Here is a 71,102-nt window from a genome sequence, read left to right as displayed (position 1 = left end):
TAGGTGCCAGGTCCGTGACACGCAGAGCAGGGGACCAAATGTGAGGTTGCTAAGCAGTGGTTCCCATGCCTGACTCAGAACAAGAGGCCTTAGGGGAAGTCCCAGAGATGTGCTCCTCCGAAGCTGGTGAGGTCAGTCTGGGAATGTGACTCCAAAACGAGCTGTCAATCAAAGAAATCAAGACAAATAACAGGCCTAGACACAAAGCCTGGGGGCAGAGAGGAAAGGAAAGCAGTGAGGGTCAAGCGGAGAAACAGCCAGTTAGAGCAAGGGAGTGAGGGATGGGGGCTGGAGGGGAGGCAGACAGCCCGAATTCAGCTTGGGGTCTGAATGCCTACACCCCATGTACAAGTTTTTGTGGAAAAGTCAATTTCCTTTTTGAACAATCTTTTTCAGATTAAAAAATAATGGAAGGAAACTAAGAAAGTACAAAGTTTACATAAGCAAATTAAAATGGGCTTTGTCATAGTCTCTCAAAGACCAGCACTTAATCATTTCAAGAATGTGTCCCTTTAGCCCCAAGCTCATTGAGTAACACCTAAGAGGAAAAAGAAAACACCACCCGAAGCCCCTTCTGCTCCTGTCCTTTGTCTCAGCGGCGGGCAGAGCCTCCCGAAGGAAGCTGAGACCACAGTCCACACACCCTGCTTCTCACACCTAGGTGGAGGCCACAGGACTCTCCAGGGAGGGCTCTGGGTCCTCTGTTATTCAAGTCACTTGTCACTGCACCGCAGCTGCCTTCCCTTGCCTGAGCACTCACACCTTTGGGGAAGGCTGCATGTTCCCATCATCTTGGCAGGTAACCCTGCTGGCACCACATTTACATGCACACACAACACACTCACCACACACTCCTCTACCACGCTGCCACACAGAGTCACAGGTGCGCGTGCTCATGTACACATCAGTTACCTGCTCCTTCATATCACCCCATCCCCCATGACTTTGTGTAAAGCCTGCTGTGGCATTTGCTATACACAGGCAGCAACCATCAGTCTTCCCGGATGGTCAAACAGACATATGTGTGGAAGACTCTGACCTTGGAAAAAGAAACCAGATCTGAATGGCAGTCTCAAGGATCGGTTCATTAGCCCCACCTTCCCATCTTCTCTTTCCATTCCCAATAAACTCTTGCATACCGAATGCCAAAGGAGGAGGAGTTATATCCTTCTGGAGTCTTTGATGGAGTTGAAGAATGAATAGTTATAGTTTTCCTTAGTTATGATAAGAGATAAAATAGATATAAATATTGTAACTGTAATTCTTACTTGATAACTGTTTTGTTATATGTAATTTTACTATGTTAAAGTTAAAGCCTTTCTTTTTTGTTTAAACAGAAAAAGGGGAAATGATGGAGGTAGGTCTTGTATCTTTATCTGTTGCTTTCATTGGTTAACTAATAAAGAAACTGCCTTGGCCCTCATAGGACAGAAAATTAGGTAGGCGGAGTAGACAGAACAGAATGCTGGGAGAAAGAAGCTGAGTCAGGGAGTCGCCATGATTCTCCCACTCCAGACAGACGCAGGTTAAGATCTTTCCTGGTAAGCGCACCTCGTGGTGCTACATAAATTACTAGAAATGGGTTAGATTAATATGTAAGAGCTAGCCAATAAGAGGCTGGAACTAATGGGCCAGGCAGTGTTTAAAAGAATACAGTTTCCATGTAATTATTTCGGGCATAAGCTAGCCATGTGGGCGGCCTGGTGCCAGGGACACAGCCCCGCCGCTCCTATTACAACAGCTACCGCTCCACAGTATGTGCCCACTGGCGAGGGAGGGCCCAACAGAACTAGGTTGTTTCTCAGCTTTGATTCCCTCAGTTTTGGAAGGCCTCAAAATGCCCAGAGGCTGAAATGCTTCTTGGAGGGTATAGATAAACTCCAGCAGCAGAGAAGCCCCCTGAGAAAGGAAGGAGGAAGACGAGGAGTAGAAAAATGGGCTCCCAGATGACCCCTGGGGTACTTCAAGCTCTGCTCCAACATTTGCAGAACTGACAGAAGTCATTAGGGACTTGGGCTGCTAAATCGCCACAGTGTGACAGGCCAGGGCCAGAATGGCAGTACAGCCCGCTCCTTTCCCTATCACAGCAGCTGGTCAAGCTCAACATTTATCAGTGTTCTTGATCCTGTGCCAGCTGCCCTCACCCCAAGGCATCTTACTGCACAACACGTTCAGCCCTGGAGCAGATGCCCAGACACTTGTGATGTCTGTCATGTCTACAGGACATTCTAACACCACACATAGGTTCGGACTGCAAGGTCAGCTTGGAGCAGTGACTGTGACAAGCCACTTCTTCCAGCCCCACCCCAGAACACCAAATACTGGCTCCCCTCTTCCCTGCTTCAAGACTTGCCTACTACAGTATCTAAACTAGGTAAATCTTCTAGTCTTGTGTGACACACACACACACACACACACCCCAGGCTTTAATCTGCAACCCACCTCCAGGTCCATTAGCATTTTTAAGGTTCGCATTCTCATGCACATCCGGTGCTGGGATTGTCCTCTTCCTCGAGGCATTAGCACCTTCCACAGGCCTTTATCACCCCAGCCTCTCAGGCCTGGGGTCAGCCTTCAATCCACAAGGACCTGGAGAGGAGAAGGGAAGCCCAGTCACACTTCCCTGACACGTTTCACAGCCTGTCTCTTCCTGTTGGAGGCACGTCCTGAGGTCTGGAGCCCCTTCCCACACCTTCTCCCTCCCCCCAGAGATGTCCCCCTAATCAGTAGGCATCAGTCGGCTCTAATCAACCCCCTGTTTTGACTATTTTAGCAGCAATAAAAGGGCCATAAAGAGCAAGTCAGTGGGCCTCCAGCAGCACCGAGCTCCCGCTCTGTGATATAATGAAAAACACCCAGTGCTTCCTCGGAGCCCTAAGTGACAGCCCTGGCAGCAGAGCTATTGGAGGAAGCCTAATTATGCTATAAATTAAAGGGCTTTTTTTTTAACCCAACATTATGACCTTTAATAAGATTGTTTTTACAACCGGCTGTCAATAAATCATCCAGGAGCACCAGCAAGAAGCCTTCTCCTAGACCTTCTGCGACTTTCATTAGCTGCAGTTTATTTGGGTTTTGGTGTACTATGGTGTTTTTTAAATCTCAAATTAAAGGCTCTGAACTATAAAAGCTAATTCAAAAAGTTCTAGCTTTGGCCTCTGAAAACAAGCCGCCCACCCCCAGCACACACACACCACCTCCACTCCAGCCCAGCCACCCCCATTGGAGAAATTGGCTGAGATGGGCCCAAGTTAGGTGGTCATTAGCTGGGAAAGATGACAAGTGGTTGAGGTGACACCCAGTCCTGGCAGCTGGGAGTACCCAAAGAACCTGAAGGTGACAAGCCCAGAGAGGACAGCTGACCCAGCCGAGGACAAGCATAAAAGGTGATTGTGGAGAGCCACTGGCCAGTCACAGACAGACCTGGAGAAGACAGCCCTGAAACCTAAACCTGCGACCTTGACCTGATAAGGGAGAGCCACCAAATAAGCTGTTTAACCCAGTGCTCAGAACTTGCTGTCCTTCTTTGTTGTTGTTATCTGTTTCGTTCTGTTTTGTTTTTTGAGACAAGGTTTATCTGTGCAACTGTTCTTGGCATGGGAGGTCCTTTTATATATGTGTTGCTTTTATTGGTTAATAAATAAAGCTGCTTCTGGCAAATGGCTTAACAAGCCAGGCAGGAAACCTAAACTGAATGCTGGGGAAAAGAAGGTAGTGTCAGTGAGAAGCCATGTAGCAGCCGCTGAAGACAGACGCCTCTACCGGAGTTCACCGAAACTTTGCCAGGAAGGGCAAGACCTCATGGTATTACACAGATTAACGGAGATGGGTTAGTTTGGGACATAAGAGCTAGTGATACACTTAAGCAATTGGGTCAAACAGTATTACAAATAATACAGATTTCTGTGTGGTTATTTTGAGTCAGGGGGCCAAAAAACGAACTTGTGGCCTCTGCCAACAAGCTCTGACTGTCCTGGAACTCACTTTGTAAACCAGGCTGGCCTTGAACTCACAAAGTTCCTTCTGCCTCTGCCTCCCAAGTGCTGAGATTATCTGCCCTCAAAAACATATAGAGGCATATTTAGAGGTAACTGCTATAGCAAGATTATTCAGTCAGAGGAGCCAGTTAAGAAAAGGAGAGCAGGCGATGACTCAGTAGCACAGTGCTTGCCACACAGCTTCCCAAGTGTAAGGACCTATGAGTCCTTGTGCCAACGTAAAAACCCAGCCGTGGCTTCTCATACCTGTAATCCCAGCACCAGTGAGATGGAGACACAAAGATCCCTAGGGTTCCCTGACTGGCCAGCCTAGCCTAACCCCTAATGCTGAGTCCCAGGTTCCCATGAAAGACCTCATTTCAAAAAACACAGTGGTTAGCTTGGTGCCTAAGGAAAGACATCCAAGTTTGACCTCTTACCTACACACACACACACACACACACACACACACACACGTACACACGCATGTACACAAAAGAAACAGAACAAGTGAAATGAGGTTTCTGTCTACCTTTTAAGAAAGCAGAACGCCAGGCAGTGGTTGTGCACACCTTTAATCCCAGCTCTTGGGAATCAGAGACAGGCAGATCTCTGTGAGTGTGAGACCAGCTTGGTCTATAGAATGACTTCCACTACAGCCAGGGTTACACAGAGAAATTCTTTCTCAAAAAGAAGAAAGGAAAGAAGGGAGGGAGGGAGGAGGAACGGAGGGGAGGAGGAAGGGAGGGAGGGAGGGAGGGAGGGAGGGAGGAAGGAAGGAAGGAAGGAAGGAAGGAAGGAAGGAAGAAAGAAAGAAAGAAAGAAAGAAAGAAAGAAAGAAAGAAAGAAAGAAGAAAGAGAATGCAGATATCTGATAGGCATCGTGTTGCATCTGGCTTACCAGCACAGGTGGGACTCTGGAGCCTAGGTTTGTTTAAGACCCAACATTCCCTACAGTATCGTAAGGATGCATCTGTAGAGGAGACAGCTAAGATGATGGAGCCACACAGCTCTAACTCAAACACTGGCTCAGATTTCTGCAAACTAGTATCTTAAGCAGGTGATTTCATCTTTCTGGGCCTCAGTTTCTCTTTCTGTCACATGGAGACACTAGCAAGCCTCTCCCCAGAGGGCTGTTGTGAGCCATGAACTAGGGTACACAAGTCATAGGAGTCATGTAGGAATCTCTTGCTCTCAGCCATCTGCTCATGCTATGGTTTGGCTGTAGTTTCACTGGGACCTCCAAAGGTTTCATGTGTTGAAATTGAATCTCCGCTGCAAGATCCTAAGAGGGTGACATTTGAATGTCACTGGGTGTTTAGAGTGGAGCCTTTAGAGGTGACTAGAATTAATGAGGTCATCAAGATTCAAGATGGAACACCAGTGACTTGAAAGCAGAAAAGAGACCAGAAGGGACACACACAGTACTCCCTGTCTTACTGATGTCCTGTACCTCGTGACTCTGCCAGCAAGGACATCACCAGGCAAAGCCCTTCGAATCTTTGAGATAAATATGTTTATTTTCTTACTTTGTTCATTTTATTTTATATGTATGAATGTTTTGCCTGTACAGCTGCGTACCTGTTTGCAGTGCCCTTGGAGGCCAAAAGAGAACGTCAGATCCCTTAGAACTGCAGTTACGGACTTCTGGTGCTAAGCCTCAAATGCAGGTCCCTGGAAAAGCAGCCAGTGTTCTTAACCACTGAGTCCTCTCTGTAGTATGAGGGCCGGGCTCGTTGAGGTTTCTGTCCCACCCGATCCCTAGCTGTTAAGTCCCAAAGAAAATCACACAGAGGTCTCCATAAGATTATAAACTGATTGGCCCATTAGCTCAGGCTTCATAGTAGCTCTTATAACTTATGTTAGCCCATTATTCTAGCCTATGTTAGCCACATGGCTCAGTACCTTTCTCAGCAGGGCAGATCACATCCTGCTTCTTTGGTGATCTGCACAGGAATGGGGAAAGAGCTTCCTTCTTCCCAGAATACTCCTGTTCTCATCACCCCACCTCTGCTTCCTGTCTGGTTATCCCACCTGGCTACTGGCCAATCAGCGTTTATTTAAAACATAATTGACAGATACAGAATTGTTCCACACTACCTCTCCTCAGACTTACATTTAATAAAGTCACCCTAGCTTTGGTGATTTTAGTACAGTAATAGGAACAAAGCAATACAGCTAGTAATAAGAACAGTGAAGGGCTAGTCATATCTATCCCTCCAATTCTCATCTTCACCTTCTAAAATAAATAAACAGGAGAATTGGATAGAGTTTCTGAATCCACTTCTACCATTGTACAAAGTAACTCAGAGATGTGTGCCCCTTCCCATCGCCCACAAAACAAAGTCTAGGCTGTCAGGAAAACATCCATCCACCTACCCCTGTAGGCCCACCGCCTACTAGTCTTGCCAGTCACCTTAACACAACTTACTTTCACAATGCTCTACCTGTGAGCCTGGCACACGGTCTCCATATCACCTGGCATCCCCTCCAGAGCCATGTCACTGACCAAACCATACTCCTCATCCAAGTATCCTTCTCTCTAGAGACCCATTCAAGTCCCTTGGCCCATCTCTCCATTCTGGCAGATACTTCTGTAATACTTGATTATTTTTTCTCTGAGACAGAGTTTCACTGTGTCACCCTGGCTTTTCTGGAACTCACTCGGTGATCAGGCTGGCCTCGAACTCAGATATCCTCCTGCTTCTGCCTCCCAAGTGCTGGGATTAAAGGCGTGTGTCACTACCACTGGCTGTCTTAGTTACTTTTCTATTGCTATGATAAGCCACCGTGACCAAAGCAATGTACATAAGACAGAGCCTAATTGGGCTTATGGTTCCAGAGGGTTAGACTCCACAGCGGCAGAAACAGCTAAGCGCTCACATCTCCTACTGCGAAGAGGAGGCAGAGAGAGGTAACGTGAAGTGGTACCAGTCTTGGAACCTCTCAGCCTGCCCCCAGTGACATACTTCCTCAACAATCCTCTCCAAACAGTCACCAACTGACGACTAAGTCATCAAATGCCTGAGACGTGGAAGGCGCATCTCACTCAAACCACAGCACTGATGCTCCTGCTAACAGACCACGCCATCTTGTCATCGCCAGCTTGTCTGCCCGGCTGCCCTTGTCAAAGTGGGTGGCGTGGATCACATCAGTTCTAGTCTCTTTGAATCCCTAAAGTCCAATGTCATCACACTTGGGTTGTGACACAGTCTTACAATATTTGCCAAAAAGTGCGTCAAATTACACAGCGTTGAGAGGCATAATGTATAGAAAGAAGTACGTGTAGAAACAGTTGTGTTTGTAGACAGATGTTTGGTTTGTAACTGAGAGTTGGGTTTCTCTAATAAAATGGTTCTCTTAGAAGATTATCAGAAATAAAATGAATACACCTTGCCATGACTTGCAGTCTGACTTTTTTCTCCTTTTTTCTTTCTTTTTTTTCTCAGAGAAAGATGAAAAGGGAGAAATCAAAGAAAGGACTAAGTAAGACAACGATATATAAGAAAAAATGACTTGGGGGCAAGAGAAACCTAGACTGGGACACAGCAGGGTCCCCATCTGCAAAACCCCTTGTTCCTCACCCCACCAATGCCCGCATCTGCCAACTCCACAGACCCAGGAGTCCTTTCTCCTAGAGCAGAAACAACAGGGGTCCCCAAATTTCTGAATGAAAACCATCCGTGAAGTCGTGCGTGGGAAATGAAATGCCAGCGCCCAGGCGTCCAGGACTGTGAGGAAAGCGGGCATCTCTGCTCACCTGGGCTTCCTTTGGCTTGCCTCATTAATCAGCTCCCCTGGCCATCGATGCGTCTTGCCTCAGGCTCATGGGTCTGGTTTTTGTATAATACGCATTTCCCATTGGTTTTTATTTCATCTGTTTTTTTCAAGCAGCTTTTCCGTTATTTCTGAACATTTTGGGTTTTTTTTTTTAATGTAAATTACAGACGCCTGTGGATTGACGTAATCCAAAAAGAAGGCGACTGTTTCCCCTCCTTCCAAACAGGAGCATAGCTTTTGAAACTAATAAACCTCTTAAAGTCCATGAGCCCATTTTAGCCTTTTTAAGATGGCGAGTTTCTAAAGGAAAAACAAGAGGCGAGGAAATGCATTTGAAGCCATTTCGCTGCGGGAACAAGAAGCATCTTAGGCGGGGAGAATGGCTCTACCCCTTGCCTTGCTTTCAAGGTTCCAGTCATGAAGCCAGAAGAAAGGTCCCAAGGTCGTGGTGAGGAGAGACTGAGCGTGCTGGAGGAAGGGGTATAGTGGAACAGGTTGGGAGCTGGGAGAATAGAGGAGGGATTGGGTCCTGACACCAGCGCTGGGAGCATGAGAACAGCCCTGGTTACAGCAGAGGCTGGGGACCCTCCCAGAACACTGCATCCACCTCGTCTGCCTTCTCTAGAAGCATGAACTGAATGTGAGGAAACCATGGGGCTACAAATTCCAGACGCCTGGGTGAGCTTAAAGGTCACCGCAGAGGCCTCAACCATAAAAGACAAGAATCAGGACTGACCCAGTCACCAATGCGTGCAAGACATTTCTGGGTTTTGGACATCTGAATGGAGAAGGGTTCTGCCCAGCAACTCCTAGGGAGGAGTCAATGATCTCTTTCTTCTCCCCAGAGGGCTCTGGTTGGTTGTCTAGCTACTTAGGCACTGGGCTTTGACCCAAAAGCCCGGCAGAGAGATACATAGAACGTCTAGAGTAGGATCTATTGAGTAAGTAAATGGACAGATGAATGAGCTAATATATGAATGAATAAACAAGAGAATGGAAGGAACCCTTCTGAGTCTCTGCAGTCCTTCGGGAAGAAGAGGCGCCTGAAGGAGAAAGCCTCAAACGCTAAGCTCATACACTCCTGAGAACCAGAGCTGCCTGCAATGCGCAGTTGCACAGGTAAGAGGGATCAGGTGGAATCTTTGCTTCCCACGTGGCAAATTAGGAAGCAGATCTTCCTAATACCAGTTGAAACATCTCTCACTCTTGCTTTTCCTCTCTTTGTGGTAGAGTTGACTAAGATTTGAGAATTACAGAGGGCTAAGGATATCCCCCCAATAAACTAGCTAGAGTGTCCCTTCTGTTCCAGTCTGGCTTGAAAATAATTTCTACCTCGCCTCCACCTCACAGTTCTTTGAAGAAGCTTTGAAATTTGGCAGTATTTAGCCCATGTCCAAGGACAGAGCGAGGGATCTGCAGGGGCAATCACTTCCAGTTCCGGAGAGGTGTGCTTCCTTCTCAATGGAATGGCATGGATTGAAGATCAAGATCATGAGCACAGACAGAATAACCTTTCCTTTGCAAAGCTGAGAAAGTATGGGATCAGCCGTCATCCCATGTGTCCCCTGCAGTTTCAGCTCTCTGTGCCTGCTCCACTATGGAGCTCTACTCTGGGACATAGTCAAGCCAAACCAGAGGCAGAATTTAAAAGATTTATTTATTTATTTATTTATTAAGCATACAATGTACTGCTGGCAAGGAAGGCATCAGGTCTCATTATAGATGGTTGTGAGCCACCGTGTGGTTGCTGGGAATTGAACTCAGGACCACTGGAAAAGCAGCCAGTTCTCTTACCCTCTGAGCCATCTCTCCAGCCCCAGAGGCAGAATTTAGAGACTATTTCCCACAACACGGTTTGTTGTGGGATATTCTTTTATGTTGTGTGATGATACGTCCCTGTGCTTGACTTAATAAAAATCTAAATGGCCAATAACTAGGCAGGATTTTGCTGTGGGAACTCCTTCAGTCAATAACCTTTTAGATCCCGGTCCACTTTGGGCGTGGTCTCATGTACTATAAGTGCAGACGAAAAGCATTTGCGACCCTTTTTTTTCTGCTGGACTAGGACGCAGAAGACTTCAGATCGCTGTTCTTATTGTGAGTTTATCCCCAAATAAATAAACCTTTGCTATACTCCATTCCGGGTTATTGCAGAACTCATGATACTACTACAAATTTTCAGGGCAGAGAGAATGCCGGGAAAAAGAAGGGCAGAGTTGCAAGGAGATGTGGAGAAAGCATAACAGGTAGGAGATGAGGTAACAGCCATGAGCCGGGTGACAGCACATAAATTAATAGAAATGGATTAATTTAAGTTATAAGATCTGGTGAGAAGTAAGCCTAAGCTATTGGCCAAGCTTTCATAATTATAATAAGTCTCCATGTGGTTACTTGGGAGCTAGCTTGTGGGGCAAAGAAAGACTCATGGCAGTGGCTTACTGGTTTGTTCTGAGAGATAGGGAGCCCAGCATGTCCACTCTGCAGCCCTCAAGGAGAGAGAGAGAGAGAGAGAGAGAGAGAGAGAGAGAGAGAGAGAGAGAGAGAGAGAGTCTAAACCAGAGTTTCAGGACTTTTTACTGCTGGAGTGGTTTGGAGAGCTGTCAGTGGGCAGGAAAGGTCACACATCTGGTACATGGCTCTGTCCTGGCACTGGCTGGTGTAACTCAGCAAGTATGTCAGCCCTTTCTCTGCTTTCTGTTTGCCTTTTGTTTTGACGGCCAAGATTTATCTAGCTTCTCTTCATTTCTTAAAGTCCAAGGTGCCTATGATTGTTTAAGTTCTGTACTTTCATATCTGTCCAAATTAAAGGCCATATTTCACTAGTGAGCAGATGGTGTGCTTGCTGTCAGTGTAAGAGCAACAGTAATAATAATGACGATAGCAATAACAATTCTTCTCTATTGCTCTTTATAATTGCCAGGTCCTAAGACCCTGATTACCCTACTCACTCAGAAGATGCTAAGAGAAAAGATATTGAAATTTTTCTTCAACAAAGCTATACCCCTTTATAAAATTTAAATCTAGAAAAGTCAGCACCAAGATGCTCATGTTGAAAGTTGACTTTAGGATTACTTTAGCCCAGTGTTTCTCGACCTATGGGTCAGGACCCCTTTTGGGGGACATTGAGTAACCCTTTCACAGGGGTCACCTAAGACCATCATAAAACACAGATATTTATATTATAGTTCATAACAGTACCAAAAATCACAGTTAGAAAGTAGCAATGAAAATTATTCTATGGTTGGGGATCACCACAACATGAGGCACTGTATTGAAGGGCCATGGAATTAAGAAGGTTGAGAACCATCGCTTTAGTCGGTCATGTTTCAACTGTGGTAACAAGAGGGTCTTATAGGCCTTTTGCCCAGCAATCAAATTAGTTTATAAAACTGATAGAGTCGTCATAACTTCCAAGACGATTTGAAACAAAAGTGAGAGAATCCTTCTGGAGACAGGGACTTCTCACTTGGGTTTGGTTAGAACCACATCAGTTTCAACTGTAAAGGAAGGCCTTTCCCATGGAAGTGTAAGCGTGGCATTTGCTGCTAAGTTAAAAGCAAGAGCAACGCAATAAATGTTTGGTAACAACCCCCCACATACTTGGATTTATTGACTAGTTAAATCTTTAATGGTTAAAGCTTTTTAAAAAAAAAAATTATTTCAATGGCCTGGTGATTTGCACAGCTGGAATGAGCCTTTTAATATATTCACATCGCAACAGAAAAGCCAGAGTGACCAGGATGTTGATTCTCTTGTTTGCTTGGCCCCAAACTCATAAGAAGCTAGTACCAGACACATCCTTGCGTCTGGGCTTCCCTCCTCACTCCGAGCCCAGTGAAGAGAGAGAAGGAGAAAGAGGAGGATGCAACTGCCTGGGCTAGTTTAGGTAGCACCCTTTCCACTTCCACTCACCCACTCAGGTTCTCCACCCCAAGAAGCTGAGAACGGAAGTGTTGAGGCGTCAAGTGACCGCCTCCTCGGGGCCACACTATCTGGGTTATACCTGCCTGGGCAAGCGGTCTGGTCTGGAAAGGTGGTTTACAGCAACACTGACCAAGGGACTAGAACTGATTCTAACTGCTTCTCTGAGAACTGACCCTGTGATGAAGAGAGAATAGATGATATCACGGCATAACCGGGTGTGCTGGCTGGTTTATGTCAACTTGACACAAGCTACAGTCATCCGAGAGGAAGGAACCTCAGTTAAGAAAATGCTTCTATAAGATCAGGCTATGGGCAAGCCTGTAGGTGTTTTTTTTAATTGGTGATTGATGAGGGAGGTGGGGTTGCCTCTGAGCTGGCCGTCCTGGGTTCTATAAGAAAGCGGGTTGGGCAAGGCGGTAAGCAGCTCTCCTCCAAGGCCTCTGTATCAGCTCCTGTCTCCAGCTTTCTGCCATTCGAGTTCCTTTCCACTTCCATCAGTGAAGGACCACAATGGGGAAATATAATCAAATAAACCCTTTCCTCCCTGCGGTGCCTTTGGTCACGGTGTTTCAGCAGTGATAGTAGCCCTAACCCGGTTTCCCATTGGGGGCTTGAGAAAAGACTTGGGAATAGTGTACGTGATGAAAGGAGTTGCTGAGGATGTCCAACCAAAGGCTGACTCTGCCAGACTGTTTCAAGTTGCTCTCCATGGATGATTTCATGGATTCTCTTACTTGGTACTACTTTCCTAATTTTTTTTAAAGATAGAAGAAAACCAAAATGGAGCTGGAGAAATGGCTCGGAGGTTAAAAGCACTTGTTGCTCTTGCAGAGGATCTAAGTTCAATTCCCAGCACCCACATAGGAGGTCACAACCATCTCTAACCCCATTTCCAGGGGTCCCAACAGACATACAAATGGTACACATGCACACAGGCAGGCAAAACATTCATACACACAAAGTAAAATACAAAATCTTTTTTTTAATTGAGGGAGGGGAGACTGACACAAAGTTGAGAACCTGGATGAGGCTGGAACGAGAGGGACCATGCAAAGCGACTGGGCAAGCTGCAGTCTCACTGAGAGCTTCCAGGCATAGGATAGAAATACTGAAGCGCTTTTACTGAGATGAATCGCTGAGTAAAAACATTAATGGTGTCACTTCGAGGAACCCATGCTGTCCACAAATGAAGACCACTGCCTTGTGCGGCAGTTCTTGGCATACCTCAACACACAAATCACACCCTGACAGAGGTATTTCCTTCAGTCATTCACCCATGCCACAGTCCACAGGCTTCAGAAACACACCATGTCATCAACACCTCCACACAGACGCACCAAGAGACGCACATCTCCTAGATGGTACATGAACACGCACGCACTCAAACACATACAGGCATACATCAAATGCAGTAATTCTTGAGAATGCATTCATGCCCTTACTTCTCAGAGGTTGACCGACGGCCATGGCTGTCTGCTGTGTCCTGTTGACAGTAGTCTACATGGTCATGGTAAAAAAATAAATAAATAATTCAAAGACTCCTAAGACAATGAAGAAATAAATAGGATCTTTCACCCATCACTTCCAGGCGCCTATTCTAAGAGTTCCAGGCTCTCATCCTTTTCGGGATAAAAGGATAACCAGCTCAGCCTCTGCTGGTGACCTTTGATAGTTCAAGGTCAAAGGTCAACTCTGGGTCTTTGGTTGCCAAAAGCTATCTCAAAATGTAGGAAAGAAGGCTGCAGCCCACGGGGATTTGAGTTGTTCTTATTAAGGAAAGTTGATTGCTAAGCCCAGAGAGAGAAGACTTGATGAAACATACTAGGCTCAAGGTGAATTTTTTTTAACTCTGTGGCACTAATATTTCTCATATGGAGGCTCAAGGACATTCACAAGGTTTTCAGTTTCAGGGCCATTTTTGCTTTTTTATGGAGTTTGATGTTCTCCGCACTAACACGGGTTTAATAATTGACAGAGGGCCGAGCTGCCCACTGCGGCACCTGGAGTTCTGTTCAGCTGGACAGTCAGGACGCTCAGTCCACATCACCTACAAAACCATACAGTCTATCCCCTGGCACTAGAGACCTTGCCAACTGCAGGAAGTTGGGAAATAAAAGAAATTTTTCAAATAAAAAGATGTCAATTTAACAGCCAGGGACCTGGAAACAGATGTTTCTCCCCGAGACCAAGAGCCGCCCACCCGCCCACCCATCCGTCCTCCGGGTTTTCAAAGTCACTTCTTGTCAGGTGCCCTGGTTAAGAGGGAGAATTAATGAGCTGTGCTCCACTTTATGGCTGCGGTCTGATGTGGGAGCTGTGTGCAGAGGGCTCCATGGACAGGCCAGCCTGGCCCCCAGCCCTTCCTCCAGCAGCTCAACCCGGATCAAAGCAGAGAGCAGCTCAGCTTTTAAAGCAAAATGATTAGAACCATGTGGGGCTTGTTTCCTCACACATGACCTCCCGACAAAGGGCATGGGGGACAGAGGAAAGGTGAAGTCAGGGGTCTGTAGGCCCAGGGAGGGGCAGGATCCAAGAGGCAGAGAAGATAGAAACACACACACACACACACACATGCACACAGGTACACATGCACACATGCACACAGGCATACACACATGCACACATGTATACATGCACACATACACACAGGTAAACACACACGCACACAGGCACATAGGTACACACACATGCACACATGCACACAGGTACACACACATACACACATGTACACATGCACACACACACTTGCACACAGGCACACATGCACACACATGCACACACGCACACACAGGCTTTACATGGACTAATATAGACACACACATCCACATAAAGAAAGGCCTTTTCCCAGAAAGTTGAAACAGCCCAAGCATGAGCAGCCCGAGGGTCTAATTAGCCAGGATGGCTCGGCCCACGTCGCTCTATGGATAAATAAATAGTTCCGAGTTACTCAATGTGTCGTCCTTATAGAAAGCACAGATGGATGTTGCTCCCACCATGAAGCCCAGTGGCTCTGCTGTATGCAAGAATGCATTCCTCAGCTGCCTCCAGTCCTAGGAAACTTTACCGCACCTGAAAATGAGAACCCCTACGAGGACGGACTTGATCCATCTGACCTCCCTGCTGACTCCCCCATGTCCATGTGTCATTTCTTGTCCCTTGGCCAGGACTGGATTTAGTGACTCATTTCGAGCGAATAAAATGAAGCAGGGCTGATGTCCCTTTCTGACATCGTGTCACCAGGACCGGGCATGTGTTCTGGCTCCGAAGGGAGACAGCTGCCACAGGAGGAACTGAAGCACAATAGGCCCCCAAGGCAAAGAGGAGATGCCACTGGGGTGGCCTCCATCTCCTTTTCCAATCCAAACCATACCATGAATACAGCCCCAGGCCATGCCTCGGGAGCTGCCTTCTCAAATCGGCGCCTGGATCTTGACCCACAGGAACGCTGAGATGATCAGGTTGCTGTGTTGACTGCGGAATTCAGGAGCAAATTGTTTGACAGCCATAAATAACATAGATCTTCAGTCCTCTTCCTCTGTCGGGCACAACACCAACCCTTGTCGTAGTTGTTCTGAAATGCTAGGACAAAGTTCTGTAGCTTGGTGGCTTAGACGCCACTATGATTTATTTCTCGTAGTCCTTGTGTACCGGAAAGTTCAAGGTCAAGGCACCAGCCGATTTGGTATCTGGTATGGGTGCACCCTCTGCTTCCTAGAGGGGCATTTTATCCGTGTCTTAACATAACGAAAGACACATAGTGGTTCCCTGGGGCCTCTTCTAGGTGAGCATCAATCAGGGCATGAGGGAACCACCTCATGATGTCATCACCTCCCTCCCAACAGCATGGCCTTAGGGGGTTAGGATTCCAGTGTATGAGTCTGGGGAAGGGGAGCCAAGACATTCAGACTGCAATAGTAGTCACCAATGTTCATCAAATAATTTAGGGAATGGAGATAGAGATATCCCGCTTCCTGAGCATCCACTATTAGATAGCAAGTGCTCTATGGGCGCTGTCGTTAACCCTCGGTTCTACACCGTTAGCATAGGGTCATTTTACAGATGGAAATTAGACATGAAGTAACTGGTCCACTATTCAAAGACTGCAACTAACACAAGCAGCCCTGGCTGGGACTTGAGCTACTGCCTTCTTCTGTTCTGTCCTTTCTCTACTGAACCAGACGCCTGTTGTACCAGCTCATCCTCAATGACCCTGGAAAAGAATTGCAATTATCATCTCTGTCTTGACAGCTGTAGGAATCCAAGATCAGGGAAGTAGAGACATTTTCTGGAGATGGAAGAACAAGAATTTCTTCAGTTCATTCAAAAGACTTTTGCTGAGCAGCATCCAGATGCCATGACTAATAGGGTGTGGTCCCCTCAAGCTCTCCGGGTCTCCACGCTTCCCAGTTACTCGTACATTCTAACTGATGGCAGCCAGGCACGGTCAAGCTCAAGGAAGAAGGATAGTGAGGATGGGGTCATGGGTGAAAAAGGCTACTAAGTCTGATGGAGCTTTGAAATTTTCCCTTCAGTCCTCAAACCTCAGCCCTATCCTCCATCCACGGCTATCCAATAGGTTTGACATGCATCCTTTTTGTGTGTAGTTTTGGAAAAAAATCGAATTTTTGATTGATATAAACAATGCCACGTGGTATATCTCCTTCTTATTTTTCTTCCCTTTGAGTCTGAGCACTGTTTCAAAGATCCAGACCTATTGCCACAGTTCTATACAATCTCCTGCCTCCAACTGTTGCAAGCATGGTAGGCAGCCACATCTTCCCCTTTTATACTCCAGGATGGCACTTGGGTGTTCCCACCCTTGAATCAACACCAACATGAGCCTCTGCTGCCGAAGCCAGGCCATATCCCTTCCCAGGCTCATGCGAGGTGGAAACCGTCTCACAGGTACAATCCTAATCCCATGGTTCCTTCTTCCTCTACTCACGAGGATGCTCCCTGAAGCAATGTGCAAGACTTTTATGCCACCACATTCCAGCCCGCACTTGGTGTCATTGGCACCCAGTCCAGCGGCTGTGAATTTATTTTCTTAAATGTTTTTCTGGTTATTTGGAAGTCATGGAACTCTTCATAAGCTTTGGAGACTCCTGGATTCTCTCGTTTACTGATCAGATTTAAAGCAGAAGAGAAAAGACCCCTTAACTGACCTGAAACATCGAAGACCCAGGCAAGAGCAAATGTTTGCCCTGCTTTACTTAGCAAGCCGAATACTTCAAGAAGCACAACCAGCATGTCCCGTGATAGATACTTCAGGGTTGGCAAGGCAGGGGTGTCCCAAATGTAGCAAGGGACTAATTAAGAAACAGGTTCTGCTGCAGGGTTTATTGGCTTCACAGCTCTCTGAGGCAAAGGGCACTGGCTTCTCTAAAAGGAAGGTGACTTGCCCTAGGCCTTCCCTAGGCATACATGACAGAGCTGGAACCAGTTCCCAGGGCTGCTGGCTCGGGGATCTTCATGCCACACTGCTACCTTTGTCTGTGCCGGAGCAGTTAGGGAAGGCTTTGCAGCTAGCAGCAAACCGCACTGGATGGTGGAAGACAGAGCCATTCACAAGAGCAGAGGAGGGAGAGAGCCAGCCGGTACCACAGCAAGGGAATTCCAAAGATCCCGAGCTCATGATTGATCAGGATGTCAGTGAACTTCTGGAAAGGGGGACTATTGAGGCACTTTTAGAAGAGGGGCAGAAAGAAAGCCAGGCTAATATAGATCAGCTCCTGGCCAAGGTTCTCCTGCACCTAGTATAAAGACCCAGCAGCCCCTCTTCCCCGCAGCTCTCTGTGTCCCCAGATTTATTTTGCTTTCTTTCGCTAAATCAAACTTTATCAGACAGTTTTACTGTCAGCCGTTAAACCAAAATGTGTTTGCGCAACAGTAAACACCTTGTTACTTCAGGGAAGGATTACATAAACAACATCGGATGAGGCCGACGGGCTGCACTGGGAGGCTGCTGCCCATGTGGGGATGGCGGAGGGCATTTCAGGGGCACTCGATAGCCAGGGGGCAAAGGGACAGGGCTCGCTCCCCGCCTGAGTTTCTGCTGTAAAATGGAAAGATGGGTAGCCGGTCCTCCAGTCAGGACAGCAAGGTCCTCTAGAGATGACAGCCGGGGACAGGACCCAGCCAGAGCTCTGGGGCAGATTCAGCAGGGGGAAGGGCACAGGGAGCAGGAATAGGATCAAGTGTGACGGCGGTGGTACCTCAGATACAGGCTCATTTTGACTCTCACACCCACACTTCAGAACAGAAATTTTAATCCCATATAGCAGCACACTTTCCGCTCACATCGCTTATTTCCTTCCGTCTTACTCTTACTACTCTACTCCCACTTACCTTATTTAGCATTTCCTCGACGGCAGGTACTTGGGCTGTAGTATTTCATTAGCCCTCAGATCCAGTTTATGAGTCGGGTACTTTTTATTATTTCCTTTTATAAGTGGGGATAAAAAGTTTCAGAGAATAAGTAACTTGTCTCTGGTCACACAGCAATGCTAAGCCAGAATTGCTGCCCAGCTGTCTCTAATGCAAAATCCTGTGTTCATTCTGATGAGTCTAGACTAAAAGAGGGTCTGAAGAAGGACATGAAAGGGGGAGCAATGAGAGCGATGCCTCCCCCAGAGGAAGATTTAACTGGGACCCATAGCAAGTAAATGTCCTTACTGAAGAAGAGAAAGCGTAGCCATCAACTTCACTAGTGAGCAAAGGACCTGGGAAGTTTCTGGGCTAGCAGGGCTTCACAGGTTCCTCAAATACTAGGATCTCCTCTCCAGAGCACAGGAAGCCACCAGCTATTCAGGCTGAGTCTATACATGTTAAAGTTCTAGTCTGTGGCTATAGCTCCCTCTCAAAGCCCAGATTCCAAGAATCCCTCAGCCCAATCACTGGCCTTCTGGGCTTCCCCAGGCATCTCTTCGCCACCTCAAGTACCCCACAAACCTTGCCATTAAACTGAACCATCAGATCCAGCACCTCATCCAGCTCCACCATCTGAGATGGCTGGGATTGCCGGACCCCAGGCCCCCACAGCCACTCCTCTTGCCTCCTGAACACCACCCCTGACTTCACCGCCAATCTAATCCCTTAAAGGAATCGGACAGGTGTGGCTGCTGGGGTCTGAACTAGGATCCATGGCCACAAATCTCAGCCCTCCATTTAGCATAAGCTAGGGTGAGATTCAACGGGCAAACATGAGATCTCATACTCACAAGGGCTCTGTGGTGATGTGAGGGAGACTGTCCCCCACAGGTTCAGATGTACACAACACAGTGGGCGGCACTGTTTGCGTAGGCTTAGGAGGGGTGGAGGTCTCAAAACCACTCACCCTTCCCAGTTTTCACTCTGCCTCCTACCTGTAGTTCAAGGTGTGAGTTCTCAGCTTCTGTTCCAGCCACAACTCCCGAGACTTGCTGTCATAATGGACTCTTGTTTTGAGGGATTTTCTTTCGGTTTTGGTTTTGCTTTTGGTTTGGTTTGGCCTTGCTTGGTTTTTTGAGACAGAGTTTCTCGTGTAACAGCTCTGGTTGTCCTGGAACTCACTCTGTAGACCAGGCTGGCCTCAAACTCACAGAGATCCACCTGCCTCTGCCTCCCAAGTGCTGGGATTAAAGGTGTGCGCCACCACAGCTCATCTCATGGAATACTCTCAAACCCTCTGGAATTATCAGCCCCACATAAGTCCATCCTTCTGTGAGCTGCTCTGACCATCGTGTTTTGTCACTGCAGTGGGGAAAGTAACTAAGAAGTTGGTGCAGGGCGTCGGCTAGTACTGGGCCAGACCTGACGATGCTGATTTTTGGAAGAATGTGGAAGACTTTGCAACTTTGAACTAGAAAATCTGCTGAATGCTGTCAGCAGGACGTACTGAGCCCTCGGAGATGGAAGCAGGAAGACAGCGGTGCTGAGAGATTTACAGACTGTGGAGGTTCAAAAGGCACCAGAGGGAAACAGTGTTAGCAACAGAGCCAGAGAGCTTGCTTGAGTGGTATTTTGGCAAATAATGTGACTGCTTTCTGCCCTTGTCCTAAAAACTTACCAGAGAAAAATTTAAAAGTAACAGACTTCCAAGGAGGTGATGGTGCATGTCTTTCATCCCAGCACTCAGGAGGCAAAGTCGGGTAGAGCTCTGAGTTCAAGGCCAGCCTGGTCTGCAGAAAGTTCCAGGACAGCCAGAGCTACCCAGAGAAACCCTGTCTCAAACAAAACAAAGCAAAAAAAAGTAACAGATTACACTCTTTGGAGGAAAAGATTTCAAAACAGCTTAATATTAACTCTGTGACATGGTTGTTAGTAACCATTTTGCGTAGGTCTATAACGAAAGGAACAGACAGAGCTAAAAGAACTGTGGAGGAAGAGGACGCGGGCGAGCTTGATGTTACAGTCCAGGCATGTGTTGCAAGAGAGGCTATAGTTCCTAAGGACAAGCACCAGTAATTGGTGCCATTAACCTGAACTGCAGGGGAATAAAGTGAAGTGTGCCCTAGGGACAAGACTAAACTTCAAAAGTGGGAAAGGAGAAAGCTTACAAAGCAACAACAGACCCAAGCTGCTGTAGTGAGGCTCGAGCAGCCACGGTCCAGCCCAGCCCAGCATCTGAACTTGGAAGTGTCATCCAGAGGCAGAGATGCCCAAGTGAAGAGGTCACTGCTGAGGCCAGGTACCATGCCTCAGGGACGTCCTGCATGGAATCCCTGAGAGGCCCTTATGTAAAGCTATGGAAGAGAAGCCTGGTTGCATTGGTGCTCCCAAGATGGGGGAGATGCCACAGCAGTGAGATCTCTGCCAAGGAAAGCTTCACACAGGAGGCAGGATCAGCCCAAGAGCGAGGTCTGTGTTTCAGGCAATAAAGCTGGAAGTGTAGAGCCATCTAAGCCTATAGACATTGTTCGTGGAATTGTAGAATTTGGGGCTTGTCCTACCAGGTTTCAATCTTGCTTTGAACCAATATTTCCTCACTATGACCCCATTCCTCCCCTTTGGAATGATAATGTGTATTGTGTCCATTGTGGGTTGGAAGTACGTAATTTGCTTTTGATTTTACATAGGTTTTCAATTAAGAGATTGCCTGGAGTCTGAGAAAAGACTTTGGACTTTTTAAAATTTTACATTATGATATGGTCACACTTCTAAGGGGGCCAGGGAGTGGAGTATGGGATGAGACTTCAGTTTAGAGATGCAGGAGAGAGGGAAGAAAGGTTGTCTCCCAGGAACTACAGTCAGGAGAACCTCAAAATCACAACAACGATGGATCTAGAAAAGACTCCTCCTCAACTATCCTGTCCCTAATTCCCAGGAACCACAGCAGCAAAACAGCCTGCATTATCCAAGGCAGAATATCTAAGAGATGGAGCACTTGGGGTCAAGATCAATGGTCAGAATTCAAGGCTTACCCTGTCACTCAATAGGTGTGTGTGTGTGTGTGTGTGTGAGAGAGAGAGAGAGAGACAGAGACAGAGACAGAGACAGAGACAGAGACAGAGAGACAGAGAGAGAGACAGAGAGAGACAGAGAGAGAGAGACAGAGAGAGATCTTGCTTTAATTTTTGTTGTTGTTGTTTGTTTGTTTGGCGTTCTCATTCTCAAGATTAAAATATCACTCATGGTGCAGAACGAAAATTAGAGATATTAGGAGTACAGCTCCTTCAGTGCCTGCCATGTGTGCATGCAGGCCGGGTACCAGACACGGGTCTCTGGGGAGCCTCACCTAGTCTCAGGCTTTATTCTGATGAGATAGAGATTGAGACTCAGAGAAAGGACCCTGTCAAAGGTTTCAGGAAAGGAGAGAAGCAGGGCTGTGGTGATCCAAACCTCTGGGTGCCACTACCCAGGCCTGGCAGGCAGGACGGTGTTGTCCTGGGTGGAGGGTTGTTCACTCTGCTGGAGGAATTCGTCAGTAAATGACATCGAGGAGGTTCTTTCATAGACTATCATTTAAAGTCCTTTTTGGGGGGTTTCATTTTCTAAAAGAAAAAGTATAATTAGAGACCACCGTGTCTCCCTGGAGCCTACCCCTCATTCCCACCATCCACCACCCAGGGAGAGACAGAATAGAATGGAGGTTGCCATCATGTCTGGAGTGAAGGATGCTGGGATGCCTGCCAGCAACCCAGTCTCTCCCTCAAACCCTCGAACCTACTTTTTTCTAGTGCTTTTGGTGGTGTAATTAACATACTGAAAGTGCCCAATTTGTTGCATATGATTTTTTACAATCAAACGTACCCTGTAGTGTGTTCTGTTCAAAGAAGACAATAGTCCCAGAATTCCAGAAGTCTCTCCGCTGCATCACCTCACAAAGGGCTAACTTCCAATACCGATGATCACTCTTACCTGTTTTAAAACTGTATGTAAACAAGAATCAAGTTACATGCGCTTGTGTCTAACTTTTGTTTGTTTGTTCCTAATTACATTACAGATAGAATCAATCACCCAGACCTTCCCAGGTAAACAGCAGCGTTCACCAGTTTCTGAATAGCATTCCTTTGTGTGAACCCACTACGGGTTACTAATCTGGGTTTGTACGTACCTTCCAATAACAGCTGGGTTTTTAAGCCTTTGTGATTTTGAATAGCTAAAGAACAAGATCTCCAAAGGTCTCTTTGAACTTCAGATTATGATTCATTGTAAATGGATATTTTCAACAAAGGCAAAGACTTCTTTTTTCTTAAGATAAAGCTCTACATTCAATCAATATAATATATTGCCTCAGGTAGAAGTCCTAGAGAGACAGGACCTTAAAAAGTCACTGTGGAGGGTATAGGAGGGATGGCTCAGAGGTTGAGAGTCCTGGCTGCTCTTGCAGAGGACCAAGGTTGGATTCCTAGCACCTACATAGTGGCTCACAACCACCTGTCAAGTCCAGTTACAAAGGATCTGGTACCCATGCATACACTTATGCACATACACACGCATGTACATAACATAAAGTACATTTTTGTAAGAGTCACTTTGGAGATAGAGATATAGATCTGTTGAAAGAATGCTTGACTGGTGTGCTGGAAGCCTTAGGGTTGGTCCCCAGCACTATATAGATGGGTATGGTGGCACAAGGGAAGATGAGGCAGGAAAATCAGATATTAAACTTCATCCTCTGCTACACAGGGAACTCAGGCCAGCCTAAACCTAAAAAGAGGAAAAAAAGAAGAAAGAATGAAAGAAAGAAAGAAAGAAAGAAAGAAAGAAAGAAAGAAAACAAAAGATGTGTGTGCAATTGCAAAAGAATAAATAATGTGGTAATCATGCCTGTTTGAGGAAGAAGTCACTTTGAACAAATACATGGGGAACTCTACAACATCTTTCCTACTCTGTTTGAGTTACTGCCACCAAATGCCACAAACTTAACATAAATTTAAGCTTCAGAGTTCTAGAGACTGAGATGTTCAAGATCCAGACATTAGCAGGGGCCAGGCATAGTGGCACCTACCCTTAATCTCACCACTCAGGAAGGCAAAGGCAGGTGGATCTGTGAGTTGCGGACAGCCCGGTCTACTTTGCGAGTTTCAGGACAGCCTGTCTATAATAATAATAATAATTTAATTTTTTGAAACATTGTTGGGCTTGGTGTATGATATGACTCTGGCTCTTAGGAAAGGCTGTCTGCCTACATACTTCCACGATAAAGGGGCACAGCGGCTCACTGAGGTCCTATTTATTGGGGCACTTACCCCTTCCTAGGGTTTTACCTCTATGAATGTATCCATTTCCAAAGCTACCTTTTCACACGGGGGAAATGGGAACACGGAGATTCAGATCCAACAGTCCCCACTAAATCCTTCTTAGGACCAGTCACGATTTCAAGCAGCGGTCTGCCCTGTCCTGCTAGCAAATCATGAGAACACGGGACCCCAGAGCGCAGCACAGCACAGGCTCCACAAGACCTTCCTCGTCGTGAGGAGGTGGGAAAACAGTTTCTTCTAACGAATGCTTGTCATTTCCTTCTCTCTCCCAAAACTGGAGACACGAATATAAGTGACTTGAGCAGCTGAAAACATTTTCCTTTCTTTCGCAGTCACAAAAGGAGGAGAGGGTGAGCGACATGCAAAACCATGGTAAATTAGTAATTTCCCTTACCCCGAATTTCTCAGTTACCATAATGAAAGCACTTATGTTACAGAAAATGCCTGGGGCCTCATTTGACCCCAAAGTATCACCAGAGCTGCAATAGTTGCCCCATTCTTCCTCTTCCTTCTCTTTCTTTTATTAAGCTAACCCTTCGCTGCTGGGGCTGACACCTTTCAGTCATATTAAAGACGCATTGAGAACACTAAGCGCAATGCTCACAGGTTTCCCTGGGACCACGTGTGGGAAGAGCTGCTCTTGTGGGATTCTTGCGAGGAGGAAGATGATGGGTATCACAGCTACTTTATCTCTGCTCGGGCCACTGCTCTGAGCTGTTCACTAAAATGAGGACAATAGCGATCATCTCCTGGGATTTTGTATTAATTCAATGAGTTAAGACGTGTGAAAAGTTCTCTAGCTACTGGTCCGTAGCAGAATCCACTCAGAAGCAGAGGGAAGAGGGAGGTTCCGTTTATATTCAAAATATAGTTAAAGCTGATCAAATATCACCTTGGGTCATTGTTCTCATCATCTACTGTGTTGTGGAGATCTCAGTTTCAGAAAGTTCTAGAAATTTTTCTGAAGAAAAGGATTTTGAAAATTGGATTGAGGGAGTAGAGAAATGGCTCAGTGGTTAAGGGCACTGGCTGCTTTTGCAGAAGATCCAGCTTTGGTTCCCAGAACCCACATGGTGACTCACAACCATCCAGAACTTCAGTTCCAGGGAATCCAATGCTTTCTTCTGGCTTCAGTGAACACCAAGCCTGCATGTGCCACACAGACATACATACAGGCAAGACACTCAAACATATATAATAAATTTTAAAAGTAAAATAAAATTAGAAGGGTGTAGAAAATGACTATACCAATGAGTTTGCCACCTAACTTTCTGACCATCTAAACGTCACTCAACAAGCATTTATGAAGCATCCAAAAATGTCAGTCTAGCTGTGCTGAAAGCCAGTAAACAAGAAAACAACAGTAAAGATGATCCATCACAGTATGACAAGTTACAACAGGTCCCATGAAGACAAATGATCCGGGTGCTATGACAAGGGACAGTAATGGAAACAACTTTCAGATAAAAATAACTGGCAGAGTCTGAGCACATGGCATTTTACAAGATCCCACCACGCTAAGAATGAAGGGACAGTGTCCCCAAAGAAATAGACTAGGGTTTGCGCATGAGAAACATGCCTTTAATTTTAGCACTCAAGAGGCAGAGGCAGGCCGATCTCTGTGAGTTCCAGCCGGGTCTACAAAGTGAGTTCCAGGACATAGAGAAACCCTGTTTTAAATGCCACAAAAAAAGAAAGACAGGAAGGGGGGAGGAGAGAGGGAGGCAGAGAGAAAGAGGTGGGGAAGCAGGAGAAGGGAGAGAGAGAGAGAAGAGGAGGGGTGGAGGGGAAGGGAGGGGAGAGGAGGGGAGGGAAGGGAAGGAGAGGAGGGAGAGGAGAGGAGAGGAGAGGAGAGGAGAGGAGAGGAGAGGAGAGGAGAGGACTAATATTCAAAAAGGAACTAAAAAACAAAGGGAACTCACTTGGTGGCTGGAGCATGCCAACATAAGAGTAGATAAAGGAGGGGCAGAGAGGGAGGAGAGGAAGGGGAGGTAAAGAAGGAGGAGAAGAGGAGGAAGAATAGAGGAGGAAGAGGGAAGGAGAAGGAAGAGGAGGAAGGGAAGGGGGCAGGTCCCTTGTCACTACACAAACTTTGTAAGCCGTGGTAAGGAGCTTGGCCAGTCCTTGATCTGTGACTCTGCAGAGATTTCTGCCTTATCAAAGGTCTCACATGTAAAACTCCCAAGGGCAGTTTAAAAGTCTTCCAATTTAGTTAGCAAACAAAACATCCTCGGCCAATTGTTGCTCCAATGTGAACTTCCAGAGGAAATTTAAAACAGTCTTCTTGCAAGCTTCCTACCAAAGGGCCTGGACTGCTGTTGAATGTTCTCTAATCACTAATAATGACATCCAAGCTGAGACCATGGAGGGGGGGGGGGTGTTTCAGACAGACGACAACCAGGTGAAGAGCGCATGAGCTCGTGCATATTTTTCTACGACTTCCTATGACTTTGCACCTAGTTCCAGTTTTAAACATCTAGAACTAATAGAGTTAAAGCCGTAGCCACCTTGCCAACTAGGACCTGTTGTGCCTCTTCTCTCAATGTCACCTGGGCAATCCAACGCCACATTAAAACCTAGGAAACCGAGAGGCAGGGAGATGGCCCAGTGACTAAGAGCACTTGCTGCTCTTCCAGAGGACCTGAGTTCCGTTTCCAGCATCCACGGGAGGCAACTCACAGCTATCTCTAACTCCAGCTCCTCCTTGCAGACAGATACACCTATACATAATTTAAAATAATGAAAATAAATAAATAAAGCCTAGGGAACTGGAAAACCAATCTTTCCCATATGTTTGTTATTGCACAGGGCAGTATAGAACCATACCTTCCACGACAGCTTCCAAATTACAGGCATTTGCTGGCAGTTAAGACATAGAATTTGCAAAGCATGTACTTTTCTCCCATGTGAAACCTTTTTGGAGTGGGTGGGGCAGGAGGTTTCTGGAAATTTTTCTCTACAAAAGGACTACATTGAAAGACCTAACCTTGCCCTATACTTTTGCACATTTCAGGTCCTACTTACATCTGGGAGTCGAATTTTCCCCCCACAAAATGTTTAAAACACAAGTACAGAGTTGTGTTCACAAACATATATTTAAGCAGCCTGAGTTTGCAACCAACAGAAAAGAAAATTGCAACATTAAAACCTTACTAAAAAGAATTTTTTAATAAAACAGTGTCCACATTTTGGTTAAACCCCTTAGATGATATTTCGCGTCATTCTATCCCCAGAAAGAGTTTCCTGCAGTCCGTAGGTTAGGAGCTGAGAGCAGCAGTCACATAGAATCTATTCCAGTGTTCTCAACCTTTCTAACGCTGTGACCCTTTAATACAGTTCCTCATGTTGTGGTGACCCCAACCATAAGTTTTATTGCTATTTCATAACTGTAATTTTGCTACTGTTGTGAATCATAATATAAATATCTGATATGTAACCCTTATGAAAGGGTCATCCAACCCCCAAAGGGGTTTAAACCCACAGGTTGAGAATCACTGGTCTACCCTTTCATAACAGATTGGATAGTCTTTGTTTGAGACAAGGTCCTAAACTCTCTATATGACTGAAAATGACCTCATCATCTGATACCCCAGCCTTCATATCCCGAGAGCTAAAATTATAGACCTGAGCACCACCCAGTTTATACGGGGTTTCATGTGTGCTTGCCGAGAGCTCTGTGAACTGCACTACATCCCCAGCTCTTGGACATGCCTCCAACACTCTTGGCAAGAGACATGGACCGCAAATTTTCACAGAAGCAGCTATGGAAGCAGGAGTTCCAACAAATTAAAGTAACGTGGGATCGATCCCTCCATCTCTTACTGAAGTCCCCAAAGGAAACAACCACCTAGTATGCAAATACAGACATTCTGGAGAGGGAGCCTGGAAGCCAGTCTGTTTGATACTCAACCTTCTCAATTATCTGTGCGATCATAGGCACAGTAACTCATCACTCTCTGCCCCTGTTCTGTCATCTGTGCAGCCCAAGCCATAAAGTAATCTGTGCCATTGATTTTTGTGCTGGTTAAATGAGATAATGCATGGTAAGGACTTAGCAAAATGCTCTCAGTTACTGCTCAGTGCTTAGAAAACATTCTCTACTATTGAATTCTTCTTGGTAAGCAAAATCTAAACAAATGACCCTTGAGAAGGAAGACACTCCCTCACCCCAGAGCAATGAACCCTCCCTGGCCGTCAAGCTAGTCCTGCATCTCACAGCCTACAATCCCCGCCCCTGTTCTTCTCGACCCATTTCTTTCTTTCTGTTTAAAGTGCAGTGTCTTCCCCTGGTGCTTGCAGGCGTCGTATCTCCCCTGCATCCCCACCCAGTATGGCGTTGACTCAATTAGAAGTGCTCTCCGAGCTCAGCTAAGGCGCCCATGGTCAGAGGCAAGTGCACAAATTGAATTACCTTCCCTGTGAGTCACAGCCTATCATTTCCTATTTGTGTCAGCAGGCGCTTTCGGCGAGAGCTACACACGCAATCTGGCCGCACAGATCATGCCCTTTTATTTTGTGTTCCTTTAGAGAACATGCACTTTTATTTCAACTCCTATAACTTTGTTTCTCACTATTGGGACTATATGTTCACATTTTTTTTTCCTCTGTTGTCTCCTTTGATGCCAGTCTCCTGGCTTAGTTGCAAATCAACTATTTCCATTCTGACCAGGATGGCTTTGGAAATCTCCTGGCCTGGGTATATGACTGATGGCTTCACTTTTTCTCTTTCAATTTCCAGAAGTACCCTGTGCTCAATAGGTCTAAGCTCCCAATCTTATGCCCCAAACACCCTCTGTGCTAACCTCATCTGAATGATGATGTCTCCACCCCCGCCCCTTGCATCTGGACGAGCCTGGGACCCAGGTGTTTTTCTCAATACCTTCTGTCCTTCCTTGATGTATGGACTGTATCATTAAGATCTGAGCTCCTGAGCATCCCCTGAATCCATTCGTTTCTTCCTGTCTTTACTGTCTCAATACTAGTCCAAGCCACCTTGGTTTCTGCGCCTGGGTAGGTCTCCCTCCACCTTAATAGAATTCTCTAGTCTCTTACTGATTATCATTGAGGAAAGACATGTTCTGTTCTCCAGATTTTCTAGTTATGGCTTCTGACCTTGTCGCACACTGAATCAACAGGCATCTTTGTCAAATTCAGAATCCTTGTATAGAGGTTTTAATTCACTGGGTTGAAGAGGAATTCCAAAGACTACTTTATTAAGTACCCCAAAATGACCCTAATGCTGCTAGTCTGTGAATTAGCATCTGAAAGTCATTGGTTGTCTCTCAGAACCACCATCTTTGGTACGTTTTAGAGTTCTGCAGGCGTGTTTCCAACATGGATAAAGCACTCACCAAACCTCCACTCTGTGCCGGGCCGTTCAGGTCATTGAGGCACAAGGGCCATAGTGATGGATAAAGCACACAGAAGTCCTGGTCTTCATGGAGCTGCTGACAGTCTCACGATCAGAGAGAAGGGGAACAAAAATTAGGATGAAATCTTCATGGCAGTAAGTGCTACAGAGAAACGCAAGTTGAAAAATGGAAGACAGAGCTATGGAGGGAGAGACGGCTTGAACAGGGAGAGGCAAGAAGATCCGAGATTAACTGCCGGGCAGTGGTGGCGCACGCCATTAATCCCAGCACTTGGAAGGCAGAGGCAGGAGGATCTCAGTGAGTTCGAGTCCAGCCTGGTCTACAGGGAGAGTTCCAGGACAGCCAGGAGTGTTACACAGAAAAACACTGTCTCGAAAATAAATAAATAGGAAAGATAAAAAAAAGAGAGAGAGGAGAGAAAGAAATTAACTGAAGACTCTAGAGAAAAGAGGAGAATGAGTCCCAAGAGTGACTCAGAAGACTTTCCGTGGCGAATTCTAGCAGCGGCAAACAAGTTGCTCTTCTGGAATTTTCCAAATGAAAACTACATGTTCTACAAATCCCTGTTCACGCTCTTAGTCCTCCACTCAAAAACTAGAGGAGCTCTTGCCAATAAAATACGACTTTCACCATGTTGCCATGGCTCAAGGCTTCCTTCTGCCTGGGAACCTGCTCTGGACCCCTCAGCCTAAGACCTCACTAACCCAGCTGTGTTACTAACACCGTACCTGGATGAACTTCTACTCTAGGCATTTGAGATGAGGCACTGGGCTTTCCCCATTGATAATTTGGCTCCATCCCCAAGACCAGGCTTCAAACTATCTCTATTGTTCTTATCCATTATCTTATCCTCTGTGCTCAGCAAAGCACTGGGCCAGAGTAGATTATTTTTAAAGTATTTTTTATTTAGTTAGTTATTTAATTCTTACATGTGTTGGTATCTGGCCTGCATATATGTCTGTGTGAGGGAGTCAGATCCACTGGAACTTGAATTACAGTTGTGAGCTTGCTATGTGGGTGCTGGGAGTTGAATCTGGGTCCTCTGGAAGAGCAGCCAATGCTCTTAACCAGGGCCATCTCTCCAGCCCCACTAGAGATTTACAAATTCTTTTTCTTTTTTCATTTTTCTTCTTTTTTGCTTTGCTTTGTTTTATTTTGTTTTGTTTTGAGATAAGGGTTTCTCTGCATAACAGTCCTAACTGTCCCAGAACTCGCATTGTAGACTAGGCTGGCCTCGAACTCACTGAGATCCACCTGCCTCTGCCTCCCAAGTACTGGTATTAAAGGTGTGAGCCACCAGCAGCACAGAGTAGATTCTAAACAAGTGTACATCTGCAAACCCAGAACTGCTATTGGCCCGTCCGAGGGGACGTGATCCCTTCGCCCCCGCCTTTCAGCTCTGTAAGACGCTCTGCAGGCTCAGGCAGGTGATGATAACTAGGGCAGTATTAATAATAATTTCTGTAAGCAGTCTTCCCTTCTGGCTCCTCTGGATTCTCCCTTCTCTTCCTCCTCTTTTTGTCTATTTATGTATGCATTTATTTATTATTTACATTTAACAATAAGTGTATAGAGAGGTCCAGGCTTTCAGAGACATCAGGTCTCCTCAGGAATTCAAAGGTTCTTCAACAAAGGTCTTTCCAAGGCAAAGAAAACTGTCTTAGAATCCTCTCATGGAATTTGGAGGGGGGAGGTGGTTAAACCTGGAACTGGACTGAACAGGGATCTAAAACCCAAGAAGTTTCTAAAAGAGACTCTCCCGGTTGGTCCCAAATAGACTTGGGACCATTTGGTCCTCTGGCCTCACTGTTTTACAGTCTTTCAAGTCTGCCCTTGGCCAGCCAGTGTCGCTAAGCTCCAGGCACCCTTCTGTGCTACAAGCAGGAGCTGCATTGAACTGGGGTCTCAAGCGCCAAAAGGGACAGTATTTCGTTCCTGTGTGCACAGAATTCCTTCTTACCCGCGGTACAGAGAGCCCTTCCTTCCAGGAGCCACCTGACTCTACCTCACCTTCTTCCCATCCGCCCTTCATCCCCAAAGAACACGCCTTCCGCTGGACTTTCCTACCCTCTGAAGATCCGAATTTCGACACAGAGAGGGCAACTGCGATCTATAGTTTTCCATCGGGGGTGGGGAAGACATGAAAATGGTGAAATGGAGAGAGATAAAAGAGTCCAGTTAGAGTCCAATCTTTTGACTCTGGGAGCTCTACAGAAACTTGACACCAAGGCCAGGTTCTGCCAGGGCGGGGGAGGGGGGAGGGGGGGCGAGTAAACCATCTTCCCGGAGCAGGAAGTGAGGGAGAGGCAGAGAGAGGGGGAGCCGGAGAAGCGCTCTGTTTTCTTTGGCCTCCTTCAGCCCTGGAGGGAACTGGGGGAGAAGGGGGAGAGGCTGCAAAGAGGAGAGATCCGGCTTTTGTGTCCTACCCTCCCCCAGGAGACAAGACGGGAGGAGAAGGGGGGTGGGGATGAGAGGGCCACCCAGGCCAGGCCAAGATTTCCTCACAGCTGCTCCTTGTGACATGAAGGGAGCTGGGAACACAAAGTCCTAAAGTCAGAGGCCAGACAACGGAGTGGGCCGGAGATCGGATCAGCTGAAGGTGGGAGGAAGGCAGGCTAGGTGCGGGAGGACTGGAATTTCCCTAAAATTCAAGCACTCTGCGCGGCGAGTTCCTAATAACCCCGCAAATCTTGATCTAACGCACATTCCCAGCTCTACTCTGCTCAAGGGAGGCCTTCATCTTGTGCTCACCAAATAGGTAGGAGGGTCATCCTGGGGAAAGTGCCAGGCTTCGGCAGACAAGAGCACCCACTCCGGAGGCGGGACCCTCCGGCATACCACAGGCTTTCCTTGAGTCTGTGCTAAGACGCAGCCATTTGTGTTATTCGTCCTCAACACCGACTCTTCCATTGACTTCCGCCCCAAATGTCACCCCAACTTCAGATCCACCCTTCACAGTCTCAATCCCCTAAACGTATCTCAACCCACACCCTCCAACAGTTGAATTCAACCCCACACCTTTATCTGCATCCAAATCCTAAACCTTCCTGTGTAGTGTGCTTCCCCTTCCCTCCCCACCCACCTCCTGCAGTAGAAACTGTAGAGCTTCCTCAGAAATCAGAGCACAGGAGAGAAGGGTCAATTATGAGAACTGCCCCCACTCCTAGGTAATCCCTGGTTCCAAATGAACACTAGAGATCACATCACTGCACCCTGACCCTGCCTCTTGGGGCACTTTTCTTGATCTCTGAGTCTTAACTGGGCCCAGCCAGTGTTCAGATCCATAGCAAGGAACAAGCAAGGTAATGGGGCCTTCTAACTTCTCAAGGTGCCAGAGCCTTCCAGAACAGGGACAGCAACCTAAAAAGTGGTTCCTCTCATATACATATCACAGAGGGGGCTTGTTCACCCTGCTCAAGATCCCAGTCACAATCATGCCAATTTCTTCTTCCTGCGCCAGACCTGAAGATTTCTCTGAGAGCACAGAGAGGAAAGCTAGCTGAAGGTCTGCCTCCCCACCTGAGAAGGCCTCAACTGGAGGGACACGGGCTTGCAGAATTCCAGAGATCCACACGTCTGAGACAGACTGGAAGAAAGGTATTCCCTTCCTAGAACCCTCTGTTTCTCCTAGGCCAGGCTCCCTGTCGGGGACTTCAGAGCCAGAGTGTGTCCAGCCATGAAAGACCACATCAAAAAATGCTCAGCACACCCCACACCTTGGCCATATAACCCTTAGTCCTCATGATACATGTTGACATTACTTATACCCTTTGTTTCTTTCTTTCTTAAACCAATCTAGGGACTCACTCCTGAGACAGCCAGGAGAGACCTTCCCTAGCTGCATATCTCCCTCCTCTGACCTCCTGTATCCACCCCCTCCCATGTGCAACCTGAGCGTTCTTCCTCCACCACACACTCCAAGTCAGTGACAAAGACAGTGGACCCAGATCCTGGGACAGAAAGGCTTGAGTGCCACAGACAGAGTAGCACCAAGGAGGCGTGAGACCTCTGGCACAATCAGAGCCAAGAACCCATGAGAGCAGAGGTGAAGGCTTGATGACATGGAACACAACCACCCCTAACCCCGGGCCTCCTCTAGAAACTGATAGCTCTGGAGATTAGGGACCCACCATCTACAGATCCCCTCTAGACTCCTCAGATGACGATGCAAGTGAGAATAGAAATAACCAGGTCTGAGAGGGGTAGAACAGATGTGGCCATCAGTGCCCCAGATGTGGCTCAGCCATGGCTGCTGCCAAGGATGCTGTGCCTCTAGACAGGAATGTAGACCCAGATGTGGACAGGGATGGAGGTGGGGGCTGGGAAGGGGGACAGAACTGCTTCTGGGCTTCAGGAGTGACACAGCTCTGAGGAAGAAAAAGTATTTAGTGTTTGGCTTCTCAAAAATCTTCAGCCTGTTCCTTGGGGGGAAAAGATTTGTACAAATAAACACACCACCCTCCTACACCTCAAGCCTCGTCACTCCGTTCTAACACTTCTGCAAGTCCTGATGCGAGGTCTGACCTCTGTGCATTGGTACTCTTGCTTTTGGGTACCTCCTGCCACTCGGGGAGGGCAGTGGCAGCTGCCTCTGTCTCTGGAACAGGGGGAGAACTGTCACTTTTAGCCCAGCAGGTCGGCATCTTTCCCAGGCTTCGCAAACACCCAGCATTCCCGGGACCACAGAGATGAAGAAGGGGCCTGCGCCCTGCTCAGTCCACCCACCCCTGTGCACATAAACACCCCAATGACAAAGTTTCCTGCACCATTGTTTACAAGGCCCATTTACCTCCACTTTGTTTTGACTTTTCATCTGGGGAGAAACTTGCAAATCGCTAACAGCAGAAACTTCCCAGAAATGGCGGAATATGTTCGGTGTATTCTCAGCCTTGCAACTCTCAGACACATCTTTCCCAGAGAACGAAGCGGAGGAAACGGGTGTGTGAAGGTGACTCGCACTGCCTCGGGTGGAAGAAGTCACCCAGAGCTGTCTGCCCAACCCCCCTTAACCTGTCCCCATCCTGTCTGTGGAAATATAGACAGCAACCCACACTGCTGCTCCAGGAGGACTGGCTACCTCCACAGAATGTCTCTCCTGGGCAGGAAGTTCTTTAAATATAACCTGAGTCCCTCCCGTGACCGAATCAGCCACTTCCTCTGGTCAGGCCTCAGGAAAGGGGATATGGAGAAAGACAGCTGTCGCTTCTTTTCCGGAGAGTCAGAGAGGCAGCCCTGGAGCGTTGAGCCCCAACCTGTACTTGTCTCTTGCCTGCCTTCTGCATGCGTACTCTGAGACCTGCCCAGCTCAGGGTGAGAATCCTCAGAGGTAGTTTTCAGTGTCATCCTCTCCCCTCAACAGGATCGAGGGATCATGACAGAGCTGGCCCTCTCCCTGCGGTCTTCCACACATATGGACATGCATAAGTGCACCTGCTGATGCGGTGCCCGGACTGAGCAGAAGCCTGTGATCTTCACCCATGCTTTCTCCTCACGTGACAATGAGAAGGAAGGACAGCTTCCTCTAATATCCCCTGATGACAGAGGAGCACACACAGCCCCGCCCTCTGATATCTCTGAAGTGACTTCCCAGACTGACAATCAGGCCCTGGGTTCAAACCTGCACTACCACCTTCACACAGTCCAGTCTCGGGGGTTTAGGCAGCCAAGAACATCCTCCCTCCTCCAGAAGAGAATGGACAGCCTTTAGAGTCTCATCTGGAATTACAGATGTATAAGAATTCTTCATATCAGATGGGTTTAAACCAAGAAAGACAAAGCAGATGGCGGTGGTGCACACCTTTAATCACAGCACTCAGGAGGCAGAGGCGATCTCGGTGAGTTCGAGACCAGCCTGGTCTACAGAATGAGTTCCAGGACAGCCAGAACTGTTATACAGAGAAACCCCGTCTTGAAAAACAAAAACAAAACAAAACAAACAAAAACTCGAGAAAGACACCCAGGAAAGGAGGTGACCATGGTCAGTTTGACATAAATGTAGAACTCTCTGGCAATCGGAGAGAAGAACAGAACCGAGGCTTGGAGAAGGGGGCTGACCACCATGTTATGCAGAGGAGATGGAGAACCCAGAATGGACATACATGCGGGGTTCAGCTGGCTGCCTGTAGTTCTCCCATCTCAGAGTCCAGAACCTGGATCCCTGAGCGGGCTGTCCAGCCCTCTTCCTGCGTGCAGTCGGCTCCACATTCCTCACATTCTTTACGCTCAATTAAGGAGAAATTATCAGAGGAGCAAGCAAGGCCACAGCAGCACAGCCATGCCCTACACCACCAGGATCATATGCAGAAGCAGGCTCTCTCCATAGAGTCAGGCAAGACCTTAGACCAGAAGGTCCAGCAGGAAGAAAAAGGCAAACAGGGATGTCAGTGTTTCTCTGCTCTCCACAGGACAAAGGGTAGGAAATAAATTAGAGGGTGGGGGAGAAGATGGGGTCTGAAGAGGAAAAGCCAGAACTAAGGGAGAGTGGAAGACTTCTAACCATGTCACTGCTCCGCTACGGTCACCGCCCATCATCACACGACCCGAGACGTCCTCACATGCTGACAATGTTACTCACCTTCACCAAGAACGATGTCTGTGATCCTCAGACCACCCTGCCAGTCTCGCGTCTGCAGAGGGATGCTATTTGTGGTCACGGTGGAGCATGCATGTTCTTTCTTCTTCTTTGGCCTGGTCAGCCAGGCGAATTCCTCTGAAGTCCAAGACTGCCTTCCCCTTCCAGAAGCTTCCCTGACAGCCCACAGGCCTACAGTCTCTTGATTCCTTAATCTTGCACATAAAACTAGTACATTCTTAGCATGTGATTTGGGGGGGGGGTGTATTTCTGCATGTCCTTCAGGAGGAATGGGAACTAAATGATCATTTTTATCCCATTGAGCCTCTTCTATGTTCTAGGCACCATATCAATGACTTCTTTTAATCCTGTTTACCCATAAGTAAATTGAGACTCAGAAAGATTAAATGACTGGGTTCACAATGACCCTGCTAGAAAATCAGTCAAGTGGGATCTTAATACTCAATGTTCAACTATCAAAGGTCGTGCTGTTAGCCTAACAGTAAAACGCTTAAGGATGGATGGGCTCTGCCTATATTTAACTGTACTTCCTACCACGTGACCAAAAAATAAAGGTGCTCAGTTTAAGATGGGTAGATAGACGGAGAGATATACAGACAGATGGACATATGATTAAAAGGTTTACAAGGGTTTCACAGATTCAACCGCAGAACTGAGACAATAGCAAAAAAAGGAAAAAAAACTGTTTTTCCATCCCCCCCCCCCCCAATAATCAATGGGTTAAGCTTGAGACGATTTGTCAGTCCAACGACCCAAGTCTATGATTTTGCTGTGTCTCCCATTATGACTACACTTAAGACAGTGTGTGGCCATTTGGAGTTTCAGGCTGTGATCATATGAGGGCTTCAGCTTGGGGTCACTGACATGATTAGAGTATGAAATGCCATCTCCCTCCCTCCCACACACACAAAGATTCCTGTGTTAAAGCCTAGTGGCCAGGTGATATAATCTCATCAGTGGACAAAGTTATTGATGGAGTCATAATTTGATAGCAAATTATTAGGAAGTGGAGCCTAGTTAAAGGAAGTAGGATACTGGGACTATGCCCTGTTAAGTTTCTCTCTCTCTCTCTCTCTCTCTCTCTCTCTCTCTCTCTCTCTCTCTCTCTGTTTCTCGCTGTCTCTCTCCTGTATGTGTGTATCTACCTATCTCTGTATATCCATCTCTGTCTCTCTGTCTCTCTTTTTCTCTCCCTTTGTGTGTGTATCTATCTATCTGTCTGCCTGTCTGTCTCTCTCTATATCTATCTATCCCTGTCTCACTCTATCTCTCTCTGTCTCGCTCCCTCTGTGTGTGTATCTATCTGCCTGTCTGCCTGTCTGTCTGTCTGTCTCTCTCTCTCCCCATCTCTCTTCCTCTTCCTTTGCTGCCTCCCTCCCTTCTTCTCTCTGTCCCTAACTACTGTGAGGTGAGTAGCCTTGCCTATTGTGTATTTTTGTCACCAGGATGGTGTTTGTCACAAGGATAGTTCATGGTGTTGTGCCCCAGGCTCAGAGCAATGGAGCCGACTCACCATGGTCTGAAACCACTAAAACCATGAGCCAAAACGAACCTTCCTTGCTGTAAGTTGATTTGCTCGGTCGGGTATTTCATCACAACATGAAAGTGTTTAGCACAGCCACTTGGAGATGGCAGTGTGGGGCCAGAAGCTTGAACCAGTTTCTTAGCAGCATGGGCCTGTGTTAGTGATCAGCCTACAACCAGTAGAAGCTAGAGGAAGAGAACACATTCCCGACAAGCTGGCTTTAAGCTGGACAGAAAACGGACAGTTGTCAACCACAGTCCTTTTATAGTCCTAGGCATTTCGGGATGAAGGATGATGGAAGAGCAACTGGGAGGGTTTGGGCTGGGGTGCCTGGGAATTGGGGCAAGGCTTGGAATGCACTAAGTATGTGCCCTGTGTGCTGTGTGAATCCCAGATCCACGAGAGAGCAGGATATGGCACATGTGTGTGCTGTGTGTGTTGGGGCAGCAGGGGCAGGGGAGGGTGTGGGAGAGACAGGCACGCACCTGTAATAACAGTGGCTTCAGACGCTCAGAGAGAAGAAATCCCCCAACTGTTTTATCAGAGCCCAAGTTACCAAATTACGTTGTTGTTTTAAATTTGAGCTCCTCTGCCTGCAAATGGGGGGATCTCAGGTTCATGAGTTTAATGCTTGGCTGGGCCTGGAGCTCCGCTTCCCAACCCAACTGGGTTCCCAGACTCCCGGCCTGAGGAACAAAAGTCTTCTCTCTCAGGGCTTTGAAGTGGAAACACTAACTGCTCCCTTTAATTAGAAAGAAACCCCCTATTGTTCCTACTTTATTACTGATGGATGGAGACATAGCAGGGGGGGAGATTCAGAGGAGCACAGTTTGGTAGGGGTAGGGTAAGGAGGGACCAAGAAATCTTTAATACAGACTCTCCTAGGCCGGTTCCATGCACCAAGCCAGAACTCCTGGTCCACCTTCTCAACAAAGATTCTACTGGGCCCTTGGGCTTTTGATTAGGCATGACAGGGGAGTGGGAAGTGACAGTCGATACTAAACCAGTCCTGTTTGGATAAGCAATAAGAATATGGAGAGATCATCTCCTGAGACAACCTTCTAAGACCATTCTGAGGCTGGGAACTGGAGACAAGCTGGGTCCTCCAGTCTGGAGAGTTGGCAGACAGACTAGAAGAAGGTGTTCCCAGGCCCTGTGGGTAAGTGACCCATGCAGGGACATGGAGGTCAGAATGGGCTGGGCTTTCCTGAGGACGCTTAGGATATCAGTCTGACTCTAGAGGGGAATCTAAGCAATGGACCTGTAAGAAAGGCAGGAGGAAAGATCAGAGGGCCAGAGGCTTTGGGACACTTCCAGCGTGCGCAGAGAATGTGGCTCTAATGAAACTGTAGGGTGAAAGTGGTTTAATATGCATCAGCCCCGCCCCACCCCCACCCCAAGGTGAAACCAGGGAGAAGCGTTGGGGTGCTCACACAGAAGCCGGGATAATGATGGTTTAGATGGAGGTGGCGATGACAGAAAGACCAGGAAGCGAAGGTGAGTCTGGGATAGACTTCAAAGAAGGAAACAAGCCAGGCTGACAGCACAGACAAGAGGGGTAAAGGAATGGCAAGAGTCAGACACATCCAAGATCTCCAGTCTGGGAGCCGAGAGGGGTAAAGGAATGGCAAGAGTCAGACACATCCAAGATCTCCAGTCTGGGAGCCGAGAGGGGCTGCCCTTGTGTGTGTGTGGGGGGGGGGTAAAGAAATTACATAAAACCCTCCCAAATCTTCATTTTCCTTTTCAACGACAAAAGATGTTCTGAACCGAGTCCTGGGGGAAGGAAGGTGGGTTCCTGAGATCTGTACAGCAATGAAAGCAGCCTCTGCCCACTTTCATGCACTTCAAAGTGACTCACACCTGTGCTTCATTTGATCCTCAAAAGAACCGCAGCAGGTGTCTGTATCCCCATTTTGTAGATGAAAAAACCGAGGCTCAGAAAAGCCAAACCATTTGCCCCAAGTCACAGGAGCACTTCAGGGTACAGCTGGCAACAGAAAACTTCTGAGTTCCTGCTCAGGAGTCCTTCCTCACACACACACACACACACACACACACCCCTCCGCCACTGAGTGTTGGCAGCTTAGGGAAAGGAAAAAGAAGGGCGGGGCCACACAGGCCCTGAGTCAGGAGGGGGTGTGGACAAGATGTGTAGGGTTCAGGAAGAAGATTCATTAGGATTTGAACCATACTCTCAGCCTGCTCGTCACACATAGGATGTAAGCCAGGAGCTCAGGATTGGAATCGCCAAGTCTACTCAGACATCACAGATGGTTTGAATCAGCGTGCCACCTTGATAGGAATAATGGGGAATCCTGAAGACAGTCTCACGCCAGCTCCATCCATCTGGGCAGAGAACTGCATCTTCCAGAAGAATTTCCCTATCTGGGGTCTCACACCTCTACCCCTTACACACACACACACACACACACACACACACACACACACCACAAGCCCAGCAAATCAGTAAGGAAATCCTGTCCCAAAGAACACCTGTTCCTTCCTCCACCAGAAGAACCACCCACAGGTTGGCAGAAACTTCCGACCTCAGGTTCTGGTTTGACAAGCTCTGACCATGACCTTTACTGAGGTCAAACATGGTTCCTAGGGAAATGGAATAACCGTGGCTGATGAACCAGGTTGGGATGTGGTGGACAGACAACCAAGTGGGGCAGATGGGCCTGGATACAAACCAATGAAGACCAGGAAAGCGAATGTCCCACCTATGTCGTGGCATGATGAATGCCTTGTGGGTTTTTGTTATTGCTGTTTGGTTAGGTCTTTGTTTTTGTTTTGTTTTTGAGACAGTCTCACGGAGTAGCCCAGGCTAGCCTAAAACTCACCAAAACCCTCCCACTTCAGCCTCTAGGATACTAGGATTGCAGACACCATAAGCCACCACACCCAGCTTGCCCCAGGTTCCTTATATCACTCATTCAACTTGGAAACTGCCATTGTAGCATCCCTGTTCATGAGACACTTAATCTAGACTGAAAAAAAAAAAAACCATGAAAGCCAAAATGAATCAATGGATAAGGTGACATAGTCCCCAAGATAAAACCAGATCTGTGGTTCAAAGATCCTATCAGAGCCAGGCCCCCAAGAACAAAGTAGCCCTTCCACAGGGAGAGGGAATAATTGTGTCTCTATTCCTCCAAGCATTCAATGTTTGCTCAGGGATCTATTTCATGAAAATTTGGCCCTTAACCCACCCCTAAGCCACGCCCCCAAAGCTTGTCTTAGAGCTTAAAAATACAATGAAGTTAAATTTTAAAAACCTTTCATTGAGTTCCATGAGGCCCCTATTAATTTTATTGTTTCAATAAAGCATTAATTTAATTGTCTCCAGAAGGGCCCTGTTAAATGCACAGATGTTACCTGAATCAGAAGGGAGGGAACCAGGAGCCTTTTTTCCCCACCCTTTCCCATTAGCACGTTAGCAGGATTCTGTTATTGGATTAACTGATTGTCACCTTAAAGTCACAGAGTGGAGCCCTAAGGGAATGGGACATCGCTTAGTTGAACTCAAAACAACCACAGATCAGTTTCAGGGAGTGAGGCTCAGTCAATAAGAAGGCTGGTTTGGGCTAGGACAAAAGAGGTTTTTGTGGTTGCTTTCTCGTTGCTAAGGAGACACTCGTTGAGCCTTTCCTGTATGACTGGTGTCTCTCATTCAGAAGAGAAGCACGTCACTAGATGTATGGTGTCCAAGCCATAGGAGGAGAAGCACTCAAATCAACTACCAAAAGACCTTCACCACCACCAATGCTTGGAGCTTACGAAACACACCCGAGAACAAGATAGAGTCACCCTCATGGTGCTCGCCTTCCTAAGAGGGGAGGCTAGAGGCAGCAAGGAGAACTATGACAGATGTGGCAAGATCATCTCAGAAAACAGTGTCTTGAGAATGAAAACCATAGCAGCATGATGGACAGTGGCCAGAGGAGGCCTTTCTGATGAGATGACATTGGGAGCTGGAGACAGAGAAGGAACCACCCTCCCCTGGGAAGGTCTGGGGCCTCGGCAGGCAAAGGGAATGAGAGTGTAAGCACCCAGAAGCCCTGTTTCTGAGAGGACTGTTACCAAACTGCTAAGAAATAAGAAGGCTACAAAAGAAGGGGAGGCTCCAGGGCCGTCTTCTCATCAAGTATATTTGGGGCTGGAGCAATGACTGTGAGCAGAGGTCTTGCAGGGCAAGGATACGAAGTAGAGTTTGAATGCCCAGAACCCACACTCTTACCACGGAGCACTTCTGTATGCCAGAGCTCCTGCTGGGAGGTGGAAGGCAGGGCCAGAAGATTCCCTGGAAGCTCTCTGGCTGGTTAGCTTGCAGTCCACACAGACTCTGTCTTAAACAAAATGGACAGGGTCCTCGGACCTTTACACATGCACCATGGCACATGTACCCCAAATCCACATATACAAATACATACACACACACACACACACCACCACCACCACCAACAACAACAACAACACCGTCCACACCACCCCACACATGAAAAGATTTTCAAAAATGTCGAGACTGGCTGAGTGTGGTGGTACACACTTGTGCTCCTGCCATTTGGGAGGCAGAGGCCAGAGGACGACAAATTCAAGGCCAAGCTTGTCTAGATAGCAATACCAGACAAGTCTGGGCTACCAAGCAAGACCTGTCTCAAAAGAAAACAAAACAGAAAGAGGCTATGTCAGCTGGGCGGTGGTGAGGCATGCTTTTAGTCCCAGCACTCAGGAGGCAGGGCAGGTGGATCTCTGTGAGCTCAAGACACAGAGCAAGTTCCAGTACAGCCACGACTACACAGAGAAACCCTGTCTCAAAAAAAAAAAAAAAAACAGAGGAGAGATAGAGAGAAATATGTCAAGAAACACAACGGGATAGAGACTAAAGTCGATGATCAAGACACAGAGCTGAGCAGGGTGTGACCATGACAGGAACTTCAAGTCCCATTGTTCATAACTTCAACAGGGAATTAAAGCAGGAAGAAAAAACGATGTATAGTTCCAGCCCCGGGTCATTTGTGACAGTTTCAGAAAGAATAAGCTAGCAGATAGGTGGGGGAAGAACTCCTAAGATTGGTGAAGCAACCAGCTGGGCTGCCACTCTGAGTCAGGAAGTACTTGTGCACACAAGAATCCAAGAGGTAGGTTGCGCCTGACTGTAAGCGCCAGTTAAATTACTCTCCAAATGATGGGGGATCATCAAAGATCTTCCCAGCAGGAAAACGGTGTGTTCGAAGCAGTGTTCTTGGCAGATGAATCTGGTGCCCATGCATGCTTTGAGCTAGGAAGAGACCCAATCCTGGAGCACGCGTGAGAGAAGGGCCGAGGCTCTGGAGAACAGGGATAAAGAAAAAAAAAAGAAAAGAAACAAACCCAACTGACAGGTTTGCTTTGGGGTTTTCTGGGGTTTGTTGTTGTTGTTGAACAGCCCAGGACTGGAATTTGAGCTTGGAAACATCAAGAGTCCTGAGGTGTCTAACCTTGAACTTGACTGCAAAAAGCAAGGCAAGCTGGTGGAGGAGGGGCTGATGGGTTCACGAGGCATCTTCAGGAGCCTCTACCTCTGGGGTCATAGTAGTCACCTCTGCAGATGGGGCTGGAGGAGCAGGCAAGATGTCTCTCACATCTTGCCTACAGGTAATCTACTTTAATGGAAGGATTTTGTGTAATTTTTGTTTCCTTTGTGTGTGTGCGTGCGCGCATGTGTGCACGCTTTTTCTGAATTTTTCAAATAATTATTTTAATTCCACACAGACTCCCGGAATCAAGTTAACCCTTTGTAAACTATCATTTCTGTTTAGTACGTTCCGTCATCCTCAGAAAGGAGGAGGGAGGAATGATTACATAGCCCTCTGGGGTTTCTGAAGTACTCTGCATAGGAGCTGAGTGAAACCTGGCTTTCTACTGCAGAACCTCTTCAAGGTGTCCCAATAGCTACTCGCCCCAGAAGGGCCCTATCTACCTCTATTCTTTGAATGCTCTTACAGCACCACGACACCACACACTTACCTTCTAACCAAGATGGCAGCTCTGGGATTTTTGTTGCAGAAATCAACTCAGCCCAGACAGATGGTAAGCTACAATGCAGGTGAAAAGAGGGAATTTCCAGCAGACCCTTGTAGTGAGAGGCCTCAGCACCCAAGCTTAGACTCAGCCTCCTGACAGCTGTCTTCAGGCACCTCATCTCTGCCTTCTTATGTCAATTTTCTCATCATGAAAATTGGACATAATGATAGCGTTTATCTCCTGCAGTTGTTAAGCAGATTATATGATAATGGAACGTGCTTAATAAGTGTGCTCTATCATTAGTATTAATAAGAACAATAAAATAATAAATCTTTACGACCCAACCTTGTTACCTGGAGGCGAAACTGACTGTAATGAAGTTCTGCCTTGGCCTCCATTGGTGCCTCCCTTTGCTTCTCCCTCGGACCAGAGTCCCCGGCCCTCAGAAACTAATGAAAAGTTGCAGAAAGGCCTGGAACCTGGGCCAGGGTCCACTGCTGCTTCCACAGGCTGGATGGTTCAGCAGATCCTTAAAAACCACAAGCCTCATCGTCTACAGAGTGAACACTCTTTCTGTCCTCATGGTATATGTCAGGGAGACAGGGCCTTTCCTGGTTCAGAGCTGGCCCTCCCAACATGCCAGATCTCCATCAGGGTCAGGCAGCATAGCTCCCATCCACCCCTCTGTCCTTTGCTCTTTGACCTCCCCTGTTCTTCTTTACTTAGGTCCTAATGGTTTGAGATGAATCTTCCCAGATATACCGTAAACTCTTGAGAGTGGCCCCAGAGTCAAGACTCTCGAGTAGGAGTAGTGTCTTTCTCTGGTGTGCCCCCAAGAAAAGAGGGGATCAGATGAGAACTGCCCACTCTCTGTAAGTTTAGAGTCAGGTGCACACTCAGTGACCCCCCCCCCTTCTTTATTCCCACTCCACTTCCCAAGCTGCAGCAAAGAGAATGGATCCAGAAGGCAGAGGCAGGTGGATGACAGGCAGGCTACAAAGAGAAACCCTGTCTTGAAAAACTAAGGCGGGGGGTGGGTGGGGGGATTCCTTCTCTTTGATCAAGGTCTAGGAGAAACATTCTTCTATCTATTCATGGAGCATTGTTTGGCCAGAGAAGGTGTGATATAGTATCTCTAGCCTCTGTGTGTGTGTGTGTGTGATGTGATGTGATATATCTCTAGATATATTATATCTGCATGCATACCTCCAGACCTGGCTGTTGTATGCCCTGAGAAGGCCTCGGGTTCACCAGCTTCTGCCAGGGTCTATCCATTCCCATGGCCTCTCTCTGGCTCTCAGCTTGCCACTCCATCTGCCCAGGATAGACCCCAGGATAGACAGAAGCCCTAGAGGTTGGCCCTTGATGTTTTTCTTTCCCACCTCCCTGCTTCTCTATTCAGTTCAGGGTCCCAGCCCCAAAGACAACCCCTTACGCCTTCTCCCAGGAGACATGCACCAGAAAGTGTAGTCATGGAAAGTACAACCTTAGAAAGTCAGAAAATGGAGGGGAGCAGAGATCACCAATAGACATCCTGAGAAGTGGGTGCACTGAGCCGAAAGGAGGCAGCGAACAAGGAGGAAAGGCCACTGAACAGGCCAAGCTGTGGGAGCGTCAGGAGCCCAAGAACATTTTGATTCCTGTGTTGAAAGAGGGCCTGGCCCCATGACATAGTTGTAGGGCTGAAGAGGCTCAAGTTTCCAGGCAGAGAGCCCCACCCAAGGGAACCAAGCTTTTCTCCAGAAAGCTGCCATCTCTCCTGAGCACAGCTCTCTCCATCTCTGTCTGACTACCTCTCTAGAGATTCCGGGCTTTGGTCTGTTCATGTTTCTGCATCTTACTCCATCTCCATCCTGTCTTTCTCCCATCGACATCTCCCATAATTTCTTGGGGACTCCGATTTGGGACTCCCTTTATGTCCTGTATGTCAGAAACACGACCTCCACCATCTGTTGTTGTTGGGTTTTTGTTTTGTCTTGTTTGAAAAAGTCAGTTTCACTTCCTACCTGATGGGGTGAAGGAAGAGGTTGCCTAGCTGTGCTCACCTCACCTTTCTTCCTTTTGAAAGTAGTTCCCCTCCCCCCCTCCCTGAGTAGCTGGCTCCAAGCGGGACAGAGCTGAGGCTGGACCCTGCTCTTGGCCACTGTGGCATCAGAAGGCTGATGCCAGGCCTTCTGCTAACTCATCATAATATGGAGAAGGGCCTTTCTGATGAACTGCTAGTCTGAACTGCTAGTCTGCTGGTTCTGGAAAAAGTGAACACTCCAAATTTGAAGGGAGCCTGGAAGCCTGAGCAATTTCTCTGGTAGAAACCACAGGGCAAAGGAGTCAAAGCCAGTTCTGCTGTGAGAAAGAATCATAGCCAACCACGTTGCCTACCATGTCAAAAACGTTTATTTGCTATTATTAATACTAGATTGCACATGCTGAGGACTCTCAACTGAGACTGAATCTCTGACTTCAAATCCAGAGTTCGTTACACACTTTTCCTAGACCTGAGCAAAGGACTGTGCACATTTTCTTAAAGTAAAGCCTCAGGATTCCAAGTACACAAGCATCCTGGTTATAGAAGTGTTGTCTCCAGCTTTCTACTTTCTGGAAAAGCATGAAGAAGCAGCTAAGGAAACTGAGGGAAGGGCTGGGAGAAGGCACTCCAGGAAGGCAGACTTGGAAGAGAAGGGTCTCATGGAAGGAGGCAGAGGATGGCCAAGAGGCAGCACCTGATTCAAGGCTGGGGAACGTGGCTTTCTACGATGGGAAGGTGAGGGCCAGGCTGCATGGAGAGCTAGAGGGAGCCCGGGGAGGCCTGAATTACCAGTCCAGTTCATCCTCCAGTTCTTTCAGCAGGAAAAACACTCCACCAGGGGTGCTAGGGACCTGGGCTGGAAGGCAATGGATAGCACAACACAAGCAGCCCAGGAGGGTCAATGTTATGAAGGAAGTAGCTAGAAGCAAATCCCGGATAAGGGAGCCTTGTAGAGTCTAGGCCAGCTGCCTCCTTCCCAAGCACCACATCCTGGTTAGTTTGTTGCATTGGAGTGGGAAGAAGGGAAGAGAAAGAAAACACAGTGAGTCTAAAGCATGGAGCCTTGTTTAGCTATTGATGGTCTAAAGGTTCCTGGTGGGGTTGGAGTTGGAGAAAGAGTGGGAACAAGGGGATGCTGGTATTGAAAAAGAGCACCAGGCTCTGAGCTCGACACTGGCCTGTGAGGCACAGGCTGTGGTGTGGGCCTTGCTTGGCCTTTCTTTGGATGGCTGGGCAAACATAGATGAGGGAACAGTAGCTTTGCCCAGTTCTTTAAAATAATGCCTCTCCCTGGGTGGCGCGCACGCACGCGCGCGCGCGCACACACACACACACACACACACAGCCAAACAATCAAAACTTGGTTAAGAACTGTCAGTGCCAAAGGTTTAATCTCTTTCTTTTAGGAGCCAAAATCCTGTATCCTTCTCTGATGGTGCACGTCTGTGTGTCTGAGGGAGGGCTGAAGGACACAGAGTGCAAAGAAGGCTCTTTGTTCCGGGAGGGAGGGAGGACTCCTGTTTTCAGGGCTCTGGGTGTGCACACACGTGTCCATTTGTGCCTATTTCTCTGGCCCTCGTGCACTGAACTTTCAAACCATAACAGAAATACCAAAGCTTGGCAGAGATATCATAGGGATAATTATCTAATTTCAGAACATGTTATTATAATACCTACACGATGTGTAATGAAATTAACAATGTTCACGTTATATTCACCAACTCTGCGCTGTAAACCCACAATACCAATCCCTCCCCGTGGAGGCTTCTCTGAGTCATGAACACGCAGAGGATCCAAAGAAAGCCTTTCAAGGAATATGCCCCCCACAACGGCTTTCTCAAAGATGGCCATGTTTGACTTGGTAGCCTGTGAAATTGCTGGAAGGCAGGTAGACCTATCTGAGGATGGTAGCTGGTCCTCACACTTCTTGAGTAGGCACTGTGGAACTGGCAAGGAAATGGCAGTCATCTTGGGGTCACCCAGGCAGATAGGCGATTTCTGATCCACCCGGTTCCTCCTCTTCCCTCGTGGGTGGGGGTTGGGTCACCATAGAGGCTGTGTGCAAGGGGACTGTTTACTGTTTGCTGCTGTTCCGTGTTGACTTTAGCCAGTAGCTCTGTTTACAAACCCAGGTTGGTTTTCTCAGCACAGTTAATTAGACCAAAGACATCTGGTGTGAGGGCTGGGGAGGGCATCTGCTCAGAGCGCCCCCCCACACACACACACATACACACTCTCCCAGCAGCTATGGGCCAGGACGGGCGGAGCAGCTTAAACAGGAACAGACCGAAGCACGGGACTTCATCAAACCCAAATCTCTCAGGGGGAATCATGGCTTCCTTCAACCTGTCTTTCCCATGACTAATAAGATAGCATGGACCCCACTTTCTGAGTCTTAGGGGACCACAAAGTCAAATCCAGAAGGCCTACTCAATAGGATCACAGGCTAAACATAAGAAAATTGCCCCCCACTTCACCTTCCATGTACGAAAGAACTAGATAGAAATTTCTATTCCCTTTCTAATCGCAGAGACCCTTTTTGCCTTTGAAAGGAATGTGAGACCTCTTAAAGGAAAACCTCCCCTCCCTAAAAAGCCCCTCAGAAAGAAGGTTCTGAATTTTTTCCCCACCCCTATGCTCCCTCCCCCAGTCTCCTCCACCTATCCATGACACTGCCAGAAGGGAAAGACTTTCCTGTCCAGAGGAAAACTGGAGGGAGCCAGAGGAGGCGAGAGGACCTAGGTGGACAGTTTCTGGACCCTAGGGAAGTGGAGAGCTGCAAGGGGGAGGGGCAGCGGCTTATCTCGCAGGAGGGGGGAGCTCACTCCAAACAGCTAATGCACTGGCGTGTGAAAGCCCCTCAATTAGCACTAATGATGCAATCAGGGAGGGAGGAGGAGGGACCAGAAGTTCTGATGGAGTCAGCACCAACTTACACACAAGGCACACACACACACCCTTCCTGGGACACAGTAACCCCTTCAAGACACACAGATGCCCACACTCCACAGACGGACGTGCGTGGACACTAATGCACTCGGTGCATACGGTTCCAAATCCCCTACTGGCGGGACAGAGATCGGGGATCTAGGAGATGGGGGTGGAGCTCATCTGTCTAGAAGTAGGGATTCGGGGACAAGGCAAATTAGAAAGTCCTGGGAGAAGGCATTTGAACAGAACCTCTCAGAAAGCTCATGATTAACTCAGAGACCACAGTCAACACCCCTCGCGCTCTCGCAGGTGCCGGGCCGCCTTCCCGAAACCGACGCCCTTCACCACACCCAGAACCCGGGCTGTCCCAGAGCAGCCTCTCAGCCCTCCCCCGCGCCCCCCCCAGGAGGTAGCCGTGCACCCTGATGACCCCCGCATCCAGGCCTTGGTGGCTTGTCCCTTGGAGCCCGTTACTCGCCAGCCTCGCTCCACGCTCCCCCACCTCCCCGCACCCTGCCGGCCAGCTCTGCTTTCGTCCTCCGGGTCCCGTTATCCCGCCTCGCCTCGGGCTTGGAACCCATGCCCGCCGCTCGCCGCCGCCCCCTCCCCCGCTCCCCGGCCTGAGCTCCCGGGGCCGCGCGCTGGGCAGGGCCGGAGCCGCCTCCGCGCCGCTTCCCAGGCCGGGCTGGCCGCGGGAGGAGGTCCCGCTGTCAGTCAGCGGGGAAGGCCGGCCCGGGCGGCCGGAGGGGGCGGCGCCGAGGACGGGCTCGGCCGGGCGCTGGGAGGCGCTGGCAAAGGGGCGGGCGGGCGAGCGGGGGCGGGAGGGGGGTGGCTCCGGGCCTTATAAGCGGCGGGGGCAGGGCGGGAGGGAGGCAAGTGTCAGGCCGATGTGCCGCCCGCCGGGGGCCGGGGTCGGGGCTGCCCGGGCCATGCGCGCGGGCTGGGTAGGGGGCCGGCGCGGCGCGAAGCGGAGTCGCCTCGGAGCCTGAGCCGCCCGGGGCCGGGGCCGGGGAACCGCGCGCGGCCGGCCGGGGGGGAGGGGAGCGATGCGGCGCCGGCGGGCGGTCGTGGCCGCGGGTTTCTGTGCCTCCTTCCTGCTGGGCTCCGTTCTCAACGTGCTCTTCGCACCGGGCTCGGAGCCTCCGAGGCCAGGCCAGTCCCCGGGACCCTCGGCAGCCCCGGGCCCGGGCCGTCGCGGGGGCCGTGGGGAGCTAGCCCGGCAGATCCGGGCGCGCTACGAGGAGGTGCAGCGCTATTCCCGCGGGGAACCCGGACCTGGAGCCGGGCGGCCGGAGCGGAGGCGCCTGATGGACCTGGCTCCGGGAGGGCTGGGCCTGCAGCGTCCCCGGCCCCCGCGGGCCCGGCCCCCGCCCGACGGCGCTCCGGGCTGGCCCCCTGCTCCTGGCCCGGGCTCCCCTGGTCCGGGCCCGCGCCTGGGCTGCGCCGCTCTCCGCAACGTGTCTGGCGCGCAGTACGTGGGCTCAGGCTACACTAAGGCTGTATACCGGGTCCGCCTGCCCGGCGGCGCCGCGGTGGCGCTTAAAGCAGTGGACTTCAGCGGCCACGATCTGGGCAGCTGCGTGCGGGAGTTCGGGGCACGAAGGGGCTGCTATCGCCTGGCGGCCCACAAGCTGCTCAAGGAGATGGTGCTGCTGGAGCGGCTGCGGCACCCCAACGTGCTGCAGGTACGAGAGTGGGGTTCCGGGATGAGGGGGCTGGCTGGTCACTCTGGAAGACTCCTTGGTCTTACAGAGTTAAGTCACGAGGCGTCAAAGACTGAGTCCCGGTTGCAGCTAGGTGCAGAGCCCAGATTAGGGCACATCATCACCCTGTCTGCCTCTCACCCTTTGGGTAAAACACTCTACCCAACTTAAACACATCCCTTAAAGACAGAGGCAAGGGCAGGAAGGACCCCAAACTGGTAGTAGGGCAGTGAGTAAGGAGTTATTACCACATAGCACCCTGCCACTGGCCAAAGCTGACGGTTGAGCACCAGAGTATTCTCTCTAGTCATAGTGACCTCAAGCTCAGCTTCAGTCAGCTCCCAGCTGCAGTAACAGGATCCCCCATATTGGCAGAGGCTGAACCCCACTTCTTTCAAAGTCCAGTAACATGTCTGCCTTTGGAGATGGTGCTGAACCTCGGTGTGGGTGGGAAGAGCTGACCAGAGACTGGCCGATGTCTAACTTGATTCTCAGGGAGTCGCTTATTCCTCACTCTGCTCACAGGTCATTGGAGGGGATCAAGCGGGCCAGGAAATCCACAGCCTTTCCCAGAAGTGACCAGGGGCTTCCCTGGGACTTCAAGTGGGTCCGGCTGAAGCACAGGGAAGCCTCAGGGTCTTAGGCCAGAAGACTTAAGTTCAGCTAGTCGGAATGCCACTCTTCTGAATGTGATTAGCCAAGAGATGAGAAGGTTCAAAAAGCCAGATGCATACCTTTCTAGTAGGAGATTCTGTTCCTGTCATTGGGGACACAGGCAGGAAGGATGAGGCCACCCACCAACCCCACCAACCCTGACCCTAACGCTGTCCCTCCAAGATTTAGAACGGGCCTTCACAATGCCAGCACTGGCCAAACACAAACAACTTCCCCTCTCTGAGGGCTCTGCCTGGTCTTTGCCTAGGGTAAAACATAGGCTCCCTTTGCATATGTCTGAGCTGACTGACATATGACTGATTGCTCTTCTTGGCCAGGTGACATAGGTGTCACAGAGTCCCCAGCTGTGATTCCTGCCCACACCACCCACCTCACATCCCCTCAGATTCACCGTTCTGCATGCAAAGAACTGACCAGAAACTCAGCGGTCCATCCATTTTCTTAGAAATGAGAAGGGGCCCCAGGCCTGGAGGGAGCTGTGGGCTCTGCAGAGTAGAAGAATCCAGAATGCTGCTTGTACTCCTGGTGGCTCCAAGTCTCCCTAGGACATGTCTTCCCTCCACCCCCAGTCCTGGGCAGACACTTATAACAAGCTCTGTCAAGGTCCTAGCCGATGTGTGTGTTTATGTCCAGCTGTATGGCTAACACTGACTGGGGCTTAAGGGAGTGAGCGGCTGGTTATGTGGCCATTCTCACTGGGAGGGTCTTATTTTCTTTGCCTCTTCTGGGTCTTTGGGAACTTTCTGGAAACCCTGTGGTGCTGGCCAGATTCTGCAGAGGTGGAGAGGACTTGAGCAACTTAACTAAACCTTCAGTGTTCTTTAATTGTTCAAGGCCCTTTCACAGGACAGGTTTGGCATGCGGTGGACTTTCCTAGGCCGCTGGAATTCCTACCTCACCGGCCTTACTAAGCATTTCAACAAGTATCCAGCTAGACACCCACCCAAACCCACAGACAGGTCCTTCTCTGCAATATCCCCTCCAATAATGAGAGCACCAGAGAAAGACAAGACGCTGGAAGAGAACATATTTTCACCCATGCCCTCACCAGCATGGCATCTCCTGGAATTAGTTGTGGTGCCTCCAGTCTGAGGTTAGAGTTAGTTTGCCTAGAACAGAAGTAATAAGGGTCCTAGCAGAAAATGGAAGTCCCTGTTAAGTCTTGGGAACTGCTTTGAGGGTGAGGTCCCCACTTATTCTCTGACTCCCAGGTCATGTCCCTCTGGTTTCTTCAGTTCTGCTAACCCTGTAACCAACACAGCCTGCTGCAGGTCTTCTTGCTCAAGAGGCCTCAGAGCTGCATGCCAGGAACTAGAGGGCATGTTGTTTTGATACCTCCTGATCATTGAAAATTTCAAAACCGTTTGACTGTTTGCTGAGCTAGGGAGGAACCAGAGGACTTTCTAAAGTATCCCAGGCCCCAGACCCCTTCCCCCTCTCTGGACAGCCTGAAGTTATGCTGTAGGCTCTGCTGGTGGACGCAGGGAAGCCTCAGAGACCCACTGTGCACTTCCCAGCACAGGCTCTGGTCGCTAGGGGACTGCCTGGGGGGATCTAACTTAGACCCTTTTATCCTCCACATACACTCTCCTCAGAGGATAGATGCCTCTGTAGTCCAGGGTCAGAGGGCACAAGAATCTTCCCTCTCCGAAGCCCATCATCCTGGGACCTCAGGCCTCAGATGGGCCCCTAGGCCTGCCTGGGCCTCAGATTCTGACCATGCTAAAGCGTTTTCCTCTTCTCCAAAGAACAAAAGATACAACTGCAGTGTTCAGCCTCATGCTTCCTGGGGTGGGGATGGAGGGGGGGGGTAATGGTGTCTTTTTATTTTTTCCTGAGGAGTGTTGATTAATACCTCGTTAACAGTGCATTTAACGACCTCCGGGTGTTTAATAACCTTCAGAAGTTTCCCACAAAGGCTCAGACTGGAGCAAGAAAATGAGAACCAGGCCCCAGGGTTGCTCTCTTTACCTTCCCCAAAGCCCATCCTGAGTCTGTGGCCTCCTTAGGCTGACTGGGGGTATGGAAGGAGAGAGAAAAAGAGGGTACCTAGGACAGCCCCTGGTCCTGCACGCCACAGCCCAAGTAACCTGGGAGACTAAGACTGAGTCTAGCTTCTCTGATGGGACCGGATCGGAACTACTGGGACAAGAGTGGGTCTTTGGGACAAGCAGGGCAGCTGGGGAGGGGGAGGGTGCTGGCATGAGGAGCTGCTGTGTACTGGCATATTCAGGCCGTGGGCTCCCTGGCCTCCATCTCAACCCTCCACCGCAGAGAGCTTCACTTTCCCTTGTATGGCTTGGACAACCCTGCCTTTGTGCTGGTGCTCTGTAGGGTGCTGGCTGTTTGGAGCCCATTGTAAGCCAGAGCTATGCAGTGTGTTGGGAGACCTGGAAGAATGCTGATGGGGGTGTCAGAGGCAAAGGGTTTCCCCTGTGCTTTCTCCTGGCCGGCTCTGTGTTTCCAAGAAGAAGTGTGCAACAACTGAATGATGATACAGCCCCAAACAGACCTTCCCTGAGGATGTCACTATTCAGATGTGCCTCTGGGCTCCGGAAAGTTGAGATGGTAGAGAAATGGACACAGATTGGAGTAGGGGAGGGTATCAGATAATCATTTACTGGCCCGTGTCCTAGGAGAGGAACCAGATTGTGGAACCGTGGTAACATCCATTTGAATCCTAGCTCCTGTGTTTATTAGATCTGTGACCTGTTTAAGCGACTCTCTAGAGTCAATTTCCCCACCCCAAATCAGACAAAATGATAGTAGCCACGTACCATGGGGTGATGGTAAGAATTGGAAGACTGGCAAGATGGCTCAGTAGGTAACAGGGTGTGTGGAACTGCATGTCACCAAGTCTGATGGCCTGAGTTCACTCCCTAGAACCCACACTGGAAGAAGAAAGCTGACTCCCGAAAGTCGCCCTCTGACCTGAGCACACACTCGTACATACCATACACACCACGATAAGTTAAAGTTCAAAAATACGAACTTGATTATGCACATAGTATATTTAGCACAGTGCCTGCTACATGGTGGCCTAGCCTGCCTATCTCCCTAACTAACGAGAAGCAAGAAACTGTTGCTGCCAAACCAGAAGAAACTAAGGCTTCAGGAACAGAGGCCAAACTTCCCAGGAAACACTGTTCTCCACAGGCTGGAGCAAAGGCAGTGGGAAGGCCTCAAGGGCAGAGGGCGGAGCCTCCTGATAGCTCAATCTTTCTCGGTCCCTGTCTCTATCCTGTGACCTAATGACCTGCCCTGGGTTTCCCCCAGCTCTATGGCTATTGCTACCAGGACAGTGATGACATCCCGGACACACTGACCACCATCACAGAGCTTGGCGCCCCCGTGGAAATGATCCAGCTGTTACAGACTTCCTGGGAAGACCGATTTCGAGTAAGCCTGTGCTTTTCATTGGGACGGTTCTCCCTTAGAAGGCAGCCTCCCAGCACAGCCTAGCTGACTTCTCCACCAAGGAGGGAGGAGGAGCACGGGATGGCTAAAGGACAGGGCTGGGGAGAGAGGGAGTCAAGACAGGATCCTGGTGTTCCCTACAGTGGAGGTGCACATGCGCACACTCCTGCCGCTCTCTCACCCCTAATCCGTGCCATGTGCATGCTTAGTCCAGCCAAGGGTCAGCTGAAGAACAGTGACCTTTCCAAGGCCCTGACCTCGTCCTTTGTGTTCTGCTGGGACCTGAAGAGGAGAAAGGCTAATTTCCAAGCTAAATCTAGAGCTGCAAGTCCAGTAGGTCTGACCCAACCTCTGTGTCTGTCTTCAGATCTGCCTCAGCCTCGGCCGCCTCCTCCACCACCTAGCCCACTCCCCCCTGGGCTCAGTCACTCTGCTTGACTTCCGCCCTCGGCAGTTTGTGCTAGTGAATGGTGAGCTGAAGGTGACAGACCTGGATGATGCCCGCGTGGAGGAGACACCGTGCTCCACTGTTGCTGACTGCATCCTCGAGTTTCCAGCCAGGAACTTCACCCTGCCCTGCTCGGCCCAGGGCTGGTGTGAGGGCATGAATGAGAAACGGAACCTCTACAATGCCTACAGGTGACCACCCTACATTTTGGGACTCCAGCCAAGAAGGGGCTGGCAGAGCAAGAGCCCCCATGGGGGCCAGAAGGCCAACTAGGGAGAATAACCTTGACCAGAGGAAACCACAGGGGCCCAGTCAAGAGAGAGAGTGGCTGTGGAGATAAAAATAGCTCTAAGGAAAGCAGGGTCGGAGGGGCAGCTGGAGGCTTCTTAAAATAGTGTCACATTCAGGGCCCAGGGCTGCCAGGGCTGGCACGTCCCTTCTCCACCCTAGCTCCTGACCTTTACAAAGCTTCTCATGGCTGAGAAGCCCCAACTTCTCTGCTGGGGTCAGACAGAGGACAGTGTGGCCTGGAAGATGAGGAAGGGTAAAGAAAGGGGCCTCCGGTCCCAGTTTGGTCCAAAGTTAGCTGTAGGCACAGCTGGGCCCAATCCCATGCCTCACTGAGCTGAGCCCCTGGGATAATGCAGACATGGCTGGTTCCTGTGTGAGGGGGCAGGCTCCCAGGCCACATCCAAGTCTATACCTAGTGGAAGTGACAGGGAAGGACATGTCTCCAAAGGCTGGGCCCCTGAGCCGCTGTCCCCTCTCTGCCACAGGTTCTTCTTCACGTACCTCCTGCCCCATAGTGCCCCTCCTTCCCTCCGGCCTCTGCTGGATACCATCGTCAATGCCACAGGTAAGCCTCATGACCTGTCTGCTTCCCCTCACCTGCCATTGCCCTATCAGACACAGGGACAAGAATGACCCTAGGCAGTGCGAAGTCTGGGACCTGTTATATTCTAAGGCAATGTTCTGTGATAAAGGCCCTCCCTAGCCACCAGACTGGCTGTAGGAAGAACAGTAGCTAGCTTCCCATGGGGAAGGCCAGGAGCCTGGGGATGCCATGACAGCTGCAACGCACTTTGCAGGAGAGCTCACCTGGGGGGTGGATGAGACCCTGGCCCAGCTGGAGATGGTGCTGCACCTGTACCGGAGTGGGCAGTACCTGCAGAACGCCACAAGCAGCAGTGCCGGTGAGTGACCGCCCCACCCATGGGCTATGGCTTACCCTCCACTCTCGGGGCTCATTTGGTGTCGCATAGACAGTGGACCTTTCACTGTGAAGTCCCAGCCCCAGCTGAGCTAAAACAGCTATCTTCTGCCTTTCTATTAGTGGCTTCAAACCCCTCCGTGAACTGTATGTGTGACTTACCCTGGCGCCTCAGTTTCCTCATCCATGAATTGGGTTCAAAATAATTCACCTAGCAAAATTCTTATGGGGATTAAATAGCCTGCAAGGTGTATAAAAGCAATTAGCACAGTTCCTATTACACAGCTGGAACACAATACACATTTGCTTCTCTTTCCTTCCTCTGCACTCCTGGGGCTCAGAGGGTAGCTGGAGGAGGGGGCGGCCTACTCTGAAACCAGCCAATAAGGTCCTTCTCCCAGGGATGGGGAGAGGTCCAGCTACTGTTACAGGCAGTGGTCCTTCTACAGAAGCCTTAGGGTTTAGCAGTGGTGGGCAGGGGGGCAAGGGGTGGGCAGCCTCGGTTTTCAAGGAGGCCTGGCCAGCCTTAGGGGTGGGGGAGCCCTCGTTAGCCCTGTAAATAAAGTTTAACGAGGTGAACAATGGCTGCCTCTGTCCCCGAGGACTCCGTTTATGGGGCCATAAATCACAGGCAACCCTGCCTGGACTTTGGTCTAGTCCCTGGCAGGAGAAGGAGGCAGGAGGGTGGGGTGGCCAGAGGGCCAGGGCTTCTGCTTTATCAGTCAGCAACTGGGACTCCCAGGGCACTGGGAAAAACCAGGCTCGCTCTCCGCCTCCGGTAGAGCCTTTGCACTGGCTGAATCTCCGGGGCTCTGCACCTCAGGGGGACCCCAACCCTTCTCAAACACTTGAACCCTGAATTGTAGCAGTTTGTGTTGTTCCACATGCCTCCTAACCTTCACACTCCTTTCCCGGGGTCCCAGGCCTCTCCCTGGTATCAGGACCAAGTATGTCTGAGGGGCTCTGAACCCTTGCAACACTTGGGCAGGACTGGAATCTAGTCAAGAATCCTCAGGCCCCACCCCAGGTCTTCCTACATCAGAATCTACATTTTAATCATATTGCTTGGAAATACATACGTACCATGATATTTGAGAAGCCCCGTTCTAAATATTTAAAAATGGCCTGATCTCAGAGCCCAACCTAGACAGCTGGTATCTCTGAGTATGTGCCTGGCCCACATGGGCCCCCATATATCCTGTGATGTCTAAACTAGCTACATGGCCTTAAATCGAAGAGATGCGTATGTCCTGAAATTCAGGTCTGTGCCTGGCTGTACAGCGAGCTTGAGCAGCTCTGGCTGCCTTCGTTTCCATTCCGGATGTGCTGGCCTGCAAACGAGAGGTTCTCGGCCCTCGCCCCTAGGCACACTGTTCTCACTTTCTTCCCTCCATCCTTTAGAGTACCAGCGCATTCCAGATAGTACCATCACCCAGGAGGACTACCGCTGCTGGCCGTCCTACCACCACGGCGGCTGCCTCCTGTCTGTGTTCAACCTGGCTGAGGCTGTAGATGTGTGTGAGAGCCATGCTCAGTGTCGTGCCTTTGTGGTCACCAACCAGACCACCTGGACAGGTGAGTCAGAGGGAGGGAGAGTCCCAAAGGCGTGGCTAGACTGCTCCAAAGGATGGGAAAGGCAGAGGAAGCCCCTCAGAAAAGCTCAAGGGAAGGCAGAGATGGTGAGAGAGATGTGTGTATGAGTCCTTCAAGGTAGCCACTTTATAGAGAGTGGCCCTGCCGCCCAGGAGACAATTAACCAGACCTGTAACCTCTCATCTTTGCCCCTAGGTCGGAAGCTGGTCTTTTTTAAGGCTGGATGGAGCCAAGTGGTCCCTGATGCCAGCAAGACCACATATGTGAAGGCATCTGGCTGATTGTGGGCTCAGCTGACCATCTGGCATCTTTGCCAGCTGGACTTGTCTGCTGCGGGGGTAACTTGCACTCAAGATGTTGCGTTATCACCTGGGAACCCCTGCAGACAAAACTGTCATCCCAGACCAACTGATGTGACCAGGACAAACGTGCAATATGCAAAGATGTTAAAATGTGAGCTTGCCAGCCTAGGTCTGAGACTGTTGCTCCCAGCCTGGGCATCACTGGTTAGGAGCTGACTGCCTCTCCAGAGCTCTGGGCTGCGAGCGGGGCTCAGGCTAGTCTTAACTGGGACAGTTCCATGGGCAGCCCCATCGCTGCATTCATGGTTTGAGAATGTAGCCAGAACGCTGCTGTTGCTGCTGCATCAGCCACAGTAGGCAGGAGCTGCATGGGGACAATCAGCCACAGAGCATGCTCTCAGCGCAGCTCCAACAGGGGAGCTGCGGGATGGATGCTCCAAGATGGCGCGTGAACCAGTACCTGGGAAGGCTGTCTCTGGCCTCTCCCTAGAGGTTGCTCCTAGGCTAGCCCAGGGGTCATGGGCAGTGGTGCACATGTCCACATGAGCCGAGACTAGGGTGGAAGAGCAGATTGCATTTGAGCCAGGACCTGGGATGGGGGTAGGGTCGGAGCCTTTCTGCCTCATTTGCTTTCAGTGAAAGCCACCAAGCAGCCAAAACCAGGCCCTCCCCTTCCTGGAGTTTGCATTTCCAGAAGCTTTTGTACTTCTTGTTCATTAAATTGTTTATTTTTGTAAAAAAAAATAATCAACTAATAAAATGGTGTTTCATGACAAATATTCTCCTCAGCCACGAGTTCTTCAGAAGCTCTTTACTCGGCCCCAGCTATGTCTGTAGTGCATCTGACTAGGGCTGTGCGCCTCAGGGGATGATGACTCTGAGGAGTACAGTCTCCGTGGCGAACAGTGAACATGCCGTGTGTGTTCTCAGACTCTTCTCCTGTACTGGCCGTCTCCTGCATGAACCTCCATGTCAATTCAGAACAAAGACATGAGGGTGGATGTCTTTCCCCAAGGAGGTTCTCATTTGAACACATTTTGACTCTCTGTACACAAAACCTTAACCCAAGAGTGTCAACCTTGTAATGGGATGCTTGCTATCTTTATTATTAACTGCTGGAGACATAATTAAGAGAGGAGGAGGTAGCCTAACAACCTACAAGCAGTCTGGCTTTCCCTGGTGCACCCTGGATGTCCCATCATCACCACCGCCCACCACAAGTCCATAGCATTTTTCTCTTCTAGAGCCTTTCTCTAAGCAAGAAATGTGTGGAGAGCTGAGAGATGGAAGAGTCTATAGAACAGCCAGTTTTTATGGATTTGCAAGAAAAATCTAGCAGGGACATGTGGATACCCAAGGCAAAATGGCAGACTCGGGGTAAGGGAGATCCAGGTTAGTTAGAGAACAGGTCGTTTTTCCAGAAAGATTCACACAGAGGTTACTGACAGGACAGTAGGTAGTTTCTCCCTCAAACTAGGGAGCGTTGCCTCAGAACCCCTCTCTGTGGGCAGAAATGGCCACAATTAGTCCTGCAAGATCGAAAGAAAACCATTTGGAGCCTGGGCCGCAAAGGCAATGGCTCGCCCAGAAAGGTATATCACTATGCTAAAGCAACAGCTTTCTTCCCTCCAGAGGGCCACCCATCTCTCTGTGCCCTGCTTCATATCGTTCTTCCTCCAAACACCAGGACCTGTTCTCTTCAGCCCCTAGACTTGTTCTACCCCATGTGGATACGCAGGAGCTGTGGGTGGAGAAAAGACAGTACCGAAGCCCCAGGTGGCATCAGAGAAGGGAAACCCGCTGGACATGGACTATGGCTCTGTTTCAAAGTCAAGGAAGGGAGAAGCAACATGAACAGGCAATGGAGCTTGGTGGTTCTCTTTGAGGCTCCAAAGCCAGGCCAAGATGGGCCAGCAGCCCTGGGAAATGCCGCCTTTGTTCATTGTGTTATCTGGCTAAGATAACTTCCCTGGGTTTATTTGTCTGCAAATTTTAGGTTGATAATAATCGGAATAAAATGGAATGAATGAAATTCTGTCCATAAAGGTCCTAAGCAGTGTTAGCCAACGGTAAGTGCTTTGATCATCGTGGCAGACACTATCAGTAGTATATGATCAGTTAGCGGAACACTCAATGTTTGCCCATAATCTGTTCACAAAGAACTCCCAGGGCTGCTGCAGGGACCAAGGCACAGCAGACTATCCACCGTCCAGCCTGAGATGCCCACCCCCACCCCCAAGCAAGCACAGCTTTTGACTAGACGAGGTGAGGCCCAGCTCCCAGGCCAGTGACTTGGGAGTTGAGTGTGTGGCAGACAGAAAAAAACTTGGAAGAGGATTAACGTGAAAGCAGAAAATGGGATTAGGAGGCTTCGGGATAATGTGCCCACCCGCCCCCGGTTCATGACAATGGTTTCTGGCTTTCATTCCGAGGCCAGAACATGTAAAACATGGTTGCCCCCTGCTCGCGGATCAAGAGACAGAGAGTTGACTGACAAGGAGGACGTTCAGATTGTTCTCAGCTGCCCTTACATGCACTTTTTCTTTAATCCTCATGGCGATCCTGGGATGGGGGTTTGTCCGGAGAGCTGAAGAGCCAGGATCTAGCCTAGCTTCTGTATCCAGAAGTCTGCGATCTCCTCTCCCAGCATAGCGGTCTTTGAAGGCTGGGGTCACCCACAGGACCAGTGATCCACTTATACATGCCCCTCCACAGGGAAGGGACAACAGACTACAAACGTACCGTTAAGGGGCTGCTCCATAGATGGAAAGCCAGGACTAGTTCTCTGGCATCATCACACACAAGGAATGAGGATGTCCCCAAAGGGGCTGAAGGACCCATTTGAGGTCTGCTTCAGGGACCCCCCAACTCCTATGCACCTCCCTCTGGCTAATGTTCCTCTCACATGGAAAAACTGATAATCAGTCTAACTATATGAAGGAGGTAGACCAGGATCCTTCTGAAAATTCCCTTCGAGCGTTCTTCATCCGCCTGGCTGCTCTCCTCTGGTTGCATCTTTCTCAGAGTGCCGGCAAGACACCCCTACTCCAGCATCCAAAGGCCCAACAGGAAGCAGCACGGTGACCATAAAATACAGTGAGTGACAAAGGTATGGCGTAGGGGAATCCCAAGAGTGGTGTGACAAACCTGGGAGTTAAGTAAGAGTAAAGTTGTCACCGTCTGGAACTATAAGAGGGGGATGGGAGCCAGAACCTGGAAAACCCCCAAGAGTCAGGTGGAAAGGAAGTGACCAACACAAACAGTGGCACGCCATGACCTCACACAGAGGCGCGTTCTCCTCATAGTCTCTTCTCAGGCCCCTGTCAAGAGGACAAACCCAAGTTACAGTCAGAGGGCTGAGGAAGTTGGTGTGGGTGCACTGTTGCCAGCCCTCCATGATAGACAGCAGCATGGGGGGGGGGAGTATTGCACAGATCAGGAGCCCCCCCCCTTCACACTGGCGGACTGGCTTGCCTTGAGAAGGCTTAAGAGTAAACGTCTCTCTCCAGCTCCATTTTTATATATGCAGTTAGTTGCTGTGTTGTTTTGGTGAAATGGCAGCTTTGGCCCAAACTTTCAGGGGATACTGTACAGCATATATCCTTATAAAGTGTCTTCCACCTGAAAGAACTCTTAGTCTCTGATGAAACTCGGCCCTTAGGAAAAAAAAAATCTTAGATAATACAACAGTCTGTGGCCCTCTAGATTTAAACAGATATCAAGGCTATTAAAATCCTATGGGAGGCCAGGCAGTGGTGGCTCAGGCCCTTACTCCCAGCACTTGGGAGGCAGAGGCCGGCAGATCTCTGTGAGTTCAAGGCCAGCCTGGTCTACAGAGTGAATTCCAGGACATCCAGAGCTGTTACACAGAGAAACCCTGTCTGTCTCAAAAAGCAAAAACAAATAAAAATGAGTAATCTTGCTGTTATTATCTAAAGCAGTATCTCATGCTCCTCACAGTTCATAACAGAGCAGAGTACACAGCCTTCGTGATACTTGTCTGCCTTTGTCCCTGTCGAGCATCTTGGGCCTCTCGGGAGCCTCCTCCATCTTTAGCATCTTACATTTCCTAATTGAGATCCCCCTCCTTGGAAGAGCGCTTAGTCGTCAGCAGATGCCGGTCACCATGTTGAATATACCTCCCCTGCTTTGTATAAGTTTATCCTATCACTGGAGATGCCACCAAAACAGACACATCCGAAAAAAAGCCACTTATAAGACATGGCTGTGTGGCAGGCAGGAGATTGACCAAACAAGGGATCACCCGATGGTCACATCTCTAGTCAATGAGGGCCCGTTCACCTCGGCCACTAGAAACATCAGTTCCCCAGCAACCGCCCCGCTGTTAACATTTTTCCACACCCAAAGAAACACTTACTTATCTCTGCTCTTTAGTTCTTATCTCAGAGCCATTTCCCTATTTGTCACCAGACATTCTCCCCATCCCCATGGCGACAGCTCTTTGGACAGGCTTTTGGTGCAGAGCTTTCCGAGGATTCTGGAACGTGTAAATAGATTGTGTCTACTGCTTCCCCTTTATCCACACTCTTATTTGACCCTTCAAAGAGCTCTGGTAGATTATGGAAGCGTGGTTTCTCCTTAGCACAGACAGGCTGCCTTGCCACAGGAGGTGGAGTTTGCTCAAGTGCTCTCTAATCCTGCCCTTAGAGGTCCTGCCGGCTTGCCTGGCTTTCAAGCTGCCGGGCTGTTTCCCAGACACACCTCTGGGACCTCTGGTTCGTCACAAAAGAGTCCACCTCAAGGAAAGCATCTCATTTTGTCCTGTCTCATCACGAGATAAGCCTCCTTATTTATCAGCCACCGGGAATTTGTGGCTACAAGAAAGGCAAATAAAAATCAAACCTACCATGTGCTTCGCTGTCCATGGCCTAGAGAAGTCACTGAATTCATCTGAACTTGTGCAGGAGGCAGCGCGAGGTTATTTGTATCCCATTTGGTTTTATGACATACTGCTCTGTTTACATCACTCTCTAGGTTGTATATAGGATATAAACTGACCTCAAATGATCTGGCCTTGTCTAGTCATTTTTTTTCTGCCATCAATAAAAAATTTAAAGGCAGCTATTTCTCTAAGAAATGACTATTGTACTTAGGGTTCAGAGATGCTGTAATTGAAGAGGACAGTTTGCCTTGTATCCCAGTGTCCCGTATCTTCTTGTAACAGTCTTTGATGCTATGAGGCGTCTTCTGACCTCATTGCTGAGCTGTGCAGCATCGTGAAGTTATTGAGAGAAAATGAGTTTCTTCTTTAAACTGCAGACATCTCCTGAGCACATTTAGTACTGTTTGGCTTGAATGTCAGGATATTGCTATTCCTAGAATGGACTTCCCATACCAAAAAAAAAATGCCCACCATTCTGCCACACATTCTAAAATGACCTTTTCCCCCAATAGCCTCTCTAGCAGTTTGCTGAGATGAAGACACCGCCACGGAGCCACGGAGTACATTTGGGAGTACATTAACTTCTAGGTTAACTCTTTATGGCTCCAGTCCTTATGCAGACCATTCGTGCAGCTTAAGGAAGTACAGGTTGAATTAGGTGACAGTGGCGCAAGCCTTTAGTCCCAGCACTTGAGAAGCAGAGGCAGGCAGATCTCTGAGTTCAAAACCAGCCTGGTCTACAAAGCAAGTTCCAGGACAACCAGGGCTACACAGGGAAACCCTGTCTCAGAAAACCAAAAACAGGAGAAAAAGAAAGAAAGAGAGAGAGAGAGAGAGAGAGAGAGAGAGAGAGAAGAAAGAGAGGGAAAGGATGGAGGGAGGTAGGAAGGGGAAAGGAGTGAAGAAAGGAGGGAGGGAGAGGAAGGGGAAGGAAGGGAAGGAGGGAGGGAGGGAGGGAGGGAGGGAGGGAGGGAGGGAAAACAATACTGAGAGAGAAACTCGGACTCTAGGGAGAGTCAACTGTTGGGCTGGGGATGTGGCTCATTTTGCAGAGTGTTTGCCTAGCCTGCATGAGGCTGAATTTAATCTGCTACACAACATAAGCTGGTGTTGTGGTGCACAACAGCAGTCCCAGCACTGGGGAGGTGGAGGCAGGAGGGCCAGGAGTTGAAGGTCATCTTCAACTACGTAGTGGATTGAGGCAGGTCTGGACTGTGTGAGATCCTGACTCATAAAAGCAAAGATACAAAATTATACAAATATGACCCTTGCAATATTATTTAGAATCACAAAAGATGAGGATTATACCGTAATATGAGAAAATACATAAATTATAGTAATAAATGAAAGAAATGGGAAGCAAATCTAGGCTTTTCCAGTGATGGGAATAAAACAAATGCAAAAAGGAATGGGAGGAATACACAGGACCAAGTCCTTCTTTATAATAATATTTTTTTTATTTCCAAGTCTTTCATGTGTGCCATATTTTTTACTTTTTGTTTATTATATATGTTAACATATAATGGGTTTTGCTGTGGTATTTCATGTCATTATACTTTGCAATATTGTCTGATCAATAAAAATGCCTTTATTTATTTTTATAGCACTGTATATTTTTTGTGGTACTGGGCCTTGTGCGTGCTGGTTACACACTCCGCTACTGAGCTATATGCCAAGCCAAAAAAAAAAAAAAGTTTTATTTAGATAATACTTTTAATACTTTCACTACATTGAAGAAACAGTTCGATCTTTGTACCAAAAGATCAAAATCTCTCATTCCATTTTATGACCTTTATTTAAATTGAAAAATTGGAAAGCCAACCTCGCTAATTATTTAATGCATAAGAACTCATTTAATGTCTTAATAGGGGAATTGAAATCACACATAACTACAGTAGCCGGCAGGCACTGAAGCAGTGGTTATCAGGGCCACCTGGCCAGGCGTGTAAGCTGAGCTGCACAGGCATGTGAGAGGAATCACTGCGCATGTGTGTGTGTGTGTGTGTGCGTGTGTGTATGGTGCTGTTGTGTATATGTTGTGTATATGTGCGTGTGTATATGTGTGTATGTGAGTGCATGTGTGTATGTGTATGTGTGTGTGGTGTGTATATTATGTGAGTATGTGTGTTGTGTGTATTGTGAGTGTGTGTTCTTTCTTTTCTTCTTAATTATGTGTATGTGGGTCATACAATGTGTGCACAGAAGTGCAGAAGACTGAGGAGACCGGAGATAGCGACCCCCCTAAACTGTAGCTACAGAGTCCAAGTGTGGGTGGTGGAATTCGAACTCAGATCCACTGGAAAAGCAGTACACACTCTTAACAGTGAACAATATTTCCAGCCCCTTTTTGTGACCTCCATTCTGTGTGCTTTGAGCCACTAATTGACATTTAAAATTAAAATAAGATGAAGACATTTGTGAATCAAACAAGGCATGTCTACAAGTTGTACGCAGCCAGCTGACAGCCAGTTTGGGACCTCCGGGACAAAAACTATCTCAGAAGTACCGGCCAGATGCCTTCTTTCCAGGTATCCAATCAAGCCACCCCGTCTCCCCGCAATCCACATTTCTTGGCTCTCCCTTCTGCTGCTAGCTCTGCGATGATGCCACCTGCTTGCTGAGGGTGATGAAGCATAGTAGTCCTCAGACTCAGAAAGGCTCGTGAATCTGCCCAGGGCTGGAAGCACTTCTCCTGCCAGCATGTGAAAGCTGGCGACATTTTTGGTATTAATTTGTTTCTCCGTCTGTCGCTTACATTAAGTGTGGCCACGAGGAATGGATTTGAGGCTGTTCAAATATGCCCAATTTCATCCACAAGCCCCTTCACAGCTGTCAGATGGTGCCAGCCAGTCCCAGGCCCTGTTTCCAGCTTGTCAATCAGACCTCAGCAGTCAATGTATTTTTTCCTGTTTACTCCAGCACCACTGCCCGGCCTGGCACAAACGACCAGCTTTAGAGGACCAATGTCCAAATGTGGCCCTCTTGGGTAGAAGCATAGCTCAGTGGCAGAGTGTTTGCCTGGCATGCCCAGGGTCCTGGGATCTTTACTGCTTCTGAGATAAGTCTGCTCTGCATCTCTGAAGACGGGCTTCCCTGCAATGACCCAAGTGGCTTTGCCACACAGATTCCCACTGTTCTTGGATCCTTGGGTCTTTGATCTTGGACTTGCAGTAAAACGTAGCTGACATCCCGGAACTAACCACCATTCTTGGCCCTGATCCACTATCTGGCCCCAGTAAGACAGTGTACTGTCCCCGCTGTCCTGAACCATGGCACATTGCATCAGCAGGATATTTTAGGATCTTGGGCATTAATCAATTAGTTAATCACAAATCAATAAACAAATGAGTCGAGACTCCACTCCCCCAGTAGCCACTTCGGCTTCTACATAGTGAACCACCCCTTCCTGCTCCATCCAGGACCCACTGTGGTCACAAATGCCTCCTATTAGTTCTTAGTTTATTTTGGGCACTGCAGATGCTGCCAGATGTTTACTTTTAGCGTGAGGAGAATTACACTATTCTTGTGGTTGGGGATAAAAGGGGGAGCACAGGGCCATGGGGCTGAAAAGTCCCTCCACAGCTCAGCCCCTGGGATTCCTGCCCCCTTGCCTGCAGAAGTGACCCAGCCCCCACCCATATTGCCAAGTCAGCAGATCGACACTCTTCCAAGCATGGAGGGTCTCGCAGACTCCAGAGCCCAGCCGCAGCACACATGGCCCACCATGTGGGGCACATGTGTGTAACTGAGGTCACGCCTGGTCTCGACAAGCCCACACAGCACTGTGAGGGAGGTTCACTGCACTGCCCCTTTCTCACCTCGCCTTTGGCAACACCTCCCTCTTTGACAAGATGAAATCTTTGGAATGATTTGAACTGTTTATGAAAGACACTCTGGTACTTAGGAGCACAGCATATCAAGACTGACCTCAGAACCTGACAGAGCCTTACCCACTCACAGCCAAGCCTCTGTCTCCTGATGCTGTCATGGCTTGTAGGACTTTCTCCCAGAGGGAAACTAAGGCTAAGGCCAGTATAAACACAGAACTTACATCTGGATTCAAAGCCTACCAAAGTTGGCAGGCAACTACCTATATCAACACCTTTGGAAAGAGAGCTCGGCATCCCGCATCACTCTGAACCGAACTGTCTCTGCTGGGGTCTTTCAAGGAATTTGACTCATAAATCCTCTCGCCAGTCTTTTGGTCCATCCTTCTCACCATCATGGACTGGAAAAACCCAGAACATCTCCTCCCTTTCCTTTTCCCTTCTTGGTGCCTGGAATCAAAAAGAAAAGTCCTAGCTCGAACATGATCCCAATCACCTGCAGAGGCAAGAGTAGCAACAGGCTCGCCAGCAGTCCAGCCCAGCCAGATCCGGAGACAGAGCTATGAGTACTGACAGACGGTTTATGAGTAAGACTGAGTTGGCTACAGCCCACATGCTGTATCACTCTAGACATGCCTAGACAATGCATTGCCAATCTCCATGCCTAAGCTGTGCATCCCAAACCCAGCAGTGATTGAGAACCTGTAGGGGAAAGGAGAACTCCCTTGACATCTCTCATGAACTAGTTTCCCCAAGAATAAACGGGGTGCAGAAATCACTATGTCCAGATTGATGTAGAAGAGTGAGCCGATCTCTAGCCATCCTGGGTCACCTCCCTCCTAGTCACCACACCACAGCATGGAACCATTTGTTAGGAAACAGAAGTAACCCAGCAAGTGCTCATTCTTCTTTGTCCTCCCCATGTCTCCTCTGGGAGCTACGTTAAGGTCGCCCCGTACTACCAGGTCCTCAATCTTCTCCTACATGAATGACTTCTAACAACCTCAAGATGCCATTCCTCTCTCTCCATCCTCAAGATGCCCATCCCTCTTTCCTCTTTCCCTTCAAAAGATCTCTGACAATTTAGCTACACTCACACACAAGTCCTGTTTTTCCACTGTTCCACAATGTTACCACCAAGAGACTACTCCCGAGGACCTTCCTGGGACCTGAGAGAATAAAGGGTCTGAGAAGTCCCAGCAGAGGTGTGGTTCCAGTCTCCTTCCTAATTATGACTGAGGGTGCCATTTCTGCCTTTGCATGCCATTTCTGCCTTTGAATGCCAAAGCCTTAGCCATGGCATTCCCCTCTAGTTAGTTCATCTGAGACCAGGGACAGGTCATTGGAAACGGTAGAGTGCAGGATATTGCTGGGGTGTTTGGTCTAGTGGTCATGAGTTTGAAATCAAGCTCCATAGGCCTGAGCCCCACCTCCATAACTTGAGCTTCAAGAGACCTTCTGTAGATTCAGATGGGTTACACTCAGTTGTTGCATCTGCGGAAAGGGGATGTCAGAGTATATGCCCTGTGTCGAGGGCAGGGGCCATAAAGTACAGAGCAAACTCACAAATCACTGTGCCTGCCACAGTGTAAGTCCTTTGTAAACACTGTCATTATCATTCTGGGTTTCCAGACCTGATCCTCCCCTAATGGTCCTGAGGGGTGAATCCAGGCTCTCCCAGCTCTGTGTTTAGCCAGATGTGGCCAGCAATTGCAGCAGATGAGGCAGGCTGGGAGAGCTTGGAACCCGGCAGGACCACCCATCAGGCTTGGGAAGGTGCTGGCAGGACGGCCTCAGCTGCAGCTGCTGGGCAGCCATCCAGGGTGACAGGCACGAGGCAGTGTACAAGGGTGTGGAAGCAGACAACAGGTGGCAGCCCGGCAACAGTACGAGGCTAGGGAGGGCAGAGCCGAGCAGCTAGCATTCGGTAGCAGGGTGTTCCTGGCAGCAGGTGGATCACAGCAATGGTCTTCAGAGGGGTTTTCTGAAGTCTCAGCGGTCAGGCAGCAGCAGGAACGTCTGTCTTCAGATCACAGAATGCAGAGAATGAAAGGGTAGAGCTAGGGGTATGGGCACCAGGCAGGGAGGAGAGATGACAAACAGGGTCTCGAACCCAGGAAAACTGAAGAGTATCAGGAGTAGGACACGTGTTAGCAGAGACATCACCAGAAGACACACCACCAGGGAGAGGAGGGGAGCAGATGGCCATTAGCTGGGAGCACAGCAATGAGGCCCCTAGTCCTTCCCCAGTCACCAGGGCAAGCCTGGCGCTGTATTGTCTCCATGATGAAACCGCAGGAGAAAGGAGCCAGGGTCTAAGCATCTCTCTCTGTCTCCCTCCCTCCCTCTCTCTCTCTCTCTCTCTCTCTCTCTCTCTCTCTCTCTCTCTCGCGCGCGCGCGCGCGCGCGCGCATGTGCTGTGTGTGTGTGTGTGTGTGTGTGTGTGTGTTATCTGGGTGCCTGTGTGTCTGTCTCTCTGTTTATATCTTTCTGTCTCTCTTTCTGTCTTTCTCTCTGTGTCTGTCTCTCTGTGTCTGTCTCTCTGTCTGTCTCTCTGTCTCTCTGTCTCTCTCTGTGTCTCTCTCTCCCCCCTCTCTCTCTCTCTCACACACAGAGGCTCCCAAACCATGCACTTTCTCATAGCCACTGGCCTTTGCAGTGAACATGGACATTTCTTTCTCTCTCTTTTGCTCTGTATGTGTGTGTGTATGTGTGTGTGTGTGTGTGTGTGTGTGTGTGTGTGTGTGTGTGTGTTATCTGGGTGCCTGTGTGTCTGTCTCTCTGTCTATATCTTTCTGTCTGTCTGTGTGTGTCTGTCTCTGTCTCTCTCTTTTTGTCTCTCTCTCTCACACACACACATACACACACACACACACACACACACACACACACACACAGGCTTTCAAACCATGCACTTTCTCTTAGCCACCAGTCTTTGCAGTGAACATGGACAATATATAAGGGGCCCCGGGTTTTCTCCTCAGTAAGATGGTCTGACCAGCTAGTGACTTTGGGTGCTGCCTCAGCTTGCTTTCCATGTTACAACAGGAAGTCTTAGACCTTTACCGCGGCCCGGAGAGATGGCTTTGTGGGTAAGAATCCACACTACTCTTACGGTTCCTATCATCCACATCAGGCAGTCTGTAACTCCAGTTCTTGGGGATTCAACACCCTCTGCTACCCTTAATGGGCGCTTGCATACCCTCATGCAGACATACACAGTACACGTAATTAAAAATAATAAACTAAACTTTAATTCAAGTGCTCAGGAGGCAGAAGCAGGCAGATCTCTGTGAATTCAAGACTAGCCCGATCTACACCCATAGGGAGTTCTAGGACAACCAGAGCTACATAGTGAATCCCGTGTCAAAATTAATTAATTAATTAATATTATAAATGAAATCTTTTTGAAAGTTTTTCTCCCTCACAACCGGTTTTCACTCTAGAAACTTTGCTGAGAGCTGGAGAGACAGCTCAGCAGCAGAGAACCTAAGTTCAACTCCCAGTAGCTGTAGCAAGCAGCTCACAGCTGCCTATAGCTCCCAGCTCCAGGGAATCCAACTCTGGCTTCTGCAAGCACCTGCAATCATATGCACATAACACACACACACATATATAATTTAGAAAGTAATTTTTAAAAAAGAGAAAAAACCTTTTACTCTTACTCTGGCTATATAAGAATATGAAATGCTCACTGAATTGACAAAAAAAATCATACATTTATTTTAAAGAAATTCTTTGTTATTTGCATAATTTTAACATTTATTAAAGATAAAAGCAAAGTTGCATACTAATAAAGTGGATGTGTTTATTTTTACATAAAAAATTAAATTTTGGCTGAATAGTTGATTCTGCAAGACACAGAACATATTTAACATTTTTCAAAGTTGATTGACATTTTGATTTTATACTCAATTATTTATATCAATGCTGAGAATGCCCCTTTGCCTAAAAATATAGCACAAAATGGCAGAAATGTGTTTAGGACCATTTCAGAAATTGTTGGAAATTTTGCCTAATCCCAAGCCAAAGCTCACTGAATAATTATTGTAAAATCCTGTCGGCAACTCAGATAGCAGCAGTCTAAACTGAACATCATGAACCAGTATAACCCAAATATGTACTAATGTGATACTCACACACCAAGAAATGATAGTAGGAAAGATGAAAAAGTCCTTGTTTTTCTTAATTAAACCCTTATGTTTTACAACAATGAAAGCTTTGTGTGGACAGTAGAAACGCTAATTCACAGCCCTCAGTATTTTTTTAATCTGAGCCAGGGTGTTCCGGCTAGTGTACACTGGCTTTGTGTGGCCAGGGTGTTTCAGGTAGTGTACACTGGCTTTGTGTGGCCAGGGTGTTCCGGCTAGTGTGCACTGGCTTTGTGTGGCCAGGGTGTTTCAGGTAGTGTACACTGGCTTTGTGTGACCAGGGTGTTCTTGCTAGTATACACTGGCTTTGTGTGGCCAGGGTGTTTCAGGTAGTGTACACTGGCTTTGTGTGGCCAAGGTGCTTCAGTCAGTGTACACTGGCTTTGTGTGTCCAAGGTATTCCAGCTAGTGTGCACTGGCTTCGTGTGGCCAGGGTGTTTCAGGTAGGGTACACTGGCTTTGTGTGTCCAGGGTATTCCGGCTAGTGTACACTGGCTTTGTGTGTCCAGGGTGTTCCGGCTAGTGTACACTGGCTTTGTGTGTCCAGGGTATTCCGGCTAGTGTACACTGGCTTTGTGTGGTGTGACGGTGTGCACAGAGCAATGTGCCCACTGTGTGTGCTCGGAACTAAAGCTGTAGTGGAATTGTGTGACACAGCACAGGACAGAACCGCCAGAAACACCTGGAAATCATTAGACATTTGATTTTGAAATATTTGTTTACATTAAAATATTTCATTACATTTATGTGCTAGTTTATTTGTGTGTGTATCGTGTAGGTGGAGGGCAGAGGGCGATTTGCAGGAGTTAGTTTTCTCCTTCTACTCATGTGGCTTCTAGGGATCAAACTCAGGTCATCCGGTTTCTCAGCAAATGCCTTTCTTTACTCATGGAATCATCTTGCTGGCCCCTTGCTGTTATTGTTGTTGTTATTATTATTATTATCATTACCATTATCATCACCACCATCATCGTTACATTTTGATCAATTTTTGTTGTTTTGTGTTCAGAAACCTTTTACTGTTTCCCAGTTCTTTGTGACCTTCATAAAGTG

The 71,102-nt window shown here is 48.7% G+C and overlaps 1 protein-coding gene and 1 long non-coding RNA gene across 3 annotated transcripts; one reads left to right on the top strand and one right to left on the bottom strand.

The window, feature by feature from the left end:
- Window positions 1-14,008: 14,008 nt before the first annotated feature.
- LOC126504077 (uncharacterized) lies at window positions 14,009-28,785 on the bottom strand. 2 transcript variants are annotated; one of them, XR_007592490.1, is made up of 7 exons: window positions 28,717-28,785; window positions 21,912-22,030; window positions 21,501-21,652; window positions 19,729-19,882; window positions 19,046-19,609; window positions 18,030-18,123; window positions 14,009-16,803 (listed from the first exon to the last, which is right to left on the bottom strand). It is a non-coding gene; the product is annotated as an uncharacterized lncRNA (long non-coding RNA). The 2 variants fall into 2 exon arrangements; XR_007592489.1 differs by having other exon boundaries at window positions 19,046-19,882.
- A 19,925-nt stretch (window positions 28,786-48,710) lies between these two features.
- Pkdcc (protein kinase domain containing, cytoplasmic) lies at window positions 48,711-57,947 on the top strand. Its single transcript, XM_050146107.1, has 7 exons — window positions 48,711-49,505; window positions 53,475-53,597; window positions 53,983-54,254; window positions 54,840-54,919; window positions 55,152-55,256; window positions 56,675-56,848; window positions 57,062-57,947. Exons 1-7 carry the CDS (start codon window positions 48,867-48,869, stop codon window positions 57,145-57,147), a joined length of 1,479 nt encoding a protein of 492 aa, XP_050002064.1. The 5' UTR covers window positions 48,711-48,866; the 3' UTR covers window positions 57,148-57,947.
- The last annotated feature ends 13,155 nt before the right edge of the window (window positions 57,948-71,102 follow it).

This window comes from Alexandromys fortis, unplaced genomic scaffold (genome assembly GCF_014885135.2).
Source record: "Alexandromys fortis isolate MF-2015 unplaced genomic scaffold, M_Fortis_MF-2015_v1.1 scaffold_42, whole genome shotgun sequence".
NCBI lineage: Eukaryota > Metazoa > Chordata > Mammalia > Rodentia > Cricetidae > Alexandromys > Alexandromys fortis.
This window is presented reverse-complemented; position numbering and strand designations above follow the sequence as displayed.

Excerpts from the sequence above, each read along its gene's own strand:
- Pkdcc (XM_050146107.1), top strand. The coding sequence starts at position 48,867 with ATGCGGCGCCGGCGGGCGGTCGTGGCCGCGGGTTTCTGTGCCTCCTTC. Across the intron at positions 49,506-53,474 it reads GGCACCCCAACGTGCTGCAG|CTCTATGGCTATTGCTACCA; the intron begins GTACGAGAGTGG and ends GGTTTCCCCCAG. Across the intron at positions 54,920-55,151 it reads TACCATCGTCAATGCCACAG|GAGAGCTCACCTGGGGGGTG; the intron begins GTAAGCCTCATG and ends CGCACTTTGCAG.